Source organism: Parambassis ranga, unplaced genomic scaffold, assembly GCF_900634625.1.
Source record: "Parambassis ranga unplaced genomic scaffold, fParRan2.1 scaffold_22_arrow_ctg1, whole genome shotgun sequence".
Lineage (NCBI taxonomy): Eukaryota > Metazoa > Chordata > Actinopteri > Ambassidae > Parambassis > Parambassis ranga.
In genome coordinates, this window is record NW_021144778.1 from 452,114 (window position 1) to 524,202 (window position 72,089).

At 44.6% G+C, this 72,089-nt stretch overlaps 5 non-coding genes across 5 annotated transcripts; 3 read left to right on the forward strand and 2 right to left on the reverse strand.

Moving 5' to 3' along the window:
• Window positions 1–15,671: 15,671 nt before the first annotated feature.
• trnar-ucg (transfer RNA arginine (anticodon UCG)) lies at window positions 15,672–15,744 on the reverse strand. Its single transcript has one exon. It is a non-coding gene; the product is annotated as a tRNA-Arg (tRNA).
• A 642-nt stretch (window positions 15,745–16,386) lies between these two features.
• Window positions 16,387–16,459, forward strand: trnar-ucg (transfer RNA arginine (anticodon UCG)). The gene has a single exon. It is a non-coding gene; the product is annotated as a tRNA-Arg (tRNA).
• Window positions 16,460–42,074: 25,615 nt separating this feature from the next.
• trnas-gcu (transfer RNA serine (anticodon GCU)) lies at window positions 42,075–42,156 on the reverse strand. Its single transcript has one exon. It is a non-coding gene; the product is annotated as a tRNA-Ser (tRNA).
• A 7,389-nt stretch (window positions 42,157–49,545) lies between these two features.
• trnad-guc (transfer RNA aspartic acid (anticodon GUC)) lies at window positions 49,546–49,617 on the forward strand. The gene has a single exon. It is a non-coding gene; the product is annotated as a tRNA-Asp (tRNA).
• A 3,580-nt stretch (window positions 49,618–53,197) lies between these two features.
• trnap-agg (transfer RNA proline (anticodon AGG)) lies at window positions 53,198–53,269 on the forward strand. Its single transcript has one exon. It is a non-coding gene; the product is annotated as a tRNA-Pro (tRNA).
• Window positions 53,270–72,089: the final 18,820 nt, after the last annotated feature.

Sequence of the window (72,089 nt, forward strand, 5' to 3'; positions counted from 1 at the left end):
GTCTTAGGCGGAATACTGAACCAGACTTATGACTCTAAGACTGCAGCGGCAGAAGTGATTCTTATGAAGGATGCTGTAGATAAGTTGTTGGCAGAAAGATGTTGTGAAAGTTGATGGTGAAAGATAGAGGAAGTTTGCAGAAGGAGTTTGGAGAAAAGAGGGAGAAGCGAGGTAAGACAGAGAGAGGGCCAAGGAAAGTGCAGAGCAGTGTGGTTGGACTAAGAGAGGAAAATTTAGAAAGGAGCAGGAGAAGGCGGAGGAGCGAAGAACTCAGTGGGCGAGATGGGCTTTGGTATGTCAGGGTGTAACTCACCTCATGACAGGAAAGCCCAAAGCAAAGAAAGGGAAAACAGAAAAGAGTAGTAGAAAAGACCCTCCCCCTACACACAATCTAATATACTGCCCTTTATATCCTGTGCCTAGTGGAGCAGCCTGCCCCACCTTAAAATGGGATCTGAAACAGAGTCCAAGAGAATATATTAATCAAAGTAAAGATGCATGGATTAGATACACAGGTTGTCATCCAGCTAAATCAGGCATTCAGAGGGTGTGGTACAGGACCGCCGTCCTAAACGGGGTCAGAGAACGTGAAAAATGCCATAGAAAGTAAACTAGACATGGCAGATTGTGATTCCAATGTGTGGGAGAGACATCTAAGATAAGATAAAACTTTATTAATCCCGAAGGAAATTTTTGTGCCAGAGGAATTAAGTTACATTAAATGTAGTTAAGTACAGAGTATGAGTGTATAAGTGTCACTATAATCCAAATCAGAGTATAGTACGCAGTATGGAGACAATATATGATACATGGATTTTTAGTGCATCATTTGACTCGTGCCCAGGATGCAGCACACAACAAAGTAAGGATGTACAGGAATTATAGACTCAATTATTAAAAATGCAACTGGCTGAGGCCAGACAAAAGCTAATGACAAATAGAAAGACAAAACTAATAAAGTCATGGTGGCCACTGAGGGCTCTACTACACCACCTGACACACCTTGGGTGCCACAGCTATGATATCCTAATTATGATCAGCCGCCCACAGGGTCATACAGGGGCAAGGGACCAGGGAGGGGCAGCTGGGGAGGCCGGCGCAGAAGGGGTAGACCGCCTAGGGGACAGCTGAGGGGAGACTTCAGTCGTGACCGCTGCTACTACTGTGAGGAGCTCGGACACTGGACAAAGGACTGTCCATACATTATGGGGCAGTACAGCTGAGAGGGACAGCACAGTCGAGGGCGTACAAAGGGCTTCTTTCCGCCCTGCTGGAGCTCCATGGAAGGGGCAGTTTTCTGTTTCCGGCTGGGAACAGGAAGGGATAACATCTCCCGACAATGACACTCCCCACAGAGCAGCTCTGATGACATCGTTGCGGCAGATCCGATGTTGTCTATGCGAGTAGAAGATGAGACACTGCCTTTTCTGGTAGACACAGGGGCCACCTGTTCTACTCTGATTCATACATCTTCTAAGAAACTGTCAAATGACTCTATCACAGTGATGGGCTTCTCTGGGGAGAACAGACTCTGCCTATAATCACTCCAATGACTGCTCAGCTGGGACATCAGACTGTGTTACACTGTTTTGTATATTCACCCACAGTGCCTCTGGATATACTGGGGAGAGACTTGCTGATTAAGTTTGGAGCATCTATTTTATGCAGCCCTGACGGGTTGACAGTGACACTGCCGGACGGCACCATGTTCCACTGTAATGCCTCTGACACAGGTGGACAGTATCTTGTGAGACCTGTAGCTGACCCTTGTGCGGACATCTACTGGGGTCTGTTACATGCAGAAACACCACACGACCCAGGAATCCTCTCTGCTTACCTGCAGTGGAAGCCCTGGATAGCCCAGCTCGAGCCATATGTCACTCCCCCTGACCCCCCTCATGTGACTTTGTTTTATGACAGGCGGCAAACTGATTGGTATCATGATAACATCACATGCTCCCTAGAGGAGAAAAACTGGTTGATTTTAGTCTGAGATATTTTTGTGGCATCTCAGGGCGTAGCAGCTGGTGTGGATTTTACACTAGAACAACAGGCTTGGTATATGATCATTGACGAAGGGCATTCCCACGTCTCATTAGCTGTACATCCAAAACATCAGGCAAAAGAATTAGGTGGCATGGTTAAACGTGCCATAGCTCAAACAGATTGGCAACCTACACCTATAGCACAAAACATGTACTCTCCATTTGCCAAAGCATATAGAATACATGTTTCAGCTACTAACACTGTTACATTAGCACACGAACAGCTTGCCAGATATCATGGACGAGAAAAAACAGACCACCTTCTTGCTCAGGCTTTGATTAATGACTTACCAACACATTTATGGGCAGAGGGCCCCACTGATGTGGGCTTAGTGAACTGTGAGCCTGTGACATTCCGGGTTTACACATCTGAACCTTTGTGAATTAGATTTGGCTAATGCTTTCTTTTGTCTTCCTCTGGCTCATGAATATAGAGATATTTTTACACTACGTTGCAAACTACACTGGTCTCATACAGCCACTTAGAGACCTAGTTAGAGAACATGGCATGTGTAATTTAACAGCCCACCTAAATTGGACACAGGAAGCTGAACGCTCTTTCATTGAACTGAAACAATCTTGGCTACAGCAGCAGAACTAGCCACACCAGACTACACTTTACCATTCTATTTAGATGTCTCTGGAACGGATACCTGTGCAAACGGCATCCTGTTCCAGAGAAAAGGGGGAGAGAGAGTAATACTGATGTACATGGAAAAAAGACACCCTCAGTGCACACAACATGCAGCAGGAATAGCTAAGCTAATTCAGAAAACTGAACACATGGTCATGGGACACAGCTGTACGTACTCACAACACATAGTGTAGTCGCATATGTAAACTCAGAGACATTCACACTCACCCCACTGAGACAAAGGAGAATGAGCAAGATTTTGGAAGCACCAAACATTACCTTCACACATGATGGTATAAACATGGCAGAGCAGATAGAAGCTGGAGAGCCACACACATGTGCAGAGAGGGTAACCAGAGATGAAAAAGTCAGAATGGATTTACAGGCCACACCACTAACAGAGGCTAGAAATCTGTTCACAGATGGGTGCTGTTTCAGACATGACACAGAAGGACTCAGAGCGGCATACGCAGTTGTTGAAGACACACGGGAAGAGATGAGAACGCTAAAAGCAGAAAGACTGGAGGGACAGCAGTCAGTACAGAGAGCAGAGGTGAGAGCAGTGATCGAAGCACTCAAAATAGGGGAAGGACAACACATCAATGTTTTCGCTGATTCAGCATATGCGGCAGGAGCAGTACATGTGGAGTTGGGCCAGTGGCTGAGAGTAGGATTTCTGACTGCAGATAACAAACCCATAAAACATGAGGCAGAAATGAGAGAACTTGCAGAAGTCCTGTTGTTGCCTAGGCAAGGTAGCTGTAATAAAATGCAAAGGTCATGGAACAGGCGCTGACAGGATCACCAGAGGAAATAATGCAGCAGATCAGGCAGCAAAGCAGGCAGCAGGCTATGTTGAACAGATGATTTTGATGTGTTCAGAAACGGACTTACCTCCCCCTGTTGACTGGAATGACTTAACACAACTACAAAACAAAGCCTCTCCACAGGAAAAGACTTTGTGGAAAGCGAGGGGGGCAACTGACACAGGAGGAGTATGGAGGATGGACGACCCATACTGCCACCTGGATTGAGACAAACTGCCATGGAAGAAGCACATGGGGGGACAAACTGTCATTAAATTTCTGATTAACACCTACATCCCTAGACATGGTTTTCCTGAAAAAATCAGATCTGACAATGGAACACATTTCAAAATAAATACCTCCAGCAGGTGGAGGCTATGTTGGGACTGAAGCATGCTTTTGGTACTGTTTATCATTCACAGTCTCAAGGAAAGGTGGAAAGGATGAATCAAACCTAAAACAAAAATTGGCTAAAATCTGTGCACAGACCAAATTATATGGGTTCAAGTATTATCTATTGTATTGATGTTCTGGTAATAACGCCATATAATCTACACCTTATGAGCTTCTTACAGGTCGATAGTTTCCTGGACCAGCTGGCCGGCTGAGACTGAAAGAGTATGTATTATGATATTAACATAAACCATAATGAATTTAAAGCTTTGGTGTTAGTATTTAGCCGAGTGGGTACTTCTGAGGGTCATCAAAAGGAAGTGGTCGGAGCCAAGGTGGACAGGTCCCTATCAGGTGACGGAACGCACCTCACACGCAGTTCGGCTGAGAGGAAAGGGGGACACCTGGTTCCACTGGAGCCAGTGCACAGCTGCAGAGGAGCCTCAACGCTCTCTACAGGACGTCCACGCTGATCTGAGGGCGCAGAAGTCTGAATCGGCTGATTCAGATACGGATCCTGTCACAAAAGGGGCAGAATAATCCCCTGACAGGAATCCAGGATCCCGGGTAGTCTAACCCCAGGGATCCGAAGAAAGAAGACACATCCTGAGGACGAGAGGACCAGAGAACCAGGCGGGGCGCTGGACGATGAGGCAGACGGACAGGAACACATACATGAACTGATAAAACACAATTTTGAACATTCTTACTGTAGGATAATTTTCATTACATTTGAGCTGTTAGGAGTATCTGGGGGCGGGAACGGTGAAAGACCGACCGATTAAAATACCCCCACATACTATGATGTATAACATGTATTTGTTTTCTTGTTGAGATAACCATATTAGGGTTGTCATAATTTTTTTGATCTATTGGTTACACTGCGAGTTCCCTGGACAGAGGTGTAAAACTACGTATTCATTTTTATATTAATCTTTATACTGTTCTACTTGTTACTTATATTATTTTTATATTATCCTATTGGTTATAATCATGGTTGTGGTTCTATTCCTCCTGACGGTCTATGTGTTGCTACAGATAGGTCAACACACTGTACTATTCGATCCATGCACTAACTCCACTAATACTTCCCGAAACACAGAATGGCACATGGTTCCTTGTCTGTGCTGTGTTTGTAGGTCATGACCCCTGTTGGAAGGTGGGATTTTGGCAGACACATAGTCTGCCTAATACAACCACCTCCACAATCCCAGAGAGTTCAGCAGTGCAGGGAGCTTAGTGACAGGTAAGAATAATGCTAATTCAGGAGGGTTGTTATTGTATCAGGAACAGAAGGATTGCCTACTGATCAATGGTTTCAGGTTGCTACAGGTGTCACTGGCTACAGGAATAATTGGCTTTTATTAGCTGAACAGTCAGCTAATGCATTCCAAGTTGATTGTGTGGTCTGCTTGGGACCCAGACCTTTGTTATAGGTGGTGTCAGCTTATCTGACCACTGACTGTTTTATACCAGTTATGACTCGCTCGGTTCCCCCTAAAAAAAAAATGCATGGAATGGGATGTTATATTCCCCATCACCAAGCTATCTGAGAAACATCCTGTGTTTTCCACAAATGTGGCCCCTGGAGATTTTTCTTGTGTAAACCTTACGGTTACAGGTGCAAGTTTAGGACAGATTAACGAGACATGGTGAATGATCACTAACTTTTCACTAACTTTTATTAGCTTTGAACACATGTTACTGTTTGATTGCTCATGATCTTTTACTTATATGTTTGATACATATAACCTTTGTCACGGTTTTCTTTGGGTGTTGGACTCTAGTAGAGTCCAAAAGGGGGAATTGTGAAGTATACAAGGTTATTTACGCAATGACATGATACAGACCATGTATGTATTTGATTATATAAGCTTACACTTAGAGAAAAACACATCTATAACTCTTATAGAGAGTTAGGGAGGAACTCTCTGATGCGGTGAAGGCCGAAGCACTAGGAGGTACGGATGTAACATAATTCATCCAACATAGAAGGGGCAAAGTATTTCATAGTCATAAATATGTTAGACCAATTATGATAATTAGTAGGTGGAGATAAAGGGGCAACATGTCCCAATATGGGAATACCTACGAGGGTCTTGAAGAACTGTTTATCTATTATGCAAATGTACCTCAACTTTCAATAAAACAAGCCTGTGTCCAGGGGAGGGGCAGAACACTTATGGACGGGAGTGAAGCAGACTGAAAGGCCTGTGTTCACTAGGTGTTCTCCCTTTTGCAAAAGGTGAAACTACAAAACCCAGGGTATTTTCTTTCACTCAATGTTCTGAATACAGGAGACGGAATCTGACAATCCGGGGTGACCAGGGAAGGTCACGACACCACTCGATCCACAACATTGACATCAGCAAAGCGCTCACCCACACGACGCCACACACGCTGTCTGCCATCTGCCCTGAACAATGTAAACCGAGATTCATCGGTGAAGAGAACACCTCTCCAACGTGCTAGACGCCATCGAATGTGAGCATTTGCCCACTCAAGTCTGTTACGGCAACGATCTGGAGTCAGGTTAAGACCCCGATGAGGACGACGAGCATGCAGTTGAGCTTCCCTGAGACGGTTTCTGACAGTTTGTGCAGAAATTGTTTGGTTATGCAAACCAATTGTTTCAGCAGCTGTCTGAGTGGCTGGTCTCAGACGATCTCGGAGGTGAACCTGCTGGATGTGGAGGTCCTGGGCTGGTGTGGTTACTCGTGGTCTGCGGTTGTGAGGCCGGTTGGATGTACTGCCATATTCTCTGAAACGCCTTTGGAGACGGCTTATGGTGGAGAAATGAACATTCAATGCACGAGCAACAGATCTGGTTGACATTCCTGCTGTCAGCATGCCAATTGCACGCTCCCTCAATGCTTGTGGCATCTGTGGCATTTTGCTGTGAGACAAAACTGCACATTTCAGGGTGGCCTTTTATTGTGGGCAGTTTGAGGTACACCTGTGCACTAATCATGATGTCAGATCAGCATCTTGATGTGGCACACCTGTGAGGTGGGATGGATTATCTCAGCAAAGCAGAAGTGCTCACTATCACACATTTAGACAGATTTGTGAACAATGTTTGAGAGGAATGGTAATATTGTGTATCTGGAATGAAGTTAGATCTTCAAGTCCATCTCATGAAACATGGGAGCAAAAACAAAAGTGTTGCGTTTATATTTTTGTTGAGTGTATGTGTACCATGTCAGTTTTGTTTGGCATCAGCAAAGCGCTCACCCACACGACGCCACACACGCTGTCTGCCATCTGCCCTGAACAATGTAAACCGAGATTCAACGGTGAAGAGAACACCTCTCCAACGTGCTAGACGCCATCGAATGTGAGCATTTGCCCACTCAAGTCTGTTACGGCGACGATCTGGAGTCAGGTTAAGACCCCGATGAGGACGACGAGCATGCAGTTGAGCTTCCCTGAGACGGTTTCTGACAGTTTGTGCAGAAATTGTTTGGTTATGCAAACCAATTGTTTCAGCAGCTGTCTGAGTGGCTGGTCTCAGACGATCTCGGAGGTGAACCTGCTGGATGTGGAGGTCCTGGGCTGGTGTGGTTACTCGTGGTCTGCGGTTGTGAGGCCGGTATGGATGTACTGCATATTCTCTGAAACGCCTTTGGAGACGGCTTATGGTGGAGAAATGAACATTCAATGCACGAGCAACAGATCTGGTTGACATTCCTGCTGTCAGCATGCCAATTGCACGCTCCCTCAATTGCTTGTGGCATCTGTGGCATTTTGCTGTGAGACAAAACTGCACATTTCAGGGTGGCCTTTTATTGTGGGCAGTTTGAGGTACACCTGTGCACTAATCATGATGTCAGATCAGCATCTTGATGTGGCACACCTGTGAGGTGGATGGATTATCTCAGCAAAGCAGAAGTGCTCACTATCACACATTTAGACAGATTTGTGAACAATGTTTGAGAGGAATGGTAATATTGTGTATCTGGAATGAAGTTTAGATCTTCAAGTCCATCTCATGAAAATGGGAGCAAAAACAAAAGTGTTGCGTTTATATTTTTGTTGAGTGTATGTGTACCATGTCAGTTTTGTTTGGCCTACACCCTTCTTTAAAACTCTGCCCTTTTGTTGTTGTTTTGTTGTTCCAGGTACAACAAGCGGAGCCGATCTCAGGAGACCGAGGTGCTTCAGCAAGGCATTCAGTCTCCAAAAGCTCCAATTGCAGGAGCGGTGCAGCAGCCATCCACACCTCAAAAAGAAGCTCTCCTAACCATGGCTGTGGGGAATAACCCACATATCTTTACCTTGCCAGCCAATACAGCAGGCATGGCCAAACTTAAAAGGCGGCTGTGTTTTGGTGAGTCAGGCCCCCCATCCTCCTATCTGCATCCTGTGGCCAACCAGGCATCCACTTCACTGCAGCGTCCAGAGGCCAGTGTGGCATCCACTTCGCTGCAGCGTCCAGAGGCCAGTGTGGCATCCACTTCGCTGCAGCATCCTGCCACCAACACATCTCTGCTGTATATGCCTGTGGTGTTTCAGCCCCCACATCTGCCAGGTCCCAGGTCCCATCAACAGCTGATCCTGCCAGCTGGCACATCTCAACCACTGGTGGAAGATGTGCCATATACAACACAGAGGAACAGGAAAAGGAGGCAGGAGAGGGAACAGGCAGGTGTACAACACAGGAAATACACAAAAAAAACTGATGTGGTGGTATGCAAAAGTTGCCAGAAAGACCGCCGGCTTCCAGGGCACCACCAATACTTTGGAAACTGGTACTGTGCAGAGACAGCAACAGAGCCATTGGCTGAATGAAGGGAGCACCTAGCAGCCAAAGGCTATGGAAAGAGAAACAAAGAGCAGGGTCTGCTCCTTGTTCCTCAGTGGAGAGCGAGGGAGGCGTCAGGGATGAGGAGCAGAGAGAAAGTGAGAAATAAAGAGAGAGAAAGTGCACTTTCATGTATGTGTATATTGTTATTTTGTAAATAAACATTTTTGGTATAAATTTCTCCCTCTGTGTAATTAATTTCTATCTTTTTGAGGATAAATAATGTGTTTTTTTTTTAGATTTCTGTAGCACAGTTTGAAAAATCTTAAATTGCTGCTCCTGTTTTCAGGGTTTTGCTTGCTTGCCTAAATGTCTGTCGAATGGGAGATGATAACGAGCCGATAATGTTGGGAGGTAGCCATGTAAGGGCTCATAGCATGACAATGGATTGAACAATAGGTCTCCCAGACAGTATTGTTAGACCTCTACAATGTGTGGATTCTTGAAAAGGTGTGACTGCCTTTAAGAGTATCACAATTGAATGAGGCAAGCTTTCATTCAGAATTCAAGATTTACCATTTAATTCCATGAAATACTTTTTGTAGAAAGGTTCAAATGAAATGATAAAAACAACACAAACCTAATTTGCGTTTTGGGGGTAATCAAGAGTCTAGCCATTGATGAGCCTTTTATTGCAGACAAGGTAGGTATACAAAAAGGATGTTAAGAAAAATGCAGATTAACATTAACATTGTTATTAAGGATAAAATTTTATACAATCCATATTAGCTAAATAGCGAGCAGATTGCATTTATTCCACTCAATGCATGCATGTGCAATTGGACTATTACAGCAAATGACACGTGAAATTTGTCACATACAAACGGTGTGCATCACTCCTTTCGCTTTGTTTTTAATTATAACCTCGGTAAAATGTCATACAACGACCGATATGTTTCGCGTAATTTCAGTGCAAAATATTAACGCGCCTAGTGGGATTCGAACCGGGGCTCTCGGCACGATTTGTGGCATCAACGTCAACACATGGGCGCTAGTGGGATTCGAACCGGCGCTCTCGGCGCGATTTGTGGCATCAGTGGCCTACCTGGCTCACGACAGTCTGTCCAATTCCAATCTCCTCGGCCTATCGCGTACGCCGCCGTCCAATGTAAGATTGGATTTCATCCAATCACGCGGCGCGACGACGCTCGACAGCGCCAATGGCAGCGCGCATTTCCATTCTACATTGGATGACGTAGCGAGTCCATAGCAACCGTTTGCGCTGAACAATCAACAGAGTTACCATGAGTGCAGCTTATACATCTTCACAGAGATGTGGCTCACTGATATGAGACTGGATGCTAACGTGGATCTACCGGGCTTTACTGCTGTGAGAGCCGACAGAGACACGAACGCTTGTGGGAAGAGCAGAGGTTCATCATATATGTGAATGAACGCCCAGGACATGTCTCAGTGAAAAAGGTACTGTCTTGTCAGGACTTGGAACTGTTAGCCTGCGGCCATATTACTTGCCGAGGGAGCTAAGTCACGTGATCGTGCTCTGTGTTTACGCCCCACCGAGCGTGGACGCATCAGCTGCCTATGAGAAGATACACACAGTAACAGCAAGACTGCAGACAAAGCACCCCGAGGCGTTTATGGTTCTGGTTCACCTGCAGCCACAGTACACCCCCTGGTCAAAAGGATGTCTAAAACCACACGTTCAATCAGGAAGTGGTCACCTGAGGCAGAGGATTGTCTGAGGGACTGCTTTGGACACCACTGACTGGGATGTAATGCTAAAAACACATGTTGAGGACATAGGGGAGCAGACTCACTGCACTCAAAAAACTGATTCAAGCCCCTCTTAGAGGTGAAACATTATAATTTTGTTTGTCTTATGAAAATGTTATTAATTCCAACAATACCCAAATATGTTTAGCAGATGTAACATAAATATATATTTGCTTTGACTCCCGTGGCCCTCTCAAACCGAATGAGTTCAACTAGCAGAGCAAGAGCATGCGCAGGAGATCAGCCTCTGTCCTACCCGCCATCTGCCTCTGCTTGAAACTACTGTGGTAAGTTTTCTGTCTTCTATTTAATAAGTTATTATCTTTATGTGAAACAATGTGCATGCCTTAAGATAAATGGACCTTGAGTTTAGGAAGAATGTCAGTCATTGTTCATGTTGGGGTAGACAGGCTACAAGCAGCTAAGATTAGTTAGCATTCGTTATAGCTAACGTCTATGGTCGCGTCATATAGCTGTCAGAGGTAAGTGGTAAACACGGTTAGTACTTGGAGTTTTCTACACAGGCACGTTGAATTCATCCTTAACACACTGAGAGCGCAGCTCGCCGCCAGCTAACGCAATCCAAAAGTGCTTGGCTTTACTTTTGTAGTGTAGCTGACAGGCTAACGTTAGCCCAGAGCTAACGCTCTGTGTTAGCCTAAGCAGCACTTGTATGCAGGGGTACAGCCAGTGCTTAAGTGTAGTTAATGTGAAACAATACAGTCGTGATTTCTTGAAGTGAAGCAGTCGGCATATTTTCGCGATATATTTTATTTTTTATATCGTTTTTGTCTGCTGGTGGGTGCCTGCTCCCCTGCGTGTGTGTCTGTGCTGCTGGGTGTGCATCGGGCTGGAACTGCGCCGTACATCAGTGGTCCCCAACCACCGGGCCGGGGACCGGTACCGGTCCGTGGGTCATTTGGTACCGGGCCGCACAGAAAGACTGAGCAAAACATATATTATTCATTATCTGAGTCTGAAAGCTGTTTCATTTATAAATCGTCAGATTCATCCACCTGTGCCTTTAAGCACCTGCCCAGACGCTTGTCTCGGTCACGGGATACGGAACCCCAAATTAAGCCCACAAGCAGCAAAAATAAATAAAAAACAAACGTCTTTGGAGAGCTTCTTCGGAAAGGGGAAAAGGCCTAACGAGGAGACAGAAGAAGAGGAGCCTACCCCTTCAAGAAAAAGAAACCCGCATTTAAAAGACTATATCAGGAGTCCTATTTAAAATACGGATTTATTGCAACAGGTGATTCTCACACACCAAGTCCGCTCTGAGTGATATGTGGCGACAGACTCGCAAATGAGGCAACGAAGCCTTCAAAACTGCGAGACCGAGCACCCTGCATTAAAAGACAAGCCATGGAAGAAAACATGAACAAGAACGACTGAAGCAATTAATGACGGCCAAAACAAAATTACGGAGTGGACTGGACATAAGAAACACACTTCGGGTGTCATGTCTCCCATTATCCCCAGATGGGACCGCCTCATTGCTGAGAAAGCTCAAAGGCTCCCACTAATTAAGCATAAGAGTAAGTTGTCTGTTTATGCACTTTGTTTGTTTTTTTTTTTTTTTTTTTTTTTCTGTGCCGGTCCGTGAAAGTATTGTTTTACATGATACCGGTCCGTGGTGCAAAAAAGGTTGGGGACCGCTGCCGTACATGACAGACAGCAGGGGAGACCTGTAAACGTGCTGAAATGACTTTGTTTAGTAAAAGGAAAAGGTATAAACATGTTCTATTGTAAGGGGACCACCTGCATGCAGATGTACTTTAATACGTGGATTAGGCTACTACTAAATCCATAGGCGTCGCTACCATTATATCAGAGGGGGACGTGTCCCCCCCACATTTTAAAACGGCCCGTTTGGACCCCCCCACATTTAGTGAGTAGGAAATTCCACCTAACGCTGTCTCGATTGCTCGTGAAAAACTCCGTTCCACTAAGTTCGTAAGAGAATAACCTCACCGCTGAAATCCATCCTCCATGTTTTCCTGGTTACCACAGCGCTGCACAGCGGACCTAACAAAGCCGGTGGTTTCTTCGAGCGAGCGTAAAACACCGTAAAGAGAACCGTCAGTGCTGGTCGACGCTGGAGGAGGTAACGTCAGTGTCATCCCACAAAGTCCAGCTCATGCTGAAGCCTGACTGTTTGTCACATGGCCCCAGGTGACGTTAGGTTGATGTTAAATCAACTTAGAAAAGTTGGGAGGAAGCTGCTGTTTACTTTCAGTTACAGTAGATGGTATTATTTGTCTGATGACATGTTGTTGCCTTTTCTGCTCCCTCCCCACACACAATGGACATGAGGAGATTCCAACAAGACACGGAGAGTTAGAGTTGTTTTCAGCATTAAACCCATATTGTAATAAGGCCAGGTTAGCTCCTGTTAGCCTGCTAGCTTCAGCCTCGCCGAGCCAGTGCACACAGCCACCTGCTCCTATTCTTATCAGCAAGAATAAAACACATGTGATGGACCGTCAGGACACAGTGGAGCATTATATGAACAGGAACACTGATGTAGCAGATGAGGCAGTGCATCATTATAAACACATCCACAAGGTTTGTTGTGAATTCAGCAGTTTTATAAGCAAATAAAAATAAAGACATGCATCTTTTTGTAAGTTAGTATTTTAGTGTTTCAGTATTATCTGCATTAAGCAGTTTGGTTCATTTTTCTATGGGATTTGCCAGTTTTTTGTCTCTGTAAATGAGAGAAGGCCTCAGATATGGAGGCTGTTAGTGTAGTAGCACCAGTATGTTTGACAAAACTGTTGTTTCACTTGGAATTAGTTTAGTTTGTCACCGAGTTTTTGTTGAATCTGTCTCTGAAATAGTCATTAAGTGTTTACTTCTGTAGGTAAAATAGTTTAACAACCTGTTAAAATCCACAGGAAATCGCAACTACTTCATATTATTATATTTCATAATATACTGATGTACTTTTTTCACCACCCACCCACAGAAGGTGTCCCCCCACATTTTTAATGCTTCCTACGCCACTGACTAAATCACATTTTTACTTGTCAACAGTAATTAATTAATTGGTAATTAATTAATGAATGTAAAATGAAAACTCACATTTCTTTATAGCTATTCAAGTCTGTGTGAGAGTAACTACAACTAACAATACTGTTTTGTACTACTACTGTTTTCAAGGTGAATGATGACTTCTTGCAGATCACCACAAAGCCGCTGCATTGAACTTCATGGCCCAGCTGAGTTGACATTCCTTATTATTGCCGAGGGGATCACTGGCTTAAAATGTCTACATGCAGCCTCTACTTTTACTCCTGCCCTGTACTTCTTCCTCAGCTCTCCCTGGACATTGGTCCTCAGTGCAGTGCAGTTCTAGAATGATTGCTTCTGAGAGTTTGAGCAGACAAAGTTGGAATATGAACTTATGTAAATGTAAACATGAAGCAGCCATCCTATCTACTGAAGTTCAAATCCGGGATTTGAACCCAGGACCTCTCGCACCCAAGGCGAGAATCATACCCCTAGACCAATGAGCCATGTGTGACATCTCTTTTTTCATGTTTCAGTCAGTGGAAGAACAACACAAAGCACATGTTCTTCTTAGTTTGACATTGGTAAAGTTATGAACAAAGATTTCTGGTTAGGAATATAAAGCCGCTGCATTGAAGTTCATGGCCCAGCTGAACCACTTCTCAAAGAAGCTTCTGTAAGTTTCCCAGAACAAAGGAGGAACTTCAATATTAATGAAAGATTCACATGTTTATGTGATGCTCAGGATCAACATGAGTGTTGTGTGTTTGTGTTTTTTAACCCTATAGGAGGGCAGCTTACACGTTCTGAAGACAGGAGCCCAGCGATGTGGGAGTTTCATCCAACTTAATTTGGTATATTGAAATGCAAAGGTTTATGTCCTGGAGGAATGTTATGCACCTTACTGTTTCTATTTCTGCTGCATTTATTGGATGGAAAAACTCAATTCAATTGAGTTCATCCAATGAGTATAGGTTAAACAAATGAGTGATATTAATCACAATAAATATACAGCAACATTGATTAATGTGATTAAAATTTTAATCATGTGACGGCACTAGTTCAAACGTGTGAGTTCAAAGAACAGATGACCTACCAGTGGATGTCATGGTCATGGTTTTCTGCAGAAAGTCTCGTTCGTTTTCTAACATGGCAACCTTCTCCTTTAGAGTTTTCTGTCAACAGGCTCTTGTTCGGACTTTTGCAACCCTCACCTCTCATTAAAGCTGGTTTCCAATCATGTGTGTCTGGGTGCGTACACACTGCCCATAGTTACTGACGGAGCCACTGCGTCACACCCCAGCTGATACATGACCGCACCAGGTGACTGCTGCTATGACCTATGTTGGTTGTCAGCGTTCCTTCCATTCCATTACAGCAGCATGAAAACAAGGTCCTGAGCAGCAACAATAGATAAAGTAGAAATAAAGACTATGTACAGAGCAACCATAAGATATGCAGATATACAGATGAGAAATGTACAGAGATGTATTATGTCCTGTTATGATATCATGAAAAACTCTGAGTATTACACTGAAGGTGAGGATGTTATTGCACTAAGAGAAAAAACACTGTACTGTTTCCCCATCAGTGTCACTGGGTGTAAACATGGTGATAAAGTACAGAGGTTAGAGTACAGATGGACTGATGTTATACAGTCTGACCCCTGTCTGGACAAAGGTCTGTGGCTGAGCTACCCAAGGTCCCCACTGTCTCATGTTTTTATATTTGACTCATTTTCACAGCACTTCATTAGTTTGTTATCATAATCAGCCACCATGTACAGGTGCATCTCCATAAATGAGAATATTGTGGAAAAGTTCAATATTATAAACTAATGATGTCACACTGTGATCAGATGATGAACTCAAAACACCTGCAAAGCAGACACAATCATGGGGAAGACTGCTGACTGGACAGATGTTGAATAAATAAAAAATAGTCAGCATGGTTATCCTCAGGAGCAATAATGGGAATATGACTCCCATCCATCCTGCACACTGAGGGACCCATCAAGACAGACAGTTATCAGGACCGTTACCTGGATCAGAGCCTCAATCTCCCAGGTGACTGTGCCAAAGAAAGAGAAAGAGGAGGATGGTCTCAGGTTCTGAGGGCGACTCCAACTGGCATAGTAGTGTAGTAGTAGACCCACTAAAGGTTCTAGCAGTGGAAGTGAGTTGCAGATAAACCACAGATAGAGGTTGGTGAAGAAGTTTCATACCTGTATAAAACCTCAACCACGAAGGGACTCGAACCCTCAATCTTCTGATCCGAAGTCAGACGCCTTATCCATTAGGCCACGTGGTCTAGTGTGTTTATCACATAAAATTTTCTTGGCAGCTCCTGTAGAAACTGTTGTCTCTTCAAATTAAATGTACTGAATGTCGATCTATAGGAGCCAACTACCAAGTCTTTATGTGTGGAGACATTTACAGACAGCAAAGGATAGTTAGGAAAGATATATACATGATTGTGACGGCCACAGGGCCTAGTGCTTGTTTGTTCCACTCTGGTTGCAGGGTTCCATCAGGGTGGAGCTGTGTTGATTGCAGAGGCAGAACACCTGGCCAGTGTTCTGAATGAAGTATTTAGCTCCACCTGATCCTGCACTGCATATATATTATATATATATAATATATATGCAGTGCAGGATCAGGTGGAGCTAAATACTTCATTCAGAACACTGGCCAGGTGTTCTGCCTCTGCAATCAACACAGCTCCACCCTGATGGAACCCTGCAACCAGAGTGGAACAAACAAGCACTAGGCCCTGTGGCCGTCACAATCATGTATATATCTTTCCTAACTTATCCTTTGCTGTCTGTAAATGTCTCCACACATAAAGACTTTGGTAGTTGGCTCCTATAGATCGACATTCAGTACATTTAATTTGAAGAGACAACAGTTTCTACAGGAGCTGCCAAGAAAATTTTATGTGATAAACACACTAGACCACGTGGCCTAATGGATAAGGCGTCTGACTTCGGATCAGAAGATTGAGGGTTCGAGTCCCTTCGTGGTTGAGGTTTTATACAGGTATGAAACTTCTTCACCAACCTCTATCTGTGGTTTATCTGCAACTCACTTCCACTGCTAGAACCTTTAGTGGGTCTACTACTACACTACTATGCCAGTTTGGAGTCGCCCTCAGAACCTGAGACCATCCTCCTCTTTCTCTTTTCTTTGGCACAGTCACCTGGGAGATTGAGGCTCTGATCCAGGTAACGGTCCTGATAACTGTCTGTCTTGATGGGTTCCCTCAGTGTGCAGGATGGATGGGAGTCATATTCCCATTATTGCTCCTGAGGATAACCATGCTGACTATTTTTTATTTATTCAACATCTGTCCAGTCAGCAGTCTTCCCCATGATTGTGTCTGCTTTGCAGGTGTTTTGAGTTCATCATCTGATCACAGTGTGACATCATTAGTTTATAATATTGAACTTTTCCACAATATTCTCATTTATGGAGATGCACCTGTACATGGTGGCTGATTATGATAACAAACTAATGAAGTGCTGTGAAAATGAGTCAAATATAAAAACATGAGACAGTGGGGACCTTGGGTAGCTCAGCCACAGACCTTTGTCCAGACAGGGGTCAGACTGTATAACATCAGTCCATCTGTACTCTAACCTCTGTACTTTATCACCATGTTTACACCCAGTGACACTGATGGGGAAACAGTACAGTGTTTTTTCTCTTAGTGCAATAACATCCTCACCTTCAGTGTAATACTCAGAGTTTTTCATGATATCATAACAGGACATAATACATCTCTGTACATTTCTCATCTGTATATCTGCATATCTTATGGTTGCTCTGTACATAGTCTTTATTTCTACTTTATCTATTGTTGCTGCTCAGGACCTTGTTTTCATGCTGCTGTAATGGAATGGAAGGAACGCTGACAACCAACATAGGTCATAGCAGCAGTCACCTGGTGCGGTCATGTATCAGCTGGGGTGTGACGCAGTGGCTCCGTCAGTAACTATGGGCAGTGTGTACGCACCCAGACACACATGATTGGAAACCAGCTTTAATGAGAGGTGAGGGTTGCAAAAGTCCGAACAAGAGCCTGTTGACAGAAAACTCTAAAGGAGAAGGTTGCCATGTTAGAAAACGAACGAGACTTTCTGCAGAAAACCATGACCATGACATCCACTGGTAGGTCATCTGTTCTTTGAACTCACACGTTTGAACTAGTGCCGTCACATGATTAAAATTTTAATCACATTAATCAATGTTGCTGTATATTTATTGTGATTAAATATCACTCATTTGTTTAACCTATACTCATTGGATGAACTCAATTGAATTGAGTTTTTCCATCCAATAAATGCAGCAGAAATAGAAACAGTAAGGTGCATAACATTCCTCCAGGACATAAACCTTTGCATTTCAATATACCAAATTAAGTTGGATGAAACTCCCACATCGCTGGGCTCCTGTCTTCAGAACGTGTAAGCTGCCCTCCTATAGGGTTAAAAAACACAAACACACAACACTCATGTTGATCCTGAGCATCACATAAACATGTGAATCTTTCATTAATATTGAAGTTCCTCCTTTGTTCTGGGAAACTTACAGAAGCTTCTTTGAGAAGTGGTTCAGCTGGGCCATGAACTTCAATGCAGCGGCTTTATATTCCTAACCAGAAATCTTTGTTCATAACTTTACCAATGTCAAACTAAGAAGAACATGTGCTTTGTGTTGTTCTTCCACTGACTGAAACATGAAAAAAGAGATGTCACACATGGCTCATTGGTCTAGGGGTATGATTCTCGCCTTGGGTGCGAGAGGTCCTGGGTTCAAATCCCGGATTTGAACTTCAGTAGATAGGATGGCTGCTTCATGTTTACATTTACATAAGTTCATATTCCAACTTTGTCTGCTCAAACTCTCAGAAGCAATCATTCTAGAACTGCACTGCACTGAGGACCAATGTCCAGGGAGAGCTGAGGAAGAAGTACAGGGCAGGAGTAAAAGTAGAGGCTGCATGTAGACATTTTAAGCCAGTGATCCCCTCGGCAATAATAAGGAATGTCAACTCAGCTGGGCCATGAAGTTCAATGCAGCGGCTTTGTGGTGATCTGCAAGAAGTCATCATTCACCTTGAAAACAGTAGTAGTACAAAACAGTATTGTTAGTTGTAGTTACTCTCACACAGACTTGAATAGCTATAAAGAAATGTGAGTTTTCATTTTACATTCATTAATTAATTACCAATTAATTAATTACTGTTGACAAGTAAAAATGTGATTTAGTCAGTGGCGTAGGAAGCATTAAAAATGTGGGGGGGACACCTTCTGTGGGTGGGTGGTGAAAAAAGTACATCAGTATATTATGAAATATAATAATATGAAGTAGTTGCGATTTCCTGTGGATTTTAACAGGTTGTTAAACTATTTTACCTACAGAAGTAAACACTTAATGACTATTTCAGAGACAGATTCAACAAAAACTCGGTGACAAACTAAACTAATTCCAAGTGAAACAACAGTTTTGTCAAACATACTGGTGCTACTACACTAACAGCCTCCATATCTGAGGCCTTCTCTCATTTACAGAGACAAAAAACTGGCAAATCCCATAGAAAAATGAACCAAACTGCTTAATGCAGATAATACTGAAACACTAAAAATACTAACTTACAAAAAGATGCATGTCCTTATTTTTATTTGCTTATAAAACTGCTGAATTCACAACAAACCTTGTGGATGTGTTTATAATGATGCACTGCCTCATCTGCTACATCAGTGTTTCCTGTTCATATAATGCTCCACTGTGTCCTGACGGTCCATCACATGTGTTTTATTCTTGCTGATAAGAATAGGAGCAGGTGGCTGTGTGCACTGGCTCGGCGAGGCTGAAGCTAGCAGGCTAACAGGAGCTAACCTGGCCTTATTACAATATGGGTTAATGCTGAAAACAACTCTAACTCTCCGTGTCTTTGTTGGAATCTCCTCATGTCCATTGTGTGTGGGGAGGGAGCAGAAAAGGCAACAACATGTCATCAGACAAATAATACCATCTACTGTAACTGAAAGTAAACAGCAGCTTCCTCCCAACTTTTCTAAGTTGATTTAACATCAACCTAACGTCACCTGGGGCCATGTGACAAACAGTCAGGCTTCAGCATGAGCTGGACTTTGTGGGATGACACTGACGTTACCTCCTCCAGCGTCGACCAGCACTGACGGTTCTCTTTACGGTGTTTTACGCTCGCTCGAAGAAACCACCGGCTTTGTTAGGTCCGCTGTGCAGCGCTGTGGTAACCAGGAAAACATGGAGGATGGATTTCAGCGGTGAGGTTATTCTCTTACGAACTTAGTGGAACGGAGTTTTTCACGAGCAATCGAGACAGCGTTAGGTGGAATTTCCTACTCACTAAATGTGGGGGGGTCCAAACGGGCCGTTTTAAAATGTGGGGGGGACACGTCCCCCTCTGATATAATGGTAGCGACGCCTATGGATTTAGTAGTAGCCTAATCCACGTATTAAAGTACATCTGCATGCAGGTGGTCCCCTTACAATAGAACATGTTTATACCTTTTCCTTTTACTAAACAAAGTCATTTCAGCACGTTTACAGGTCTCCCCTGCTGTCTGTCATGTACGGCAGCGGTCCCCAACCTTTTTTGCACCACGGACCGGTATCATGTAAAACAATACTTTCACGGACCGGCACAGAAAAAAAAAAAAAAAAAAAAAAAACAAACAAAGTGCATAAACAGACAACTTACTCTTATGCTTAATTAGTGGGAGCCTTTGAGCTTTCTCAGCAATGAGGCGGTCCCATCTGGGGATAATGGGAGACATGACACCCGAAGTGTGTTTCTTATGTCCAGTCCACTCCGTAATTTTGTTTTGGCCGTCATTAATTGCTTCAGTCGTTCTTGTTCATGTTTTCTTCCATGGCTTGTCTTTTAATGCAGGGTGCTCGGTCTCGCAGTTTTGAAGGCTTCGTTGCCTCATTTGCGAGTCTGTCGCCACATATCACTCAGAGCGGACTTGGTGTGTGAGAATCACCTGTTGCAATAAATCCGTATTTTAAATAGGACTCCTGATATAGTCTTTTAAATGCGGGTTTCTTTTTCTTTGAAGGGGTAGGCTCCTCTTCTTCTGTCTCCTCGTTAGGCCTTTTCCCCTTTCCGAAGAAGCTCTCCAAAGACGTTTGTTTTTTATTTATTTTTGCTGCTTGTGGGCTTAATTTTGGGGTTCCGTATCCCGTGACCGAGACAAGCGTCTGGGCAGGTGCTTAAAGGCACAGGTGGATGAATCTGACGATTTATAAATGAAACAGCTTTCAGACTCAGATAATGAATAATATATGTTTTGCTCAGTCTTTCTGTGCGGCCCGGTACCAAATGACCCACGGACCGGTACCGGTCCCCGGCCCGGTGGTTGGGGACCACTGATGTACGGCGCAGTTCCAGCCCGATGCACACCCAGCAGCACAGACACACACGCAGGGGAGCAGGCACCCACCAGCAGACAAAAACGATATAAAAAATAAAATATATCGCGAAAATATGCCGACTGCTTCACTTCAAGAAATCACGACTGTATTGTTTCACATTAACTACACTTAAGCACTGGCTGTACCCCTGCATACAAGTGCTGCTTAGGCTAACACAGAGCGTTAGCTCTGGGCTAACGTTAGCCTGTCAGCTACACTACAAAAGTAAAGCCAAGCACTTTTGGATTGCGTTAGCTGGCGGCGAGCTGCGCTCTCAGTGTGTTAAGGATGAATTCAACGTGCCTGTGTAGAAAACTCCAAGTACTAACCGTGTTTACCACTTACCTCTGACAGCTATATGACGCGACCATAGACGTTAGCTATAACGAATGCTAACTAATCTTAGCTGCTTGTAGCCTGTCTACCCCAACATGAACAATGACTGACATTTCTTCCTAAACTCAAGGTCCATTTATCTTAAGGCATGCACATTGTTTCACATAAAGATAATAAACTTATTAAATAGAAGACAGAAAACTTACCAACAGTAGTTTCAAGCAGAGGCAGATGGCGGGTAGGACAGAGGCTGATCTCCTGCGCATGCTCTTGCTCTGCTAGTTGAACTCATTCGGTTTGAGAGGGCCACGGGAGTCAAAGCAAATATATATTTATGTTACATCTGCTAAACATATTTGGGTATTGTTGGAATTAATAACATTTTCATAAGACAAACAAAATTATAATGTTTCACCTCTAAGAGGGGCTTGAATCAGTTTTTTGAGTGCAGTGAGTCTGCTCCCCTATGTCCTCAACATGTGTTTTTAGCATTACATCCCAGTCAGTGGTGTCAAAGCAGTCCCTCAGACCATCCTCTGCCTCAGGTGACCACTTCCTGATTGAACGTGTGGTTTTAGACATCCTTTTGACCAGGGGGTGTACTGTGGCTGCAGGTGAACCAGAACCATAAACGCCTCGGGGTGCTTTGTCTGCAGTCTTGCTGTTACTGTGTGTATCTTCTCATAGGCAGCTGATGCGTCCACGCTCGGTGGGGCGTAAACACAGAGCACGATCACGTGACTTAGCTCCCTCGGCAAGTAATATGGCCGCAGGCTAACAGTTCCAAGTCCTGACAAGACAGTACCTTTTTCACTGAGACATGTCCTGGGCGTTCATTCACATATATGATGAACCTCTGCTCTTCCCACAAGCGTTCGTGTCTCTGTCGGCTCTCACAGCAGTAAAGCCCGGTAGATCCACGTTAGCATCCAGTCTCATATCAGTGAGCCACATCTCTGTGAAGATGTATAAGCTGCACTCATGGTAACTCTGTTGATTGTTCAGCGCAAACGGTTGCTATGGACTCGCTACGTCATCCAATGTAGAATGGAAATGCGCGCTGCCATTGGCGCTGTCGAGCGTCGTCGCGCCGCGTGATTGGATGAAATCCAATCTTACATTGGACGGCGGCGTACGCGATAGGCCGAGGAGATTGGAATTGGACAGACTGTCGTGAGCCAGGTAGGCCACTGATGCCACAAATCGCGCCGAGAGCGCCGGTTCGAATCCCACTAGCGCCCATGTGTTGACGTTGATGCCACAAATCGTGCCGAGAGCCCCGGTTCGAATCCCACTAGGCGCGTTAATATTTTGCACTGAAATTACGCGAAACATATCGGTCGTTGTATGACATTTTACCGAGGTTATAATTAAAAACAAAGCGAAAGGAGTGATGCACACCGTTTGTATGTGACAAATTTCACGTGTCATTTGCTGTAATAGTCCAATTGCACATGCATGCATTGAGTGGAATAAATGCAATCTGCTCGCTATTTAGCTAATATGGATTGTATAAAATTTTATCCTTAATAACAATGTTAATGTTAATCTGCATTTTTCTTAACATCCTTTTTTGTATACCTACCTTGTCTGCAATAAAAGGCTCATCAATGGCTAGACTCTTGATTAACCCCCAAAACGCAAATTAGGTTTGTGTTGTTTTTATCATTTCATTTGAACCTTTCTACAAAAAGTATTTCATGGAATTAAATGGTAAATCTTGAATTCTGAATGAAAGCTTGCCTCATTCAATTGTGATACTCTTAAAGGCAGTCACACCTTTTCAAGAATCCACACATTGTAGAGGTCTAACAATACTGTCTGGGAGACCTATTGTTCAATCCATTGTCATGCTATGAGCCCTTACATGGCTACCTCCCAACATTATCGGCTCGTTATCATCTCCCATTCGACAGACATTTAGGCAAGCAAGCAAAACCCTGAAAACAGGAGCAGCAATTTAAGATTTTTCAAACTGTGCTACAGAAATCTAAAAAAAAAACACATTATTTATCCTCAAAAAGATAGAAATTAATTACACAGAGGGAGAAATTTATACCAAAAATGTTTATTTACAAAATAACAATATACACATACATGAAAGTGCACTTTCTCTCTCTTTATTTCTCACTTTCTCTCTGCTCCTCATCCCTGACGCCTCCCTCGCTCTCCACTGAGGAACAAGGAGCAGACCCTGCTCTTTGTTTCTCTTTCCATAGCCTTTGGCTGCTAGGTGCTCCCTTCATTCAGCCAATGGCTCTGTTGCTGTCTCTGCACAGTACCAGTTTCCAAAGTATTGGTGGTGCCCTGGAAGCCGGCGGTCTTTCTGGCAACTTTTGCATACCACCACATCAGTTTTTTTTGTGTATTTCCTGTGTTGTACACCTGCCTGTTCCCTCTCCTGCCTCCTTTTCCTGTTCCTCTGTGTTGTATATGGCACATCTTCCACCAGTGGTTGAGATGTGCCAGCTGGCAGGATCAGCTGTTGATGGGACCTGGGACCTGGCAGATGTGGGGGCTGAAACACCACAGGCATATACAGCAGAGATGTGTTGGTGGCAGGATGCTGCAGCGAAGTGGATGCCACACTGGCCTCTGGACGCTGCAGCGAAGTGGATGCCACACTGGCCTCTGGACGCTGCAGTGAAGTGGATGCCTGGTTGGCCACAGGATGCAGATAGGAGGATGGGGGGCCTGACTCACCAAAACACAGCCGCCTTTTAAGTTTGGCCATGCCTGCTGTATTGGCTGGCAAGGTAAAGATATGTGGGTTATTCCCCACAGCCATGGTTAGGAGAGCTTCTTTTTGAGGTGTGGATGGCTGCTGCACCGCTCCTGCAATTGGAGCTTTTGGAGACTGAATGCCTTGCTGAAGCACCTCGGTCTCCTGAGATCGGCTCCGCTTGTTGTACCTGGAACAACAAAACAACAACAAAAGGGCAGAGTTTTAAAGAAGGGTGTAGGCCAAACAAAACTGACATGGTACACATACACTCAACAAAAATATAAACGCAACACTTTTGTTTTTGCTCCCATTTTCATGAGATGGACTTGAAGATCTAAACTTCATTCCAGATACACAATATTACCATTCCTCTCAAACATTGTTCACAAATCTGTCTAAATGTGTGATAGTGAGCACTTCTGCTTTGCTGAGATAATCCATCCCACCTCACAGGTGTGCCACATCAAGATGCTGATCTGACATCATGATTAGTGCACAGGTGTACCTCAAACTGCCCACAATAAAAGGCCACCCTGAAATGTGCAGTTTTGTCTCACAGCAAAATGCCACAGATGCCACAAGCATTGAGGGAGCGTGCAATTGGCATGCTGACAGCAGGAATGTCAACCAGATCTGTTGCTCGTGCATTGAATGTTCATTTCTCCACCATAAGCCGTCTCCAAAGGCGTTTCAGAGAATATGGCAGTACATCCAACCGGCCTCACAACCGCAGACCACGAGTAACCACACCAGCCCAGGACCTCCACATCCAGCAGGTTCACCTCCGAGATCGTCTGAGACCAGCCACTCAGACAGCTGCTGAAACAATTGGTTTGCATAACCAAACAATTTCTGCACAAACTGTCAGAAACCGTCTCAGGGAAGCTCAACTGCATGCTCGTCGTCCTCATCGGGGTCTTAACCTGACTCCAGATCGTCGCCGTAACAGACTTGAGTGGGCAAATGCTCACATTCGATGGCGTCTAGCACGTTGGAGAGGTGTTCTCTTCACCGTTGAATCTCGGTTTACATTGTTCAGGGCAGATGGCAGACAGCGTGTGTGGCGTCGTGTGGGTGAGCGCTTTGCTGATGCCAAACAAAACTGACATGGTACACATACACTCAACAAAAATATAAACGCAACACTTTTGTTTTTGCTCCCATTTTCATGAGATGGACTTGAAGATCTAAACTTCATTCCAGATACACAATATTACCATTCCTCTCAAACATTGTTCACAAATCTGTCTAAATGTGTGATAGTGAGCACTTCTGCTTTGCTGAGATAATCCATCCCACCTCACAGGTGTGCCACATCAAGATGCTGATCTGACATCATGATTAGTGCACAGGTGTACCTCAAACTGCCCACAATAAAAGGCCACCCTGAAATGTGCAGTTTTGTCTCACAGCAAAATGCCACAGATGCCACAAGCATTGAGGGAGCGTGCAATTGGCATGCTGACAGCAGGAATGTCAACCAGATCTGTTGCTCGTGCATTGAATGTTCATTTCTCCACCATAAGCCGTCTCCAAAGGCGTTTCAGAGAATATGGCAGTACATCCAACCGGCCTCACAACCGCAGACCACGAGTAACCACACCAGCCCAGGACCTCCACATCCAGCAGGTTCACCTCCGAGATCGTCTGAGACCAGCCACTCAGACAGCTGCTGAAACAATTGGTTTGCATAACCAAACAATTTCTGCACAAACTGTCAGAAACCGTCTCAGGGAAGCTCAACTGCATGCTCGTCGTCCTCATCGGGGTCTTAACCTGACTCCAGATCGTTGCCGTAACAGACTTGAGTGGGCAAATGCTCACATTCGATGGCGTCTAGCACGTTGGAGAGGTGTTCTCTTCACCGATGAATCTCGGTTTACATTGTTCAGGGCAGATGGCAGACAGCGTGTGTGGCGTCGTGTGGGTGAGCGCTTTGCTGATGTCAATGTTGTGGATCGAGTGGTGTCGTGACCTTCCCTGGTCACCCCGGATTGTCAGATTCCGTCTCCTGTATTCAGAACATTGAGTGAAAGAAAATACCCTGGGTTTTGTAGTTTCACCTTTTGCAAAAGGGAGAACACCTAGTGAACACAGGCCTTTCAGTCTGCTTCACTCCCGTCCATAAGTGTTCTGCCCCTCCCCTGGACACAGGCTTGTTTTATTGAAAGTTGAGGTACATTTGCATAATAGATAAACAGTTCTTCAAGACCCTCGTAGGTATTCCCATATTGGGACATGTTGCCCCTTTATCTCCACCTACTAATTATCATAATTGGTCTAACATATTTATGACTATGAAATACTTTGCCCCTTCTATGTTGGATGAATTATGTTACATCCGTACCTCCTAGTGCTTCGGCCTTCACCGCATCAGAGAGTTCCTCCCTAACTCTCTATAAGAGTTATAGATGTGTTTTTCTCTAAGTGTAAGCTTATATAATCAAATACATACATGGTCTGTATCATGTCATTGCGTAAATAACCTTGTATACTTCACAATTCCCCCTTTTGGACTCTACTAGAGTCCAACACCCAAAGAAAACCGTGACAAAGGTTATATGTATCAAACATATAAGTAAAAGATCATGAGCAATCAAACAGTAAACATGTGTTCAAAGCTAATAAAAAGTTAGTGAAAAGTTAGTGATCATTCACCATGTCTCGTTAATCTGTCCTAAACTTGCACCTGTAACCGTAAGGTTTACACAAGAAAAATCTCCAGGGGCCACATTTGTGGAAAACACAGGATGTTTCTCAGATAGCTTGGTGATGGGGAATATAACATCCCATTCCATGCATTTTTTTTTTTAGGGGGAACCGAGCGAGTCATAACTGGTATAAAACAGTCAGTGGTCAGATAAGCTGACACCACCTATAACAAAGGTCTGGGTCCCAAGCAGACCACACAATCAACTTGGAATGCATTAGCTGACTGTTCAGCTAATAAAAGCCAATTATTCCTGTAGCCAGTGACACCTGTAGCAACCTGAAACCATTGATCAGTAGGCAATCCTTCTGTTCCTGATACAATAACAACCCCTCCTGAATTAGCATTATTCTTACCTGTCACTAAGCTCCCCTGCACTGCTGAACTCTCTGGGATTGTGGAGGTGGTTGTATTAGGCAGACTATGTGTCTGCCAAAATCCCACCTTCCAACAGGGGTCATGACCTACAAACACAGCACAGACAAGGAACCATGTGCCATTCTGTGTTTCGGGAAGTATTAGTGGAGTTAGTGCATGGATCGAATAGTACAGTGTGTTGACCTATCTGTAGCAACACATAGACCGTCAGGAGGAATAGAACCACAACCATGATTATAACCAATAGGATAATATAAAAATAATATAAGTAACAAGTAGAACAGTATAAAGATTAATATAAAAATGAATACGTAGTTTTACACCTCTGTCCAGGGAACTCGCAGTGTAACCAATAGATCAAAAAAATTATGAACAACCCTAATATGGTTATCTCAACAAGAAAACAAATACATGTTATACATCATAGTATGTGGGGGTATTTTAATCGGTCGGTCTTTCACCGTTCCCGCCCCCAGATACTCCTAACAGCTCAAATGTAATGAAAATTATCCTACAGTAAGAATGTTCAAAATTGTGTTTTATCAGTTCATGTATGTGTTCCTGTCCGTCTGCCTCATCGTCCAGCGCCCCGCCTGGTTCTCTGGTCCTCTCGTCCTCAGGATGTGTCTTCTTTCTTCGGATCCCTGGGGTTAGACTACCCGGGATCCTGGATTCCTGTCAGGGGATTATTCTGCCCCTTTTGTGACAGGATCCGTATCTGAATCAGCCGATTCAGACTTCTGCGCCCTCAGATCAGCGTGGACGTCCTGTAGAGATCGTTGAGGCTCCTCTGCAGCTGTGCACTGGCTCCAGTGGAACCAGGTGTCCCCCTTTCCTCTCAGCCGAACTGCGTGTGAGGTGCGTTCCGTCACCTGATAGGGACCTGTCCACCTTGGCTCCGACCACTTCCTTTTGATGACCCTCAGAAGTACCCACTCGGCTAAATACTAACACCAAAGCTTTAAATTCATTATGGTTTATGTTAATATCATAATACATACTCTTTCAGTCTCAGCCGGCCAGCTGGTCCAGGAAACTATCGACCTGTAAGAAGCTCATAAGGTGTAGATTATATGGCGTTATTACCAGAACATCAATACAATAGATAATACTTGAACCCATATAATTTTGGTCTGTGCACAGATTTTAGCCAATTTTTGTTTTAGGTTTGATTCATCCTTTCCACCTTTCCTTGAGACTGTGAATGATAAACAGTACCAAAAGCATGCTTCAGTCCCAACATAGCCTCCACCTGCTGGAGGTATTTATTTTTGAAATGTGTTCCATTGTCAGATCTGATTTTTTCAGGAAAACCATGTCTAGGGATGTAGGTGTTAATCAGAAATTTAATGACAGTTTGTCCCCCCATGTGCTTCTTCCATGGCAGTTTGTCTCAATCCAGGTGGCAGTATGGGTCGTCCATCCTCCATACTCCTCCTGTGTCAGTTGCCCCCCTCGCTTTCCACAAAGTCTTTTCCTGTGGAGAGGCTTTGTTTTGTAGTTGTGTTAAGTCATTCCAGTCAACAGGGGGAGGTAAGTCCGTTTCTGAACACATCAAAATCATCTGTTCAACATAGCCTGCTGCCTGCTTTGCTGCCTGATCTGCTGCATTATTTCCTCTGGTGATCCTGTCAGCGCCTGTTCCATGACCTTTGCATTTTATTACAGCTACCTTGCTAGGCAACAACAGGACTTCTGCAAGTTCTCTCATTTCTGCCTCATGTTTTATGGGTTTGTTATCTGCAGTCAGAAATCCTACTCTCAGCCACTGGCCCAACTCCACATGTACTGCTCCTGCCGCATATGCTGAATCAGCGAAAACATTGATGTGTTGTCCTTCCCCTATTTTGAGTGCTTCGATCACTGCTCTCACCTCTGCTCTCTGTACTGACTGCTGTCCCTCCAGTCTTTCTGCTTTTAGCGTTCTCATCTCTTCCCGTGTGTCTTCAACAACTGCGTATGCCGCTCTGAGTCCTTCTGTGTCATGTCTGAAACAGCACCCATCTGTGAACAGATTTCTAGCCTCTGTTAGTGGTGTGGCCTGTAAATCCATTCTGACTTTTTCATCTCTGGTTACCCTCTCTGCACATGTGTGTGGCTCTCCAGCTTCTATCTGCTCTGCCATGTTTATACCATCATGTGTGAAGGTAATGTTTGGTGCTTCCAAAATCTTGCTCATTCTCCTTTGTCTCAGTGGGGTGAGTGTGAATGTCTCTGAGTTTACATATGCGACTACACTATGTGTTGTGAGTACGTACAGCTGTGTCCCATGACCATATGTTCAGTTTTCTGAATTAGCTTAGCTATTCCTGCTGCATGTTGTGTGCACTGAGGGTGTCTTTTTTTCCATGTACATCAGTATTACTCTCTCTCCCCCTTTTCTCTGGAACAGGATGCCGTTTGCACAGGTATCCGTTCCAGAGACATCTAAATAGAATGGTAAAGTGTAGTCTGGTGTGGCTAGTTCTGCTGCTGTAGCCAAAGATTGTTTCAGTTCAATGAAAGAGCGTTCAGCTTCCTGTGTCCAATTTAGGTGGGCTGTTAAATTACACATGCCATGTTCTCTAACTAGGTCTCTAAGTGGCTGTATGAGACCAGTGTAGTTTGCAACGTAGTGTAAAAATATCTCTATATTCATGAGCCAGAGGAAGACAAAAGAAAGCATTAGCCAAATCTAATTCACAAAGGTTCAGATGTGTAAACCCGGAATGTCACAGGCTCACAGTTCACTAAGCCCACATCAGTGGGGCCCTCTGCCCATAAATGTGTTGGTAAGTCATTAATCAAAGCCTGAGCAAGAAGGTGGTCTGTTTTTTCTCGTCCATGATATCTGGCAAGCTGTTCGTGTGCTAATGTAACAGTGTTAGTAGCTGAAACATGTATTCTATATGCTTTGGCAAATGGAGAGTACATGTTTTGTGCTATAGGTGTAGGTTGCCAATCTGTTTGAGCTATGGCACGTTTAACCATGCCACCTAATTCTTTTGCCTGATGTTTTGGATGTACAGCTAATGAGACGTGGGAATGCCCTTCGTCAATGATCATATACCAAGCCTGTTGTTCTAGTGTAAAATCCACACCAGCTGCTACGCCCTGAGATGCCACAAAAATATCTCAGACTAAAATCAACCAGTTTTTCTCCTCTAGGGAGCATGTGATGTTATCATGATACCAATCAGTTTGCCGCCTGTCATAAAACAAAGTCACATGAGGGGGGTCAGGGGGAGTGACATATGGCTCGAGCTGGGCTATCCAGGGCTTCCACTGCAGGTAAGCAGAGAGGATTCCTGGGTCGTGTGGTGTTTCTGCATGTAACAGACCCCAGTAGATGTCCGCACAAGGGTCAGCTACAGGTCTCACAAGATACTGTCCACCTGTGTCAGAGGCATTACAGTGGAACATGGTGCCGTCCGGCAGTGTCACTGTCAACCCGTCAGGGCTGCATAAAATAGATGCTCCAAACTTAATCAGCAAGTCTCTCCCCAGTATATCCAGAGGCACTGTGGGTGAATATACAAAACAGTGTAACACAGTCTGATGTCCCAGCTGAGCAGTCATTGGAGTGATTATAGGCAGAGTCTGTTTCTCCCCAGAGAAGCCCATCACTGTGATAGAGTCATTTGACAGTTTCTTAGAAGATGTATGAATCAGAGTAGAACAGGTGGCCCCTGTGTCTACCAGAAAAGGCAGTGTCTCATCTTCTACTCGCATAGACAACATCGGATCTGCCGCAACGATGTCATCAGAGCTGCTCTGTGGGGAGTGTCATTGTCGGGAGATGTTATCCCCTTCCTGTTCCCAGCCGGAAACAGAAAACTGCCCCTTCCATGGAGCTCCAGCAGGGCGGAAAGAAGCCCTTTGTACGCCCTCGACTGTGCTGTCCCTCTCAGCTGTACTGCCCCATAATGTATGGACAGTCCTTTGTCCAGTGTCCGAGCTCCTCACAGTAGTAGCAGCGGTCACGACTGAAGTCTCCCCTCAGCTGTCCCCTAGGCGGTCTACCCCTTCTGCGCCGGCCTCCCCAGCTGCCCCTCCCTGGTCCCTTGCCCCTGTATGACCCTGTGGGCGGCTGATCATAATTAGGATATCATAGCTGTGGCACCCAAGGTGTGTCAGGTGGTGTAGTAGAGCCCTCAGTGGCCACCATGACTTTATTAGTTTTGTCTTTCTATTTGTCATTAGCTTTTGTCTGGCCTCAGCCAGTTGCATTTTTAATAATTGAGTCTATAATTCCTGTACATCCTTACTTTGTGTGTGTGCTGCATCCTGGGCACGAGTCAAATGATGCACTAAAAATCCATGTATCATATATTGTCTCCATACTGCGTACTATACTCTGATTTGGATTATAGTGACACTTATACACTCATACTCTGTACTTAACTACATTTAATGTATCATGATTCCTCTGGCACAAGAATTTCCTTCGGGATTAATAAAGTTTTATCTTATCTTAGATGTCTCTCCCACACATTGGAATCACAATCTGCCATGTCTAGTTTACTTTCCATGGCATTTTTCACGTTCTCTGGGACCCCGTTTAGGACGGCGGTCCTGTACCACACCCTCTGAATGCCTGATTTAGCTGGATGACAACCTGTGTATCTAATCCATGCATCTTTACTTTGATTAATATATTCTCTTGGACTCTGTTTCAGATCCCATTTTAAGGTGGGGCAGGCTGCTCCACTAGGCACAGGATATAAAGGGCAGTATATTAGATTGTGTGTAGGGGGAGGGTCTTTTCTACTACTCTTTTCTGTTTTCCCTTTCTTTGCTTTGGGCTTTCCTGTCATGAGGTGAGTTACACCCTGACATACCAAAGCCCATCTCGCCCACTGAGTTCTTCGCTCCTCCGCCTTCTCCTGCTCCTTTCTAAATTTTCCTCTCTTAGTCCAACCACACTGCTCTGCACTTTCCTTGGCCCTCTCTCTGTCTTACCTCGCTTCTCCCTCTTTTCTCCAAAACTCCTTCTGCAAACTTCCTCTATCTTTCACCATCAACTTTCACAACATCTTTCTGCCAACAACTTATCTACAGCATCCTTCATAAGAATCACTTCTGCCGCTGCAGTCTTAGAGTCATAAGTCTGGTTCAGTATTCCGCCTAAGACCGTCAGCTGTTCTTCTACCGTCTTTAGTGGGCTGTGCGGACCCCACCCGTCGTCAGTCATGTCTCGGTGCACACTTAAGTCCATGTCGTCAGTCATTAAAGTCTTAATCTCGTGGTCACGTAGGAATTACAAAACTATAGTTTAAATTCAAATTTACAAAACTGCAGTTACAATGTTTCTATATCTTCTACCAAACTGTGTACACATCAGAAAAAACAACTAATCCAGTTCATGAGTGAACCTACTTCAACAGACCACTGCTTTACGTTAGCACCGGTTAGGTTTCCAGCAGTGCTGCTGCTTCAGCTCACACGTCCCTGGCACTCATCCACATTTCTCATTCATGCATTACCCATAATATGAGCGCTCAGTATGTGTGTGTGTTACAGCTTCACTCTCAGCTGTGTGTCTCAGTAAGGGGTGCTTTTGAACTCACAGGACTTTCCTCTGTTCTTGTAGCCAGTCCGACTACTCACAGTTCATCTGTTCTTGCCGTCTCTCTTTTAGAGAGGCTCACAGTCATAAATCAGTGCCCTGCACTGTCTGGATTCCGGCCGACTGAGAAATATGGCACGCTATGTCCCTAGTACTCAGTCCAGTGGATTTGAGACTAGCCTCTCTTCCACGACACCAGAATCTTATACATCTGTAATTTGGAAGCCTGTTGACTTACTACAACTTCCGCCTAACTAGTGCGGTCGTTGTTTCAGTTTCCAGTCTTTCCAACATCCATACCATGTGTTTGCCTGTTGTTCCTTTTCCTCTCTCTTTATGTAGTGATTTAGGGTTCCTCAAGCCCCGGGACTCAAACCCAGCTTTTCCGGCCCCTCGTCAGAGCACCGGTGGAGTCGCCACACTCAGGATTTTCTGCTACCCCTTTTTCTCTTATTCCTCTGCAGGCATTATCCCTCTGCAGGCATTATTCCTCTGCAGGCATTATTCCTCTGCAGGCATTATTCCTCTGCAGGCATTATTTACTTATCTCTTAAACAGCTGTAGTTATTACTCATTTACCGTAGTCATATACATTCACTTACGGTTATTTCACTGTAGTCATATTCATTCACATACAGTTAAATTCATTCAGTCAATGTTCTTTTTGCTTTTACAGACAGATTACTACTAAGACTCGGGACACGTTACACTTTAGAGTAGTCAATGCAGATATAAAAGGTCTGCTCACCTTATTGTTGGCGCGCCACATGTCCTCTGTCTGTTCGTAATCAACCCCTGTGTTCAATTGACGGATCTGAGAAAAATATAATTACCTTTTATCCCCGTACGGGCCACCAAATTGTCGTGACCTTCCCTGGTCACCCCGGATTGTCAGATTCCGTCTCCTGTATTCAGAACATTGAGTGAAAGAAAATACCCTGGGTTTTGTAGTTTCACCTTTTGCAAAAGGGAGAACACCTAGTGAACACAGGCCTTTCAGTCTGCTTCACTCCCGTCCATAAGTGTTCTGCCCCTCCCCTGGACACAGGCTTGTTTTATTGAAAGTTGAGGTACATTTGCATAATAGATAAACAGTTCTTCAAGACCCTCGTAGGTATTCCCATATTGGGACATGTTGCCCCTTTATCTCCACCTACTAATTATCATAATTGGTCTAACATATTTATGACTATGAAATACTTTGCCCCTTCTATGTTGGATGAATTATGTTACATCCGTACCTCCTAGTGCTTCGGCCTTCACCGCATCAGAGAGTTCCTCCCTAACTCTCTATAAGAGTTATAGATGTGTTTTTCTCTAAGTGTAAGCTTATATAATCAAATACATACATGGTCTGTATCATGTCATTGCGTAAATAACCTTGTATACTTCACAGTGGCCCATGGTGGTGGTGGGGTCATGGTATGGGCAGGCATCTGTTATGGACGAAGAACACAGGTGCATTTTATTGATGGCATTTTGAATGCACAGAGATACCGTGATGAGATCCTGAGGCCCATTGTTGTGCCATACATCCATGAACATCACCTCATGTTTCAGCAAGATAATGCACGGCCCCATGTTGCAAGGATCTGTACACAATTCTTGGAAGCTGAAAATGTCCCAGTTCTTGCATGGCCAGCATACTCACCGGACATGTCACCCATTGAACATGTTTGGGATGTGCTTGACCGGCGTATGCGACAGCGTGCACTAGTTCCCACTAATATCCAGCAACTTCGCACAGCCATTGAAGAGGAGTGGACCAACATTCCACAGGCCACAATAGACAATCTGATAAACTCTATGCGAAGAAGATGTGTTGCACTGAATGAGGCAAATGGTGGTCACACCAGATACTGACTGGTTCTGAGTCCCCAGACCGCCAATAAAGCAGAAACAAAATGCACATTTCAGGGTGGCCTTTTATTGTGGGCAATTTGAGGTACACCTGTGCACTAATCATGATGTCAGATCAGCATCTTGATGTGGCACACCTGTGAGGTGGGATGGATTATCTCAGCAAAGCAGAGGTGCTCACTATCACACATTTAGACAGATTTGTGAACAATGTTTGAGAGGAATGGTAATATTGTGTATCTGGAATGAAGTTTAGATCTTCAAGTCCATCTCATGAAACATGGGAGCAAAAACAAAAGTGTTGCGTTTATATTTTTGTTGAGTGTATTTTCACATATTTACTCACCACTGTGCCAGTGTTGCTGTGTTCACCTCAGGCAGCTGGATGGTGGTCTCAGACATCACACAGGCGTCACATCGGCTCTGGCTGCCTGTGGGACTCTTTCTTCGGCCAGTGATAGTCATGCAGAGGTGGATAAAGATGGCTTCCACCAGCCGGTTGCAGTTTGGCCACTGGGCCGGAGCATGTGACCCGACAAAAGACCTGGAAATTTAAGGCAGTGTAAAACTTAGCAATAATGGGTCACACCTGCTTTAAACAAAACAAGTCAATAAAGAAACAAACACAAAAATTAATTGAACATACCATTTGGTGGACTCCACCCCTGGTGCCACCAAATTTTTTGTGGCCCTAAACCGACCCTTGGTAAGGCTATCCTGATGCCGAGGAGGGTATTTAGTTCTAGCCTTGTCAAAGTCTGACAGCACATGCCAGAGGTCTATGATGTGTCGTGCCTCCTCCTGTGTTAGGGCAAGGCTGTGGTCCTTCAGAGACACAAGGCAGCGTGCCAACTCCTGGACTGCTGCATAGCCGGGGATGTTGTCTGGCCCAACAGAGTCCTAAATGAATGAAATGCATTGACAAACTTCAACAAAATATCTGATTGATTCTTGTAACAGCTTTCTAATATTTCATGTATTTTTTCCACTGATTGTGAATGTATATTGTTAAAATTAATCAAATTCTAAACTTAATAACATTCCTATGTTATTTAACTACATTTTTACATGTTATTTTGAAAAAGTAATGACCAAATGTTGCAGTACACAGACGTCTAATGTGCAATTATAAAGCCTGCAGTGGTGTGAGGTCTTACGTTAGTTGTAGGAGGTTCTGCTCTAGCCAAAATCATTTGCAAAAAGGTGAAAACTTACTGTAGATGCAGACACAGCAGCAGATGCGTCTGTGGCAAGTGGAGAGGCCCCAGTAAGCAAATCTCCTGAGCTAGCAGGAGCAGGAACAGGAGCTGGAGACACGTCTGTGGCAAGTGGAGAGGCCCCAGTAAGCGAATCTCCCGAGCTAGCAGGAGCAGGAGGAACAGGAGCGGGAGCTGGAGACACGTCTGTGGTGAGTGGAGAAGCTGTGGCAGTGGGACCTGTGAGTAGAGGATCTTCCGGCAAGGGTACAGTGAAGTCCTCAAACTCCTCTGGCGCCTGCTCAACATAGCCCTCATCATCAGCCACAGTCACAGTGTCTGTCTCCATGGCAGCCAATGTGTGCTTGTAGTCCTCTAGTGCAGTGCCTGTCTGGTCATACAAATATTCCACCCCAATAAGCTCTCCTGAAAATCACACAAACATACACAAACACATCAAATTATATGTCATAAACAGATGCAATAAACTTAATAATACAGATGAGCTTTTTCAGACATTAAGAAACTGTACCAGTATATTTTCTTGGTGGTGTGTAGTTCACCAGCTTCAGTCCCATGACGTTCTCTGCAAGCTGGTTGACTGCATGCCGGAGAAGGCCACTGTAAGAATGGGGCTCCACTCTTCCTTCAGCTGCCCTGCCTCTGTCCTCATTCCACCTGGCAAGTCCATCCACCAGATAGGCCTGGAATAAGTTGGCACCGGCCAGAGTTCCTAAAGAGAAAATATATCTCTGTTATCAAATTGTGCTTAATTCTCTACATCAAACTACATTTTAGCTGTGCAAAAGTTGGGAAGAAGTTTCACCTGGGATGAATCTATTCATGTGGAGATGAAAGCTCTCCAGAGATGTTGATCCCCTGGCGCATCTGTATGTTGGCAGTGTGTGCCCCCCCTTCTGCAGGGTCCCTGTCTGCATGTACAGCTGCACGCCAGGGGGGTCCTGGAGGCAACGGAGGTGTTTTTTCTGCACCTTTCAGATCTCCACCATCCGCTCGCTGTAGAGGAGGGGCACACCAAGGGTGTTGCACCCCCTGTCCCCATCATAGGCCACCAAGAGCTGGGTGATGAGTGCCTCTATCTCAGTGCTACTCCTGGTGGTCCGTCTGCAGTGCAGCGCCATCTCTGCTCTGGAGATGTGCCGCATGACAGCAGCAGTGGTGGAGGGGTGTAGGTGTCTTGCTGCCAGCTCAGCGCACTTGGCCTCCCTCAGGGCACGCACATCATCCTCATCCCAGATGAAAATACACTGGCTCAGCTGGTTCATGAAGCCAGCATAAAGGGAGTGTGAGTCTGTGGTGCATCCCACGGCAATCCTCCGCATGAAGTGCCACACATCGAGTCGTATCTGCATGCAGCCCCATGGTCTAAACATGCTGTGAAGATGTGTGGACCCACAGCAGTCCCGGTCCACATACAGCACCTCAGGAGGTGGTACTCCTGCATCCTGGAAGCGGCAGATTAGGCCACCAATCATTTTGCCGAGGCCATAGCCCTCACTGGCTGTCAGCACAGACATGATGACCTGGCCATGCTCATTGCCAATGTTGGTGGCCCATGATGCTGTGGAGCGACTTTCACCTGCCAGCTTCTTGACAATTTTCTTAGTGGAGTCCATCTTTAAGACTCTGCCAAAAAGCGAGGTGATGGATGCCTTGATCTCCTCTAACCTGCCAAGCACATCCTGACACTATACCTGCATTAGCCATCGATGTTTTGGCACAGGTATCATTGCTGGCATGTTCCCAATGGCCACTGGAGCAACAAGCCCTGCAGATACGGCTCTAGCAACTCCACTGCAGTCTGTCAGGAACTGGAGCTGCTTCTGCAGCCAGACCTCAACATGCTGCTCTTCCAGCTGTCTCTGGACCTGGCTGCTGCTGTTCCCCAGGCCTCTCTGCCACATAACGTGCATATCACATCCCAGCTTGGCTGTGAGCAAACAGGGGAACTGCATGCGATGGCCGATGTCTAACTGGTGGATGATGTTGCTCGCCCAGCTTATGACTTTCCGCTTGCACCCCTTACATGAAAGATACTCCGCCACCATGAAATATGTGCCACTGACACCAACAACCTGGCGTACCCTTTGATGCAGTCCAGCTGATGTTAGTTCCTCCTTCCCACAGTCTTTATGAGGGCAGAGTATCTTCATGCGCCACAGCTTCCTTGGCATCCACAAGAACAGTGGGTGGCCAAAGTACTGCTCCATTGGTGGAATGCCAGTGGGAGCAAGTGATGGCTGTGGTGGGTACCACCACATTCTGTCCACCCTGGTGAAGTCCAGCTCGGGTTGTCCAGTTCTGGACCACTTAAACAAAGTTTTTGAAATCCACTGCTGGTCTAGCACTGGCAAGGCTGGTATCCAGCCAGCAGGGAGACAAAGTCTGCTCTCTGTTAAACAGAATACAAGATGTGCAGTGTAAGAATTTTGCTTTGTTTATTTATTTGCTGAATGCTTTCTATTTATTGTTGAATTGGAACTCACGTGTTGCTACTGACTCCTCCACTTGCTCTGCTGCCATGACCAGGTCCCTGTTGTCCACGTCACATGGTGGCTCCGTGGCACATGGCACTGCTGGTGCAGGGACTGGGAGGATGAGCTCTGTTGAGCCTCGCGTTGGAATGGCTGGAGAAAACATTAATGAATAAGTAAAAAAAATATATATATACTGTGTACTCAGATATTATTGAGATCACACAACTATAATTACATCATACTTACTAGGCTGAAACCTGGAGGTAGAAAAAGAGACTAGTCTTTTGACAGACATGTCAAGGCTCCTTTGGGTGAGGTTCTTTCCCGCCAGCAAAGCATGCAGTGATGTGACTGGCACACGCACTGTTGAAGGGGCTCGGCTGGTGGGTGGTGTAGCAGAGGCACTGCTGGTGGAGAGTGGGGACTGGCTTACAGTTGTTGCAGTAGAAGCAGGGGGCTGGCTGGTGGACGGCGTGGCAGAAGCACCACCAGGGGTTGGCACTGCAGAGGCTGAGGCAACACTGATGGTAGGTGTAGCCTTGGCAATGGTGGAGGAAGATGTGTGGGTGCTCGCCCGTTGGAGCTTAATGAAGATAGCCTCCCGGCCCTCAGGAAACAGCTCCATGTAGCGGCGGAAGGCTTCCTTATTGGCCCTGTTGTTAATGGAGTCCTTCCCCTCACCCTTCTCACTCTCCCTGATCATTGAGGCCACCAGGTAACCACCATACCCCAGAGCATTTTCCAGCACCCACTTGAATGTCTGCCCCCTAAACATTCCGACCTGCAGCTTATGTAGACCCAGCACACACACCTTGTTGTCTGGGTCGAGGCCTTGTGCAACTGCAGCCTGTCTGGCCGACTCCAGCACCTCCTCTGGTGAAAGAGGACGAGACCATGGCTGGGCCCTGCTCTTCACCCGGCCAGCATCATGGGAGTCATTTAGGATTATGGTCCCATCGGGTCTCTTCCTGAAGACAGGGTCCATGTCTGCCAGTAAAAAGTCATAAAAGAACAACAATTAGAGAAGAACAAGAACAAGGAGGCCAAGCATAATGTTTAACTAAGCACCTATCAGACCATTAGCCTAATGTAACATAATAGCTTATTGTTTGTTGTTTAAACAACTGTAAATTATAAGTGTTTATAACAAATATATTATCATAGGCTATTGAAAACAGCGTGATGCTATGACATAGTAATACTATAGTAATAAAAGCCCATTAAATGTAACGGTTACTAAAGTTAAAAATAGCACTAGGCTTGAACCACGTGACACGACGTGAAGTTATTAGCCGAGCAACTTAGCCAACTCCGGCTAAGTTGCTCGGCTAATAACTTTTAGATACAACTCAGGGATGTAAATGCTATCCAGGTATTTAGATATTTATTATATATTTGAATTTCATACTTTCACTTACTCAATTTATCTTTAATTTCTATTGTGTGTAACAAAAAAGAATTTCCCCTCTGGGATAAACAAAGGAATTCTGATTCTGAATCTGAACTTAACCGGCCGGTAAAGAGCAGCCGCTATGTAGGCTAGGTTATTTATGTTACTACACAAACATAACACTTTACAATCAAATACCAACATTAAAATACAATACAAACACTCAAACAATACAAACAGTCGTACTCGCCGGCAGAAATTAAAATTGCAGACAGTTAGCGGAGTAAATTATCCTGCGGATAGCCGTCCAACAGCGATGTAGCTCGGAAAATGGAATGACGTTGACCATAGCAACAGCACAGTGACCGGGTCATTCTCCGCCTCCAGCAGCGGTCCGAGCTGAGATTGGCCAGCTCGTTGCCACGGATGTAGGCGGGAGCTGGCAAATTGTGGTAGAGGACAGCTCTGTCATTGGTCGATTCATGGTCAATTCGTGGTAGCACTCGGCCTCATGATTGGCTGTCGGCGGAGGTGGGGCTAGCAAATCGTGGTAGAGGGCGGCTCTGTCATTGGTCAATTCATGGTAAATTCGTGGTAGCACTCGGCCTCGCGATTGGCTGTAGGAGGAGGCGGCTTGCTCGACACACGGGCGGCCGGAGGCGCCATACGGGCTCTACATGTTGTTTCAGAGACTAATTCAGACAGGTTAACTGAAACAGAGAGCATTGATTAAGGGTGAACTTCCTGTGTGTGCAGACAGTGGAGGGGGGTTCAGGTGTTATAAATTGGCATCCCCATGGTCCAGATGAAGAAGCGGTTCCAGTTCCTCATATGCTCACTTCTGCTAGTCCATAGGGGACAGTGGTCCTATACACATAAAGAATACATACTTAATGAATTTATGTGTTTTTATAGAGGACTTCTTCATATTGTCTGAACCTGAGGAGGAGGAGGAGGAAGTCCTGTTCATATCAGCTGACAGGACTGATTCTGGTGTGAGCACATGTTGCTTTAATCTACAAAGTGAAATTGTTATTTGTTGCCAGTCATACACTCTCAGACTCTGGATTCCATTACAGGACAATGTGGACCTCATGACAGTGTTGTATGGAAAGCCAGTTCAGTTCATTTCTAGTTGGAAAGCTGCCCTGTGATGACACAAACAGAGCGATGACGCCAACGCTAGCTAACGTGGGTGGGCGTCGACTTTTGTGGAGGTAGTAGTTGGTTGATGAAACTTGGTGAGTTTCAGTGATATTTAGCGAGTTCCTGTGAGTGCCTGTGAGTGTCAGTGAGTACCTTTGCGTGACAGTAAGTGGCACTGAGTGTCAGAGCAGAGTTTCCAGCTTGTTAGTTAGTTAGCTCTTCATAATGCTGAGGCCATTTTTGGTCTCTTCATCTTTCTGATGTCACAGAAGATGAAGAGAATGAAAGAGAGGAACACCCCAGTTTGACTGAGCTGTCCCTCAGTCTGCTGGTCCTGGCCCGGAGGCTGCGCAGTCTCTTTCCTGATGGCAGCAGACTAAAGAAGCGGTGTGAAGGGTGGGTGGGGTCTCCTGTGATGTGGAGGGCCTTTCGGGTGAGACGGCTGTCGTAGAGGTCTTGGAGGGAGAGGAGAGGGACGCTGATGATCCTCTCAGCTGCTCTCACTATGCGATGAAGCGTCTTCCTGCAGGTGGGGGTGCAGGCTCCGTACCACACAGTGATGCAGCTGGACAGGATGCTCTCAACAGGCCCTCTGTAGAAGGTGCACAGGATGGAGGGAGGGGCTCTGGCTCTTTTAAGCTTGCGGAGGAAGTAGAGGCGCTGCTGTGCCTTCTTGGTCAGTGATGCAGTGTTGTTAGTCCAGGAGAGGTCCTCAGTGATGTGCACACCCAGGAACTTGGTGCTGCTCACCTGCTTCACAGCAGCACCGTCGATGGTCAGAGGGGTGTGCTGACTGTGTGCTCTCCTGTAGTCCACAACCTTTGTCTTCTCCACATTCAGGGAGAGGTTGTGGTCTCTGCACCACTCGACCAGAAGGTGCATCTCATTCCTGTAGTATGTTTCATCTCCACCGGAGATGAGACCCACCACAGTTGTGTCGTCCACAAACTTCACAAAGATGTTGGTGTTGTGTGTTGGCGTGCAGTCATGGGTCAGCAGAGTGAAGAGGAGGGGGCTCAGCACACATCCTTGGGGAGCCCCGGTGTTCATTGTGATGGTGCTGGATGTGTTTCTGCCGACCCGCACTGTCTGAGGTCTCCCGGTGAGGAAGTCCAGCAGCCAGTTGCACAGCAAGGAGTTAGCCCCAGCTGGTTCAGTTTGTTGATGAGCTGCTGTGGGATTGTATTCAGACTTAAAATTACGCATAATTATGAGCGTTGGCACTTGAGCGACAGACGGTTGCCATATCACAGCACGAGTTTCTCCCCTAAACTCAGCTAGTGCTACCCCTCTTTATCCGTATTTTGAGTTTTGGCAGACACAACATGGCAGCGATCAGAGTCACGGAAGCTCTGTCCATAGTTTTTACTGTTGAACTTAAAACACAACACGACGAGGATGGGATTCGAACCCATGCGTGCAGAGCACAATGGATTAGCAGTCCATCGCCTTAACCACTCGGCCACCTCGTCAGTTAGATCACTATGTCTTCACAGCTTCGACCGAAAACACGCTGCAAAACTTGAACAAGGTCATAGAAGCGCTGACTGTCATGAACTTTCCTCCTCAGTCTTTGAAGGAGAACTTGTTTCTGTCGCAACTTTTGCCTTAAACATAAGCATCTTGTTTGAAGACAAACTTTGACAAACGTTGAATGTCTCTCAGAAAGGGCAGGCTGACATGCTCAAACTGGTTGAACACAGCCGAGCATTTGACAGAGATGGAAGGATCATAAGAAGGGAGAGTAATTAGGGCTCTAGTGTATGGAGCCAAATTGGGGTCATAAGTTTTGTTCACCTGAAAAAATAAATTTCATTCAAACACTAAAACTTGAAACTGAAAATGTATGTTTTGATGTTGATTTTTTTCTGTTCAAAATTTTTTTTTGAATCAACTTTGAAATTCTTTTGAATAAATAGTTTATTTTCAGGTTTCATTTCAATAATTATTTTCATATTTACCATTTTATTTTTTTCAGTTTCAGAATTTTTGTTTTCAGATTCAAATCTTAATTTTTTACAGTTTCACATCTTGTTTCTTCAGGTTCAGATCTTTTTTCAGCTTCAGATTTACTTTTCAGGTTCAAATCTTTTTTCCACTTTCACCTCTCCTTTATTCACCTTTGAGGTTTTGACCCCGATTTTGCTTGGGGTGGGGACATGGGTGTGGACTGCTGAGTGACAGCATGACAATGAAGGCTAAGGGCTTTGCTCAGCCACGGTGCATTCAGGGAACATTGGACATGTCTAAGAGTTACCTCAACACGCGCTATCTTTCATATTGATGTGACCTGCTGCAAAACATTGACACCAGTCAAAGTATAAGATGCTTCAAAGCAGACATGGTAACAATCACTATATTGAGTCAACACATTATGGAATAATCTACAGTTTACAGTTGACAAATCTGTCAGTGATCGCGTGCCCGCAGTACTCATGGCGCATCATGGCCTCCGCTCCACCAGGGCAACAGACATCAATGCAGGTAAGAATTGGTAACTATTTCTTTTCTATCTAATGAGTCTTTCTGAGTTCGACCTCAGCAATAAACAGACCTGTCATTTATGTAACATGAACAAAGGAAAGACGCTTTTATTCTGCACAGGATGATAATGACGCATGTTGCTAGCTTAAACTGTCTTGCGCTAACAGCTAATAACCTATTTTTTTGCCCGTTTTATCCATGTATTTAAGCTTCCCCTTCGATAACTGGTGATACAGCTAATTTTAGTTTTCTGAAATGTCTTTGTTAACATCTGTGTTTCAGTCATCGGTGATTGCAGCTGCACAGACCCTTATCAATGTACTGACACTCTCAGGGGCAGCAAGAGCATGGAAGACAACTGGATCAAGCTTCTCCTTCTGTAGAACAAGAGATGGCCAGGTTTTAGATTTTAATGCAGTCTCATTTTCTATGTTAATTAAAAGTATTTTGAATGGTACATGTGATGCTGTGTAAGTATATGCAATATTCATATTTTATTTTTATTTTAAAATTATTCAGATCTTTCCCTGGATTTTTCATACGAAAAAGTTCATTCGGAAGAGGAAAGATTCCAAAGAGCTGTGGTACATCATCTACCAAAGCTTGGAAGCCATTTACTTTCTACACATACCTGCTAAACCTAAATGCAGAGACTACCCCAAACCCATCAGAAGAGTTTGAACTTACCCTGGCAGGACTTGGAAAAAGGCATCTCACCATGTCAAAGGATTTAAGCCATGAGGAGGTATTGCAGTAATCAAATATAATTGATTAATAATAATTTTAAATTATAATTGACAGATGATACCTTATGTAATTGTAATTGTCTTAGTTTGACAGACTACTCCAACATGAGTACCCAAAGATGCATGGGCTTAATGGAGGAGGATGGCTGCTCTATAAGGCTTCAGGTGGAGCAAACCAATAATATAACAACTATAATACACAGCAATGTGTGTGATAATGCCTTTCAAGTGCAAAGACACACAAATACAATCATTTTTGTGTTTACAGGTGGCCAGGGGAGGCGGCGACTGATCATGATTCCACCTGATTCTCATGGATACACTGGCTCTCACATTCGCACTGTCACAGGGCCAGGGAAAAACAACTTTGACAGTTACCTTTTTTGGGGAGGCAGGAGTGGACACAGGTGCTCTCAGAAAAGAGTTTCTCACAGGTAAAAAACAATAGCTCTTACATTTGTTGACAGACCAACAAATAGACATTGATTGGGTTGTGGGTGTGTACTCTCTTCTGCTTATGTGTTTATGCTGACACAGACACTGAAACTGCTAGGACTATGACCATAAGTGTTTGTAATTGTGTATAGAAATGGTGGCAGGGATCGAGAGCCGTTTCTTTGATGGACCGCCACATCAGAGGAGCCCCCGGTACTCTCTCAATGACTATGACAGTGGCCTCTACAGGTGTGCTTATGTTCTTAGCAGATAAAGAGAAACAAATCAATGTTTTAGCATGACATTCACTTATGTTTGGTTTGTGTTAATAGGACTGTAGGCGAGATTATTGCTGTCAGCCTTGCACAAGGTGGACCAGCCCCTGCCTTTTTCAGCCTGTGGACCTACCAATACCTGTGTAGTGGGCAGATAAACCCAACTCTTCTCACCAGTGATGCTGTTGCAGATGTCCAATTGAAAAGTTTAATTGACCAGGTATAGGATCTATGTGATGGAAGTATTGGATTGATCCTTTACATCCTGTACCATTTTCCTTGACTTTCTTCACTTTTAGGTTGCGATGTCAACTGAAGATTCAATCAAGGACTTAACTGCTGAAATCTTAAACTGTGGATACACTGGTGTGATCTCCATTCAAAATAAGGATTCCATTGTTCGGTATGTTCTAATGTGCGTTTGTTTATGAAGGCACTGGTGTAGTTAATAGGTATATGAGTAAGATTGTGTACTCTCTACTGTTTTAGTGCCATCGTACTTCACGCGGTGCTGAGGTTGCAGCCTATGATGGAACAACTACAAGAAGGCTTGAAGCTGTACAACCTTCTTTCACTGATGAGACAGTACCCAGATATCTGCCAGCCCCTGTTTGTTCCCATGGAAGACAGAAAGGTAAAGACAAACATGAGTTACTATAATTATGAACAAGAAAAACTTTCTAGAAATGTATAAAACTTAAAAGCTGATACCTGTATTTTCTCCCGTCCTAGGTCAGTGCTGAGTTTGTCTTGGCTTCCATTCAGCCACAACTGAGTGAGAAAGATTCTACTAAGCATCAGATGGAGCTGGAGATAATTAACTTTTTGCAAGACTTCCTGTATGAGGCTGAAGGTATTTCTTATAGTTCAATTTTGTTTATATAGCATCTTTTACAATCAAAATGCTTTACAGGAAGTAAGGACAGTGGTAAGGAAAAACTCCCTTTTAACAGGAAGAAACCTTGAGCACAACCTGGCTCACAAGGGAGATCAGCCCTCCTTTGTTTATATTAAACAACCACTTAGATGTAAATAAAAAACACATTGTAATGTAACACTTATTTTCATATTGACTCCATAGATGGAGGACTGGCTCATCAAGATGACATTGATGGCCAACCTGTCTTCACACCTGCTAAGTTTTTACAGTGGATCACAGGGCAAGGTCATGTTCCGCTTCTTCCATCAGAGAAGAAGGATTTCGCACTTATTGTAAAGTTTAATCATGACTGTGAGGCAGATTATGGAAGGCACAACGTCTGCTACCCGGTTGTGTCTGCATGTTTGAAAAGTGTAGTGTTTCCTGTGAAACACATGAAGTGTTATTCCGACTTCAAAAAGCTTCTCATTGAGGCTTTTTATTTGGGCCAGGAATTTGCCAATGTATAATGTAAACTGAATTTGTCTTTCAAAGGATAAACTACAACCTTATGTTAATTTTTCCTCAGATGTTCATTTTCAATGTTGTGCAACAGTTCTGATTAAAATAGGCATGCATGTCTAATCCGTTGCAATATGTCCAAATAGGGACACTAACACAACTTACTGGTTTGTTGAGTTTTATTCAGTAACAGAGTATCTTACATATAAATGATACATCATGGTGTAGTTTTAGTATCAACTGTAACATTACAAGTAATGTAATTGTAATTGTCACAACAAGTACAATAAAGTGGTTGTGATAACAAAAAGATTGATTGAGACATGGTGCATTCAGGGACACATCTCACTGACCACAGATCAGATGTTACTGTTGCTCCTGAGAAGTTTAATTATGACTGCAGTGCAGCTTTTTAGCATTACAATGTCTGCTAACCTATTGTGTCAGTGCATTCAGGAAGTGTTCTTTTATTGTGAAACAATCAATACATCAATACTTGCCCTAAGGCCTGCCATATCCTGCTCACTGAGTGGACATTCAACAGGTGGAAGAATCAAATTTGGCATTCAATCACTGGCAACTAACTGGCATTTAAAGCGTTAAACTCCTCCAATGATGTCATGTTTGGTAGTTCTGAGCAGTCCTGAAGTTGTTCCACATATTGATGCAGAAAAATATGAATCTGTTCAGTTTTTAGAGCAGTTTTTAGAAGCGGACATTTTTGTCCCTGATGACACAAAGGGTAGTAAATGTGTTTCCCAGTGTTCTGGTGATGGATCAGAAACATTTACATTTGAATTCTAAAATTTGTGTTGAACTGCCCGATTGCCCTTTTTCTCCTCAACCTGTGACGTCGGCGGAACTGCGATCACTCACCTGCTCCTGCCCGGGACGTTAAAAAGAAGCAAAGACACAGAGAAAGACTCAGAGAGACACTGCAGCGCTACCACGCAGCTGTGGACCTTTCTGAACCAACCCTGAAGCACAGCCGGTCAGAGCGCGCTACGATCGCTGCGTTTAACTGCGCTAAATCTTTGTGGCGCTGTCGCGGTGCGTTCAATGACGCTCCGTAAATGTGCGCTTTTACACGTTTATTTTGTGTTGAGTTATTTTGATAAGATTGATTTTAAACATGTGGTAAAAGCATAAATTATTAGTAAAACACTGCTTCAAACTAAAGCTGTGGAATCCAAACATGTTCAGGGACATTAGTGGCAAACTGTCTGTTAACATACAGTCCTTAATTTAAAGTGCACTTACCTGCATGGTGTGCTAAGCAAGCTGCTACAGTTCTCACTGTTAATGTCATTTTAAAACATGTTCTGGTCATCTGGAGTATTGTTGCTTCCACCAACACTAAACACATTTATTGTAAATATGTAGCTCATGATAGGACCAACAAGGCAAAGTTTAAATGTTGCTGTGTTACACATTTACAATAAGTCGTGGTGTGTTCACAGACGCTCCGTAAATGTGCGCTTTTACACGTTTATTTTGTGTTATTTTGATAAGATTGATTCTGACACTACACGATTCAATAAAGCAAAGCAGAAATAAACCGAGTTTCTCTGTGAAGAACATTCATAGACAGCCATTCAGGTATTGTCTGAACCACAATTCAGTGTTGGTGGATTCAAAAAGAGGAAATATGGAAAAATGGCTCTGACACAGGTCAGTGTGACTCTTCAGCTATAAGATAGGTTTGTAGTTACACAGTAACAAGTTTGAACTGATGAAGCTGCTTGGATGAGCAGCGAAACGTCTTCTAGAAAACTCTACAAGTCCAGACGCCTTGCTTCAATCTTCTCTACGAACAAGTTTGAATGGTTTTTACACGTTTCACTTGAAATTCCCTCAGGGTCCAGCTGGGCTCCTTTTGCTCTGTTGGGACAGTGACTAACAGCTCTCCATAGCAGCATGGATTGCTGTCTGCAGGCCAGTGCTGTTCACACTTGGTCTAGAAAGAAGAAAACATCTGATTGGCCCTCATATGACCATTTATTAACCGTGTTTCCCACCAAACTGAACTGATGAAGCTGCTCTAAGCAGCATCCACACATAAGAAGACTGCAGGTCCAGAGGCCTCGCCTCAACCCTTTGAATGAAAGTGACCTGGATGACTGAGAAGCTTCATCAACAAGACAAATGATTAACAGCAGCTTCCAAGGAGCGGCGTGTCTGCAGCCGCCCTCCAGAAGGCTCTGGCTGCCGGAGGATACGATGTGGAGAAGAACCCGCGTCAAGAGCCCAGAGCCCCCACTCAGAGAGCTCATCCTCACTGCCCGTTCAAACAGGAGCTCTGTGATCATGCTGCTGCACACTGCACAGCTCCACCTGGTTCACTGGGGTTTGTTTTGTTAGTGTTAGTTCATGTGTTTACTTATATACTAAAGCAGTGATAAACCTATATTTACTAAACATATAAAACTATAGAAACAATACATGAATATTTTCAAGAATGACTTTATTAATCCCTGTGGTTAAATTACATGATGAGTCTGATGGCGGACTGCAGGAGTCACCGCCTGTACCGTTCCTGGAGCAGCAGAGTTTTTTAGTGTTATCATTCCATAGGTCATCATGCTTTTACACATAATAAACCTATACTTATTAAAGCTATTTATAAATGATATTATGTATTTATTGTAAAACATTTATTATATGACATGACAGCCATGACAGCGGAGCTCTGGAAGTAGTCAGCTCCATGTTTGATTATTCTAGATGCTTTAAGGCTGTGAACCCCTCACTGCACACTTTAAACTCCGTTCTCTCTGTTTAAACACTGTCAGAGTTCAAACCTTCGTAGGAAATAAGTCCAGTATTACAGAATGAAACCAAAGATCAAACCTGTTTTCAGCAGCATTCTGCATTCTGGAGATGGACTGACACTGGTCTACGGACTATCCGGACCAGAACTCAATGAGCTGTAAGAGAAAAACAAGGTGAGAGGTGAACTGGTTATAGGAGGGACCACTGTAATGCAAACATGTGATTTGCTGATTCTGGTGTTTTTAGGTTTTGATTTAAATTCCACAAAATCATTTATTTGCATTCAATTATTTTTGATTGTAACCATATATAATTCATACTTCTGTCTGTGTTCTAAGAGTCTTAAAAATATGTGGTTTCCTTTTTATTTACAGTGTGCATGTCATGTGACTTATGAACGTACAGTTTGTGCATATATATAAACAGTTTGATTTCCAGGTTGATGCAGCAACAGCTGCTGCTCTGACACCATTGTTCATGTCTTCCTCTCTCTGCACTGTGTTAACACACCTGAATGCTGCAGAGCATCTTCTTCTTTCCTGCTAAATAAATAATGGCCCTGTGGTCTGGTGGTGTCGGTTCACCTTGGACAGCGATGGACAGGAGGACAGGAAGGTCCGGCTGCTCTCAGCTGGGACCTGTGTGTGTCTGGGTGCACACACACCTGCAGTCTGCCCACAGTTACTGACGTAGCCACTCCGTCACACCCCAGCTGACACATGACCACACCAGGTGGCTGCTGCTATGACAGATGGTGGTTGTCAGCATTCCTCGTTAGTATAGTGGATAGTATCTCCGCCTGTCACGCGGAAGACCGGGGTTCGATTCCCCGACGGGGAGAAATACTTTTACCAGCAGATAGGATGATACTGACCCTGTACATTGCTGCTGCAATAGAAAACATTTCCCAGTTTGGGATAAATAAAGTATTTGTTCTGTTCTGTTCTGTTCGTCTTGTGTCTTGTGAGCTTTAGATTATATTATTTCTTGGGCTCTGTGCTCTAAGTGTCTTAAAAATATGTGATTTCCTTCCTACAGTGGTGCATGTCATGTGACTTTACTTATGCAACATGTATGATAATGTTCTGTCTCCTCTCATTTCCAGACTGTCTGGAGGACACACAGAGTGGACATGGGTCACAGAGTGCTGCTGCTGTTTGTGTCTCTGCAGCATGGGCAGCTGCTCCTGCTCCACTCGTCACCGGCTGATTGTTCACACCTGTGATCAGTCATCAGCCAATCCTGCTGCAGCTTCCATCTAGTATATGTGTCCAATGGAAGCTGAGCAACATGTCAGCTACACACATAGAAACACTACACATAGTTTGTCATATAAATAACATGGATTGAATCATGTTGTACAGTCAATGGAAACAAAAAGCACTGAGAGTGGTGCTGGTAGTGCAGCAGTGGATGGAGGCTGAAGTGCTGCCACCTAGTGTCAATATTTGGTATTAACTCTGACTACATATTCCACCTTTAACTCTCTGCCATGTATACTGTGCCATGTGTGAAGTGATAATAAAATGTGAATGTGAATTTATTGTAAAGAACTTTACTTATTATCCCTGTTATAAGTGAGCAGTGTGTGTGTGTGTTTGATGGAGTGTATAATGTCTGCTCAGTGTTACTGATGCTGCTGTGTGTGATCTGAAAACTGATCAAACTGTGATGTGTCTGATGCTGACAGAAGAATCAGAGGTCAGACAGTCGGATCCTCCTCTGTGACACCTTTAACATCATATCAGAAATCTCTGTCTGCTTCTGGTACATGCAGCTGATCGCCAGCAGGGGGCTCACTGCTTTGCTGTCACTCAGGGGGCCTGTTCTGTCTGCCACTGGGATATGATGAGTTGAACTTCAGAGTTTGAATGGATTTCATTTGTCATGTGTTTATGATCATTTTATGAATCAGTTCAAATAAAGGAGACTCACTGAAGTCACAGTTTAGTGTTTTAATACTTATACACACTTATTTTGAAGCTGCTATCAACTTGATGAGTCTTCCTGTTGAAGCACGAGGCAGGACGTGTGTCAGAACATCCATGAACTGAGTAGATTAAGAGGAAAAGCTGATGTGTCACAGCTGCTGGTTGTGTTCTTTCAGTGTCTCCATCTTGATGAAATGAGGCGTTTTACTTCCTCCAAGTAGAGTGGACCTGGCTCACAGAGTGCTGCTGCTGTTTCTGTCTCTCTGTGAGCAGCATGTTAAACAGCAGGCTCTGAATAGTGACGTCATGATGTCACAGTCACATCAGTCTAATCTCCCAATCTGAGAGAGAGCTGTCATCAACAGCAGGAAGTGCAGGAAGCTCATGGTGTGCAGACCTCTGATGTGTGGAGGCTGTCGGCTTGTAGCAGCCAACAAGAAGGGAGTTTGTAAAAGTTCTCTGTAACTTTAGATGTGAGGATTCAGAAAGAACTTAGATCAGATATGTGCAGCACTTGTGCAACAGATACTCCAACAGTGACAGCTCTTCTGAAGAAAGCCTGAGGAGCTGAGACCTGGATGAGACACTGATACAGCTTTGCTCTGCTGACAGGAAGGATGAAGGCTGACCACACACACACACACACACATATAGACACGTGCACATATATAGACGCAACACACACACCAACACACACAATCATACACACTCTTACAGACATGCACACACATTTATTGTCACACCGGCTCAGAAAGTGTGACACATTGGGGAGGACAAACACAACCTTAACCGTTTGACCATTTTATTGAAGAAAGAACAGTAGTTGTACACCAACAATTGACAAACAAGGAAATGTGCAAACAAAATACACCGCCATGCCTGCAGCAGGCTGGAGAGAGAGCAGCCCTCCTAGTAGGCCAGACGGGGAGAGAGAGAGTGAAGCAAACAGACTGGGAACTCTTAAACCGTCTCCAGCTCGTCAGCACAGGAGAGCTGCATAAGCTCAGGATCAGCTCCACCCAGCAACCTCCTGCACACACAGGGGAGAGACAGCAGCAACAACACAACACTCCCTGAGAGGCCAACACAGGGCCACAATATAGACACTGACACACACTAACACACAGACACATGCACACAAACATATACAGACACACAATACACTGCTTCAGACACACACACTGCCTGCTTCAACTGTGGAAAGGCTTCCTGTGCATCAGTACAACAGGCTGTTGGGCCTTTGCAGGATCCTGCAGGGTCGACCCCAAAGTTCAGACTCACAGTTCATAGCAGGATGAGCTGGATGCAGTCACAGCTCCTCACTGTGTGCAGCAGCTGGACTGAGCTGAACACTGGACTCAGACAGATTCAACATCCACACGTCAGTCACTGGAAGCCTTCAGAATGCTTCTCTCCTCACTCAGCTTCCAGTCCAGATCCAATACCTTACTGCAGGTGAGTGACGGACCTGTCAGCTGTGTGTTAGAAATGCATGAATAAACAGCAGCTTCATGTTGATGCAGGACGTATGAGGGCGGAACACTGATGAGATGAAAAGATTCAGAGGAAAAGGCAGAAAGAGCAGAGCTGATAAGTCACATGACAGATGCACTGACACTCTCTCTAGTCAGCTCCAAAACACCACTCAGATCCATCCACCATTCCAGAGCTGCTCTCAAAGGTGATCTGGAATGACAGCTGACAGCAGAGAGAGGAAAGCTTTAAATGTACTGCTACAACCTGATTGGCTGCATGAGCAGCGAGGCAGCGCCTGATTGGTGGAAGAGCTGACTAGAGAGAGTGTCAGTGCATCAGTCATGTGACTTATCAGCTCTGCTCTTTCTGCCTTTTCCTCTGACTGCTGTCCTGATAAAGACCTGAGGAAGACTGTTTGGAGGACACACAGAGTGGACATGGGTCACAGAGCGCTGCTGCTGTTTGTGTCTCTCTGGAGCTCCGGTAGGACTCTGCTGCCATGACGATGTCTTTATAAGAGCTGGGAGAAGAGTGTGTGTGTGTTTATATTTGTTTTCTTCACTGACAATCTTATTATGGATAATGCTACTAAGGATCACAGTGGAATTAGTCTGATTGTTTTTAAAGTTGTTATTATAGCAGTTTATGTTCACTGTGTATGTCCACACTGGATGTTCCTTTTTTAGGGTTAACATTTATGGAGCCCCGAAAGGGACATTTGCAATTTATTTATTTATTTATTTATATTTCATGCTGTATTTATTTCATCCCTAATATGCAAATCTCCTCTTAAGATACAAATCATAAAGTACACAGTCCTTCTCTGGATAACTACAAACTTCACTACATCCAGTGGTAAAATTGATGTGGCCACACTTGTGTGAAACCAGCCTGTCCAGTTAGGATCAACACTGACTGTGGATCAGTTTCAGCTGCTGTTGTGCAAATGGAGCAGACAACAGGTGGAAATGAGAGGCAGTGATCAAGACAGCCCTATAAAGGAGGTCACACATGGCTCGTTGGTCTAGGGGTATGATTCTCGCTTAGGGTGCGAGAGGTCCCGGGTTCAAATCCCGGACGAGCCCTGATGTTTAACTTTGTTCCATTGTAGACCAACTCCTTGTTGTTGACTCTTTTCAGTTCCTCTCTAACTACCACACAGCTTTACAAAGCTAACAAAGTTCTATTCAGACTCATCCCAATCCAGAGTTGTTCCACAGTAACACCTGCAGGAGGACGTCATCACCCAGTATGTGACCTGCACTGTGAGCTGTAAGGTCTTATACAGACAGGTGTGTGTCTGTCCTCATCAAGTCCAATCAGTATCATCAAAGACAGCTGGACTCAGATGAAGGTGTAGAACCATCTGAAGGATGATCAGAAGAAATGGACGCACCTGAGTTCAATATATGAGAGTCACAGCAAAGGCTCTGATACTTAGGACCATGTCATATTTCACTTTGTCTTTTTAATACATCTGCAAACATGTCAACAACTCTGTGTGTTTCTGTCAGTATGGGGAGCTGTGTGGACATTAATGAGGAAAAATGAACTTCAATGATTTTAGCAAATGGCTGCAATATAACAAAGTGAAACATTTAAGGGGGTCTGAATACTTCCTGCACCCACTGTACACATAACAAATGAATGTGACTGAAACAACAGCTCTGTGTGTAATATAAATATACAAACTAATGTGATTTGATCAGAACATTTTAAAAGACAGTGATGATCTGTTCTTATTGTCTAAACAGGAACAGTTGAAGCTCAGCTTGCAGCCCCTGTATCTCAGGCTTCTCAGCTTCTCTTCAGATGTTTGGACGTTTCTGCTGGAACCTCTCATTTAATGACTCACATTTAGAACTTCTGACTTTATGTGGAGGAGGGATTGATTTTGGAATGAGGAGGCTGCAGCCTGCGATTCCACCACTAGATGTCAGCATTGCACAGCATTGGTGGTTCAGTTCAGATTGAGAGAATGCAAAGAGTGCGTGAAGCTGTCATCAAAGCAAAAGCTGGCTGCTTGGAAGAATGTCAAACATCAAACATATTCTGCTTGGTTTAACACTGTTTGTTCACTGCATCATTCCACATGTGTTCCTTCATAGCTCTGATGTCTTCAGGATGAATGTTATCATATGTCCTAACCAGCAGGGGGAGCACTGATCATAAACTCTCTGTCTCACATGTTATTGTCATGTGTTTTTATGGAAGATGATGCTGACTGTTGTTTTCTTGCTTCTCTCTGTAAACAGCAGCTTGAACTGCAGCTGCTCTGCCTGACAGCTGCTGTACGAACAGATCACTGTTGTTGAAGTAAAACAGTGTTTTAGTGTAACAGATTAATTTAATACATTTGGAATGAGGCTGTAACATGACAAAATGTGGAAAAAGTGAAGCGCTGTGATACTTTCGGATGCACTGTACACCAGGGAATGGAAGACAATGAGACACAGGTGAGACACATTAGGGCAGAGGAGGTGATCATCGGGAGGAGGGGGCACACAAGGGAGAGGAAGACAACACACCTGAAACGAGAGGGAAGTCAATGCTCACAAAATAAAACAGGAAATAACAAAAACTTTCAAAATAAGACCTGGCTCAGAGACGGATCCTGACACTGAGCTTGAGTGACCTCCATTCTTATATCTCAAAAGAACACACAAGACATGTGATATTTATTTATAACGTGCGTGAACATTGGGAGGAGAATATTCCCTTCTTTCATTGGGGGGTTTGTTTATATGAGCTTGCACATATTACTCGTAATATCACCATGGCTCAACCAGTTTAAGATATCACAGAGTAAAATATATTACACATATATATAAAACACATGAAAAAAATATGCTTCATATTATAATAATAATAATAATGTCAAAATAGACTGAGGACTCAACAGAAGGGTTTCTGCTTCTGCTCAGTATACCTTATAACAGCCACAACAACTTCAGTTGGTATGCCAGCCCGGACGACATCGACCTACAATAAATAGCAAAACAATTATTTTAGTGAGTGAAAATACATTTTTGATTGTGTTATATCTCTGAAAGTTGCATTGTACTTTCTGTCAATACCGACCGAAGTGAATTGTAATTAAAATTAAGTTTATGAATTTTTACAAACCTGGACGCCTCCCTGGGGAGGTGTTCCGGGCATGTCCCACTGGGAGCAGGCCCCGGGGAAGCGCCAGGATGCAGTGGAGAGACTATGTCTCTCGGCTGGCCTGGGAACGCCTCGGGATTCCCCCAGAGGAGCTGGAGGAAGTGTCTGGTGAGAGGGAAGTCTGGGTGTCCCTGCTTAGACTGCTGCCCCCTCGACCCGGCCTCGGATAAGTGGTTGAAGATGGATGGATGGATGGAATTTTTACAAACACCGACTGATGCTTCCCTTGTGTGGTCTTTGCTCTTGTCCTTGTCAGTATCCTAATTTCTTTTGTCCTTTTGATCAAAGTGGTCTTAGTTTTCCTGCCAGTACAGGGGTTTGCTCTTTCTGGCTTTGCCCAGCCCTCCTGAGACTGTTACATCTGTATTATAACACATGATGTGCTCCCTGTGTCTTCCCTGTAAAGACCCATACCAATCTCTCTGACAAATGCCGCTGGCCTCCATGCCTCTGCTTTTTCAGAACAGAATGTTTTATGATCCATTTTATGGTTGTGTTCATCATCTTCTTCCTGAACTAGGGGTGTCTCATCAGTGTGTCTTCCCTGTCTAGAATTCTGTTTGTTTTATTAGTTCCTCCAAGGTCTCAAGATTAGTCTGGACACAACTGGTGTTGTGTTTGATAGCAGTCTCTCTGAAACATGTTGCTGGTCTTCCATGTAAGGGTTCAAGAGCTTCACCTCATGGGTAAATGGTAACACCTGTGGCATATTCTGCTTGGCCTCCTTAAGAGGTGCTTAGTGTTCTGGAGATGAACACTCCATCTGCTGTCATATATAGCTGTGTAGCTTTTGGCATATTCTGCTGTGATATCATCACCAAACATCTTAGCATCACTCTCAACAATACTGGATACTTTTTTAGACTGTGGCCAAGCTTCAGTGCTGAAGACTTTGGGTTTGATATGTGTTGGTTTTGGGGTCGTATCCTGCTGCCTTCTTCACTGCAGATATAACATGTGGGAAGGTTTTAGGAATGAAGAACTCCACTTTCTTTAGTGGTGTAACACTTTGAGCTACAACTTGGCTCGTCGTCTGTCGTATATAGTCCTCATTATAGTTCCCTTTATATTTTAGTTAATTGAAAATATATTGTCCAAACTGCAGAATGCATTTATCATTCTGAACATGTGACACTTCATCATAGTTCATGTGTGTTAATATTTCCTGCAGGCCTTCACTCATCTCAAACTGACGGTTGTCAGAGATGGGCAAGGTTCAGATTCCACCCTCTGAACCTTCCACATCTCATAAATCATTTTAAAGATTTCTGGAAATTCATTCTGTGCAAATCTGTGACTATACAGCCACTGGCACTGTTTTAGGGTTGTCCTGTTGGTCCTGGACCTAAACAGGTTGCATTTCATACAAATTGTTATTAAAATATGACTTTCACACTCTTCCCTGAGAATGTAAAAGTACCAAGTGTGTACTAAGTGTGTACTTAGTACAAAAGGCAACACTTCAACAAGGGTGCTACTGAGCTGTATAGTTCAAAGAAATGTCAGCCTCCTACCTGTGTGGCTTTCCTGAACAGATCCCAACTAATTATGACAAGGACATTTTTAACCCTTGTTCAGCACACCTGTTGTGTTAGCGACACAAACTGGCGGCTTTCATAAAAGTGCAATAAAAAAGTTATACAGTGGGTACGGAAAGAATTCGGAATTCTTTTGCTCTTTCTTTATATTGCAGCCATTTGCTATAATCATTTAAGTTCATTAATGTACACACAGCACTCCATATTGACAGAAAAACACAGAATTTATTTACTTGACTTTGACTATGGGCGTATACTGTAGTTTATCTCAAACTCGTATTTCACCTTAAATCACCTGATTGTTTGCTGTGTTACCAGCTCTGTCTCTGTTGAATTAGACTGTTTTGTCTTCCCATGTTGTGACATGTCCCCATGGTCCATATGCAAACCTACACCCTTGGGCTATGGGGAAAAGTCTGAATCCCATGTGTGCTGGCGTACTGCATGACAAATGCAAATGTTTGGACTAGGCCCTTTGGATTGTTTTTGTACTCTGAATGTCAGCTTGCACGTTGTTAAGATAACAACAAATATATTATCATTGACACTACTGATCCCACACCCATTGTGACACCAGGTTAAAAAAACACCTGATGCATGGATCACTGCCTGATGCTTGATAACATGAATGTTTGTCTATGTACAGATGAACACTGTACAGTGAGAACAGTAGCAGCTTGATAACCCCTTCACAGCATGCACGCTTTTAATTGAAACACTAAGAGGCCAGGAAACCAGAAAAGTGTATGTATCAGGGGTGGAACAGTTCAGTTTGTGTCAGGGTTCTGAGGTCATGGTTTTCGGTTTCATTCATTTTTCATTGCTGAGTTTTGTTTCTACTTGTTTAACACTGTAGAAATAAAATAAATCAGCATAGAATATATAGCCATCCAACATTCATGATACTTATCTTATTTTCACGGCAGCATGTCATTTCTGTCTATGCATGGTTGTGCGTTTACAATTCACTGCTGTTGTCTGCGCACAGAGGCCCGATGCGCCTACACACTGTCGGGGTGAAATCCCCTTGTTTCTTCTGATCCCCTCCCGAGTTGGTTTATGAGGAAGGAGCGGATAAATTTTGGTCTCACGATTACAATTTATTTAACAATGAGGCAGATTCTGAGTCACAGCGCCGCGCCACAATCAGGAAGTGCTTTGAAGGCTAGACCGTCCCATTTACCAACGGTTGAGGATCCTCCTGAGACCGCGTAGGCTGCATCCTCCGAAGGATGCAGACCCTCTGAATTGGAACACAGCTAATAACAGCATATAGGAAACCGGAAGTTACCCGAATGAACATGGTCCTTTCAAAATTCAATACTTTTCAAAATAAAAGTATGCTAAGTATTAAGCCTTAAGGGCAACACACTTATATTGATTGATTCGGTATGAGCTTTGGCACACACAAATTCACAGTCTTCTGGTGTAATATCCATTTCTAGGTCTTGGCTCCATGCAATTCCTTTATGGCTAGAATTTTCAGTTGAATTGGAGGTTATAGGAGCAGGTTATATATCTCCGATATAGCACCTTTGCTCAAGCTGTTTTTAGACATGATTCTTTCCAAATTGGTTAGCGAGGATCTAATCAACCAATGATTCTGACATTTTCTGATGAAGCTTCTAAGCTGTAAAAGTTTTAAAAAAAGTTTTTATCTTTATTATATTTTCTTCCTATTTCGTCCAGTGACATCATATTATCTGTTATGGCTTTCATGTTGCTTAAAAACCATGCCATCAAAACGGGGCTCCGCTTCTATGACTCACACATGCCAAAAATTACAAACTGAAGACTTGGCTCAATCCATTGTTTGTTTTGACTTCAATTGACACCCACAAAGACAAATCTCATTTACGTGAGGTCAAAGACTGTATCGGTGCCCCATCTTCCAAACGTTTTCCCTGAGCAAGCAAAAAGGCATCGGTTCCACCCCCCTCACCTGGTGAGGAACAGCTGATCATAATTAAACGGATGTGACGTCACTTTGCCAATTACTACTTCATTCTATCAATATATACAACGTAAATATAGATTGCAACATAAATAAATGGCTCTGACATTATCTGAATTACCCCTCCATGGACCGCCACCTTACTGTGGTGGAGGGGTTTGAGTGCCCAGATGATCCTAGGAGCTATGTTGTCGGGGGCTTAATGCCCCCAGCAGGGTCTCCCAAGGCAAACAGGTCCTGGGTGATGGGCCAGACTAAGAGCGGTCCAAAAACCCCCTTATGAGGCAAACAAAATCAAGGACCGTGACGTCGCCCGGTATGGCGCAGCCGGGGCCCCACCCTGGAGCCAGGCCCGGGGTTGGGGCTCGAATGCGAGCGCCTGGTGGCCGGGCCTTTCCCCACGGGGCCCGGCCGGGCTTAGCCCGAAGGAGCGACGTGGGGCCGACCTCCCATGGGCCCACCACCGGTGGGAGGAACCGTAAGGGGCCGGTGCAGAGTGGATTGGGTGGCAGTCGAAGGCGGGGGCCTCGGCGACCTGATCACCGGACACAGAAACTGGCTCTGGGGACATGGAATGTCACCTCGCTGGGGGGGAAGGAGCCTGAGCTTGTGCGGGAGGCCGAGCGGTACCGACTAGATATAGTCGGGCTCGCCTCCACGCACAGCTTGGGTTCTGGAACTCAACTCCTTGAGAGGGGTTGGACTCTCTTCTATTCTGGAGTTGCCCATGGTGAGAGGCGGCGGGCTGGTGTGGGCTTGCTTATAGCCCCACAGCTTAGCTGCCATGTGTTGGAGTTTTCCCCAGTATGTGAGAGGGTCGCCTCCCTGCGCCTCCGGGTTGGGGAGAGGTCTCTCACTGTGGTTTCGGCGTATGCGCCGAACAGCAGTGTAGAGTACTTGACCTTCTTACAGTCTCTGGGAGGGGTGCTGGATGGCACCCCAACCGGGGACTCTGTCATCTTGCTGGGAGACTTCAACGCCCACGTGGGCAGTGACAGTAACACCTGGAGAGGCGTGATTGGGAGGAACGGCCTCCCCGATCTGAACCCGAGTGGTGTTTTGTTATTGGACTTCTGTGCTGGGCATGGTTTGTCCATAACGAACACCATGTTCGAGCACAAGGTTGTCCATCGGTGCACCTGGCACCAGGACACCCTAGGCCGGAGGTCGATGATCGATTTTGTAATCGTGTCAGCCGACCTTCGACCTTGTGTTTTGGACACTCGGGTGAAGAGAGGGGCTGAGCTGTCAACTGATCACTACCTGGTGGTGAGTTGGATCCGTTGGCGGGGGAAGAGGCTGGACGGGCCCGGCAGGCCCAAACGTACTGTGCGGGTCTGCTGGGAGCGTTTGGCCGAACCCTCCGCTAGGGAGATCTTCAACTCCCACCTCCGGGAGAGCTTCACCTAGATTCCGAGGGAGGCTGGAGACATTGAGTCGGAGTGGACTATGTTTTCCACCTCCATTGTCGATGCAGCAGTCCGAAGCTGCGGCCGCAAGGCCTCTGGTGCCTGTCGTGGCGGCAATCCCCGGACCCGGTGGTGGACACCGGAGGTCAGGGATGCCGTCAAGCTGAAGAAGGAGTCCTATCGGGCCTGGTTGGCTTGTGGGACTCCTGAAGCAGCTGATAGGTATCGGCAGGCCAAGCGTGCTGCAGCAAGGGCAGTTGTAGAGGCAAAAACTCGGGCCTGGGAGGAGTTCGGGGAGGCCATGGAGGAGGACTATCGGTCAGCCTCAAAGAGATTCTGGCAAACCGTCCGGCGCCTCAGGAGGGGGAAGCAGTACTCTGCCAACACTGTATTCAGTGGAGGTGGGGAGCTGTTGACCTCGACTGAGGGGGTGGTTGGACGGTGGAAAGAGTACTTTGAGGGCCTCCTCAATCCCACCAACACGCCTTCCATTATGGAAGCGGAGGCTGATGACTCAGTGGTGGACTCGTTCATCACCTGTGCTGAAGTTGCCGAGGTAGTCAAAAAGCTCCCCGGCGGCAAGGCACCGGGGGTGGATGAGATTCGCCCTGGGTACCTTAAGTCTCTGGATGTTGTGGGGCTGTCTTGGTTGACACGCCTCTGCAACATCGCGTGGCAATCGGGGGCAGTGCCGCTGGACTGGCAGACCGGGGTGGTGGTCCCTCTTTTTAAAAAGGGGGACCGGAGGGTGTGCTCCAACTACAGGGGGATCACACTCCTCAGCCTCCCTGGGAAAGTCTACGCCAGGGTACTGGAGAGGAGAATTAGGCCTATAGTCGAACCTCGGATTAAGGAGGAGCAATGTGGTTTTCGTCCTGGCCGCGGAACACTGGACCAGCTCTATACCCTCCGCAGGGTGCTGGAGGGTTCATGGGAGTTCGCCCAACCAGTCCACATGTGTTTTGTGGACTTGGAGAAGGCGTTCGACCGTGTCCCTCGCGGCATCTTGTGGGAGGTGCTCTGGGAGTATGGGGTCCGTGGCCCTCTGTTGAGGGCCGTTAGGTCCCTGTATGGCCGGAGCAGGAGTTTGGTTCGTATTGCCGGCAGTAAGTCAGACCTGTTCCCAGTGCATGTTGGACTCCGGCAGGGCTGCCCTTTGTCACCGGTTCTGTTCATAATTTTTATGGACAGAATTTCTAGGCGCAGCGAGGGACCGGAGGGGATCTGGTTCGGGAACCATAGGATTTCATCTCTGCTTTTTGCAGATGATGTTGTCCTGTTGGCTTCATCGAGCCGGGACCTCCAGTGTGCACTGGGACGGTTTGCAGCCGAGTGTGAAGCGGCTGGGATGAGAATCAGCACCTCCAAGTCTGAGGCCATGGTTCTCGACCGGAAAAAGGTAGTCTGTCCTCTCTGGGTCGGAGGAGAGCTCCTGCCCCAAGTGGAGGAGTTTGTGTATCTCGGGGTCTCGTTCACGAGTGAGGGGAAAATGGAGCGGGAGATTGACAGGCGGATCGGTGCAGCTTCCGCAGTAATGCGGTCGCTGTACCGGTCTGTTGTGGTGAAGAAGGAGCTGAGCCGGAAGGCGAGGCTCTCGATTTACCGGTCAATCTACGTTCCTACCCTCACCTATGGTCATGAGCTTTGGGTAGTGACCGAAAGAATGAGATCGCGAATACAGGCGGCCGAAATGAGTTTCCTTCGAAGGGTGGCTGGGCGCTCCCTTAGAGATAGGGTGAGAAGCTCAGTCACCCGAGAGGAGCTCGGAGTAGAGCCGCTGCTCCTCCACATCGAGAGGAGCCAGCTGAGGTGGCTCGGGCATCTGGTTCGGATGCCCCCTGGACGCCTCCCTGGGGAGGTGTTCCGGGCATGTCCCACTGGGAGGAGGCCCCGGGGAAGACCCAGGACGCGGTGGAGAGACTATGTCTCTCGGCTGGCCTGGGAACGCCTCGGGATTCCCCCAGAGGAGCTGGAGGAAGTGTCTGGTGAGAGGGAAGTTTGGGTGTCCCTGCTTAGACTGCTGCCCCCGCGACCCGGCCCCGGATAAGCGGTAGAAGATGGATGGATGGATGGATGGATTATCTGAATTAGGTTAGATTTTTTACATCAACATTCTAACAGTCACGTCAAGTGGTCATTTCTCTTACCGTACTTCACCTGCAAACCTCATCGCTGTTCAAATATGAATTTGAAGATCAAAACTCCAGCCTTCCCCCTCACCTGGGGTTAGTACCGCTATACCTGTGGCGCTCACAGGCCACCTGGCGGAGGATGTGGCCGAGAAGACGCGGTAAGCATGGAGGTAAAAATGGTAAAAATCAGTGCAGTGGAGGTCTGCCAACAGGATAATTCCTCGCAGATGTGACATATGGCCAGACCTACAGTGGATTGTACCCCTATACCCCAGCAGACCGCACACGGCGACACGCCACCTGCCGGAGGTAGCGCTGCTGCTCAGGAATCACAGGAGCAGCCGCGGTGTGGATCATGGATGTCTCCGGAAGCTGGAGTGCAGTACTGCACTGGGCCGTGAGGAGCAGACTCTCCACTTTGGCCTCCTCAATGTTTGATCGCCAGCTAACAACACCTTCATCCTCAATGATTTCTTTACTTCACAACAGTTTCTGTCAGAAACCTGGCTTCATGTCCGTGAGTGCACCCCATTCTCCGAGCTCTTACCCCCAGATTGTGTGTACCTAAACTCACCACGAACCACCGGCAGGGGTGGACGACCAGCCTCTGTTTTTAAATCTATGCCACCAAGTAGTAACAAACCCATCCTCCAGCTTTGAACTACAGACATTTGTATTAAATGCTGATGCACCAGCGCTGTGCGCTTTAGTCTATCGCACTCCAGAATTTAATAAGACTGTTAACGCTGAACTACGACTGCTTTTTAATAGCTTATGATTTTAGTGTCCACATATGCTGCGATTCCAACTAATTGGCCAAAGATTAATCTGGTCAATCGGTGGTTGGAGCAACGCACGAGAAGGGACACACACTTGATCTTGTGTTGTCATTTAGATTAAATATAAGCATACAGGAAATCTCTGATACTGGCATCTTGGATCACTTTGCGGTGCTGTTCTCTGTCACACTGCCCGAAGCTTTTGATAAACTGTGCACCCCAGCTAAACAACCTGACTGCCTCTCGATTCGCAGATGCTTTTAATGACTCACTTCTTCACACAAGCCACCTTGGTGAGTTAAATGTAAACCAGTGGATCGCTGTCGATATGCTATGATTTACTGGACAAAATAGCTCCATTCAGAAGTAAAAGTCCCAAACCAGCATTCGACTCATGGCTGAATGAAACCACACGAGCAGAGAGGAGATGGAAAAAAAGGCTGTCTGCAAGTGTCCCTCGAAATGCTAAGAAATAGTCTCGCTGAATATCAGAAAGCTGTTAAAGCTGCTAAATCACAGTTTTTATCCAATCTTGTATCAGTCCTAAACCACATTCTACCTCACCTTTAAAGAGGTGTTCCTGAACCGAGTTCGAGTTTAGACCAATCTCTAAACTCCCATTCCTGTCACACAAAAATATTTCAATCTGGTTTTAAAGCTCAGCACAGAAACGGCACCAGGCTCATCACCCGAGGTGACAGAGCCTTTGCAGTGGCAGGCCCACGGCTGTGGAAAAGTCTGCCTCTTCAAGGCAGATCTGCTCAGTCTGTAGAAGAGTTTAAAAGCAGACTCAAAACTCATTTGTTTTCCTTGTCTTTTAACACTGAATAGGCAGCTCACCTTGGCTTTTATCACTACCTCTTATGTGTTTTATCATGTATTTTATTATTTTACTTTGATTTTATTAATATGTGATTGACTTTTGTTTACATCACTTTGGTCAATGAAAGTTGTTTTAAATGTGCTTTATAAATAAATTTGACTTGACTTGATGTCAGAATTGGGGTTCTTGGAGATTTCTGTTGCATCACAGTATTTGTAAATGATATGTTTACATAAGCCGCAGGATGGCAGCAGGCTTTGAAAGTTTTGAGTGCCTGTGTGGCCAGGTGAGTTATTTCCTCCCAGCCGCTGGGGGCATTCTCCTGTCGTTTTGGCGTGCTGATTGCGGGGTGGCGCCGTACCTATTTAGGCCTGTCTCTCTTCTTCCTCCTGTGTGGCAGAAGCTTGCACAGTAGCCTGCAATGGTGGCTGCGGTGAACATGGGGCCGTGGTGTTTTTGCATCCAGGTATGCTGGGTTCATTATGTCTGTGTACCAGGATGAAATCAATACCGCGTGACTTTTTGCAGTGTGCGTTGTGGCAGCGTGTGTGCGGCGGGGCTGTGGTCCTCTTTTGCTCTGTGGCGTTGGCACGGTGAGTTGCCGCACTGCTGTAATTAATCTCCCTGTGCTGACGCTGCTCTCTGATCAGCTGCAGTGGTGGTGACGGGATCGGCTCACCTGAAATCAGCGTGGCTGTACAGCACGGTGTGGATTTCCTCCCCCTCTGCTTCATCATTGCACCGGCGGGTGCTGTTTGTTCTGCTCCTGATCGGTAGTGTCAGAAGACTACTGGTCTTCGTTCTTGGATTCTGGGCCAGCAAGTTTTAATACAACCGCATCCACATCTGAATGAATCTGTGTTGATGGGCTTTGGATTCTTGGTTTGGGTTCATTTCATTGTCTGTTATTTTTGGTTATTTTGATTATTCTATAGGCTTAGGCCTAATATCCGTTCTTCTGTTGTATTGCATTAGGTTATATTTTCGTTGTGGCATACTTTACATTTAGTTTTTTTTTTGGTTTAATTTATTTTTGATTAGTTATTGGGTTGTTTCTTTTTTCCCCTCTTTGATATTTGAGGTTGTTTTGTGGTTTTTCTTTATTTTGGGTTATTGGCGTGTGTGTGTTTGTGGGTGCTCTTATGTTGCCATGTTGTTGATGTGGTTGGGTCCCTGTCATTTGTGATTAATGTTCTTTTGTTTTGCTGTACAGGAGCTGTGGCCCAGCGGTGGTGGTCCCCCTTCCCTGGTGGTGGGTTTTCTTCATGTCATTTCGTTTGAAGTGTAGGGTCATGGGGGTGTAGTTTGATCCCTTCTTGGTTTGTTCCCCCGCCCCGGGTGAGCCTCAGTATTGTCAGTATTATATTTTATTTTTCAGGGCTCACTGGAAACAATCATGGCTACAAGCAGAGAGGTCTGTGCAGCTAGCACAGTCAGAAAGACAGAAATCAGAAAAACAGTCAAAGCCTCCCTCAGTTTCTGAAAGGTGTCAGATCATTTACTGCTGCATGAAGAGTCTATAGTTAAAGGTGTTGTAGGGTAACACAGCAGCCCTGACATAAATCATGCAGGATGTTGATGTGCTATTGTCATGTTGTAGAAACAATAATTTAATAATTTGTTGCTCTGTATTGTCATCTCTTCTTTAAGGTGGATGCAAATTCTGCCCTTCTGGTTGGAGCTTGCTTCTAGGTCGCTGTTACTTGTTTGACAAAACTGAAAGGGACTGGACGGATGCAGAGGTATTTGGACACCTCTGACACACTGATTGAGGAAGGACAAAACTGAAGGAGGAGAGTTAATACTTCAAAATAAAACTGGAAATCATAGAATTTTCAAAATAAGAAACCCCGAGTCAGAGCAGAGTCCTGATGGATGCAACCACTCATGTTGATCATCCCCCTCAGTTCTTCTTGTCTTGCTCCTCAGCTGTCCTGCCTTTCAAGAGGTGGAAATCTGGCCTCATTCCGAAGCCCTGACGAGTACATCACCCTGCGACAATTTGTCCTGAAAGCCACAGGCAAACATACTACTAGTTGGGTTGGAGGCCATGATGCAGTGAAGGTGAGAGTTTTATCAACAGAATTACTTTCTGCTGTATTGAATATTTGATCACTATAGGTGTTATATGATCACTACTGTACTGCCTGTATGAATAGAAAAGGGGTACAAAAATAATGGTATTCTTCCAGGAGGGTGTGTGGCTGTGGAGTGATGGTTCAAAGCATGTTTTCACTGCCTGGGGCCAAGGAGAGCCTAATGATGTTGGAGGAGAAGACTGCATGGAGATCAACTGGGGAGGTACAAATGAATCGTGGCTCTCTAAGTTCGATCTCTATTTTTAATTTATAAAACAATATATCATTATTGATCAATGAATACCATGTCCAACTCATCCTAATCATATGGTGATGTGGCACTTAGCCAAGTAGGCTCCCCATAATCTCAAGCCTAATTTATTTGTCCAGTTTATCCAGATGAAAGCGCTACATCTGTTTTACAGACACCATTTCCTTATGCCAGTCATCAAATTTGGTGGATTTCCAGGCCAGTAGCAAACATTTTAGCTGTTCTCAGACAGGCATTCTCACACTTTTCCCTCTTGTTTAAACGCTCTCAAAGTTCACGCCATAGAAAAGTAAGCCCAGTATTATAGAATGAAACCAAAAATCAAAACCTGTTTCCAGTACGCATTCTGTACTGTACAGCAGACACTGCACAGAGGAGATTGACTTATACTAGTCTACAGCCAATCAGGATGCAGAACACAATGCACTGTTAAAAAAAAGTGCTAAAAAGGCAAAATAGCACAAAAAAAATGTGCAAAAATAGTAAGGCCATGAAGAGAGCAGGAGAGCAGGGATGGATTTTGGAGTTTGATCCCCTTGATGTTTGGGTGTGCCAGCAGGGGGCACAGTTTGTTCCCTGCCGCACACCTCTTTGCAACAAGAACGGTCTAGATTTGTTCCCATTTGTGCGAATGGAAGATCTGGGAAAAAGAGAAGGCCACTTTATTGTGTCTTATGAGCATCTAGAGACAGTATGGCTGCACCTTCACCATCTGTGTGGTCTGTGTAAAGGATATTTTTTAGCTGGCACTTTGTCACTTTCTCAGCGTTAGCATCATGTTGTGTTGCTGTCATTGTTTACAGACAACGTCAATGATGCAAGTTGCACCCTCAAGAGACCCTCTGTTTGTGTCATAAATCCATAACTTTCACTACCTGTTCGGATGCATCTGGCATGAGGACCTTACATCCACACTGCTGATGTCACTTCCACCAGGATGTCAGGCCTCGATGACATCACTGCTGGAAGACGTATTAACAATTTTGATTCCCTTCATCTTCAAACAATAAATCTATTTCCTGCTCAGCAATCTGTTTCACACGTTTGTGTTGGTAAAGAAAATTTTTTAACACATTCTTACAATCTAATCACAACAGAAATGTTCACATGTTCACCACATTACGTTATGTTACTGTCCTTCATAACAAGTCAAAGGTTCACTTTGACTTATTGCCCAAATTATGATGCGGTATTGAATGCTAAAACTAACGCATGTCATCCAACTAGAAAATTAGCATCTCATGTGGTCCCCCCACAATCAGCCATTATCTTTTTTTCTTTTCAAAAAGTGTGTTTATTGATTTTCAGAAAAATAATCACACTACATCAAATAATACAGGTGCAAAACAAAGCTATTACATGGCAGGGCAGTATCATGCAGCATTAACACAGTCCTAAACATAACTCATCCTTAAGAGTTTTTGATGGTCCAAAAGTTAACTCAGTTATCCTGGACAGAAAATCACTAAGAAAAACAGACGAATAATCATTAGTTGATGCCTCCAATGCTTTCCTCCCCTCCAAGAACAGCATAAACGATCTCCACAAAATGAGATATTTACCTTTTAACGTTACGTTAAAGTTCATTTCTCCACTGCAAGAGAGTCGGTTAGTCCTGCCAGCCAGACACTAATACTTGGTTTGGTGCTGGATTTCCAAGATTTAGCTATGGTGTATTTAGCTTGTAGCATGCAAGGATACAAGCAAACAATTTCCCCCTGGGATCAATAAAGTATTTCTGATTCTGATACACAGTTTGGCATCTATAACTAATTTAAACCTGTAATATTTCAAATCATATCTTTCACTTTACCATCCAAAGCCTGTTATCATGTGCCCTTTACCACATTAATAACACATGTCTGGGATATTGGGGTTAAATTTATTTAGCTTGAGTTGGTGTTACATATATTCTCATTATCCACTCATACTGAAGTAACAATATTTGAGATTTCAAGCAAATCTTCTGCCAGTCCTCAGATAAAATTACAGAATTTAAGTCCTCACGAGTATTGCGTAGAAATTTGATGTTAACCTCTGACCTACCTTGTCTTAAATCTTCAAATGATGTGAGAATGTTATTATTGAATAAATCTACAGTTTTACTTATTCCTTTGTCTGCATTATGGGAGGCATTATGAAGTGGGGCGGCCCAGTAGTACCATTGGAGGTTTGGGACTTTCAAGCTTCCTCCATCATAGAGGGAGATAACGCATGGAGTCTTGCTCGATTGTTATTCCAAATAAAATTACAAAATCATCTTTGAGAAAAATGAGTAGGAGATTTGATTCATTATAATTAGCCTCTACTAGATCGTCAACGTAATTCTGATACCCAGATAGGTGAAGCTTTTTCTAACTATTTTGAATGGTGTTTGAATGCTTAAGGAAAAGAATAGCTGATTTTGATTCATTAATTCTGTAACCAGAAAGCTTATTGAAAGAGCTAATTGCATTGAGCAAATGATGTAGTGATTGTTCCAAGTGGGATAAAAAAAATTACAATACCATCTGCGAATAAGCCTATTTTGTTGTAAATTTCATGTATTTTAATGCCAGTAATATTCTTATTGGTCCTAATGGCAATAGCCAAGGGCTCAATTCCCAGCACAAACAGTGGAGGTGAAAGAGGACAGCCCTGGCGCGTGCCTCTTGAGAGACGGTTTATGGTCCTTACAGGATTTGTTCAGCAGGATTTGAAGCCTAAATACAATCAGAAGAAGTGGAGAGCTAATGCTAAGCTAACTACAGCAGTCACATGACTGCAACGTCACCACCACCCGCTCTGTTTACCGGACCTCTTCTACAGTACAAACAGCTTGATGATGTTTGATGACATCGTTTGTAGTCCCATTTAGCCATGTGTTAGCATGTAGCCTTTTTCAGACAGTAAACAATCATCATGGTGATTTATGAGTGCTGCTGTATCTCTGTAAGTTAAACTGACCTGGTTAATGTAACATGCAGCTTGTTTGGTGGAGTGTGGACACATCAGAGATCTTCCCAGTAAGGTTTAATGTGTTTGTGCCTTAGCTAACTGCTTGTGTCTCCTCCCTGCATGTAATCTGCTCCCAGGGCTCAGTTCATTTACCAGCACAAGTCCAAAACACCTAGTAAGAAATCGTACTTCCACACTTTCCACATGCAGTTTTTGTGGACTGTCAGTACAGCTGCTGCTACTGCTCCTTCAGGATCACTCTGTGTCATTTTAAAATACAAACACACAGCAGTATTACATGCGTTTAAAGCAGGCCTGTCAAAGCTAAGTAAAAACATTCTTTTCAGCTTTTGCACACAGGTAACTTGTTTAGATTTGCATCTGTGAATTGAATTTCACAGTAGTTCAATTGTTGGTGGTGGAGACAAATGTTTCATGCTTTATGTAGGAGCTATTTTGCCATTTTTTATTTTATGTTGGGTTATTGTTTATTTGATTAATTAATTAATTAATTAATTTAAAATAAATGTTTGGGTTGGTTTTGGGTTTTATTTAGATTGTTGGTTTAAGGTAAATTTGTTATTGATTAGTTTACTTTATTGAATTTATTACTGTGATTTAGCGTCACTAGGGGGCGCCAAGGTTATATAGGTATGCAGGTAGACACTTGTGGACCGGAACCACCTGGGTGGGCTAATGGGTTTTTCCCAGTGCAGGAGAGACAGCAGGGACAAATATTGTCTGTTGTTTGTTTGCCTGAACATGGACTAAACCTGCACACACACCCGCAGTCTGCCCACAGTTACTGACGTAGCCACTCCGTCACACCCCAGCTGACACGTGACCGCACCAGGTGGATGCTGCTATGACAGGTGGTGGTTGTCAGCGTTCCTCGTTAGTATAGTGGATAGTATCTCCGCCTGTCATTTGGAAGACTGGGGTTCGATTCCCCGACAGGGAGAAAGACTTTTACCACTAGATAAGATGATACTGACCCCCAGAGGAACATGAAGTCATTGCAGCAGCATAACAATAGATAAAGTAAAAATAAAGATGATACAGAACAACCATAAGATATGCAGATATACATGTAAGTCTGTTCCGGTTGGCCAGCAGGTGGTGCAGAGGCAAGGTTGATTTGGTTGGAGTGACAGCTCACATGCTGCACTTTTCTTCAGTGACACCATAGTTGCGGAGAGAAGTTTGTGCAGGGCGCCATATTGCTTTCAGAAGTTTGATTCCTCTGAAAGGTAAGCAGCACTTTATGATGTGGTTTATTTTATGTGAAGGTAGTGATTGTGCATGGCTCCTTGGGAGCTCACTGTAATGAGGCTGAGTTCTGTTTCTGACAGAAGTTTGATTCTTCTGAAAGGACTGTGTTTGGAGCATCTGTTAAAGTACATGGAAAGGTCTCAGTCGCAATCTAAGAACCCAAGTCCGCTGTCTCTGTCCCTCCCATATCCGCCCCCATCACGACTAAATACAACACAGACTCAACACCCAGACCAAGACCCAACACAGACCACTCTTAGAACACAGAGACTCTTAGAACACAGAGACTCTTAGAACACAGAGACTCTTAGAACACAGAGACTCTTAGAACACAGACCACTCTTAGAACACAGACAGAAGTATGAATTATATATGGTTACAATCAAAAATAATTGAATGCAAATAAATGATTTTGTGGAATTTAAATCAAACCTAAAAACACCAGAATCAGCAAATCACATGTTTGCATTACAGTGGTCCCTCCTATAACCAGTTCACCTCTCACCTTGTTTTTCTCTTACAGCTCATTGAGTTCTGGTCCGGATAGTCCGTAGACCAGTGTCAGTCCATCTCCAGAATGCAGAATGCTGCTGAAAACAGGTTTGATCTTTGGTTTCATTCTGTAATACTGGACTTATTTCATACGAAGGTTTGAACTCTGACAGTGTTTAAACAGAGAGAACGGAGTTTAAAGTGTGCAGTGAGGGGTTCACAGCCTGAAAGGTACGGTAGGAGATTTCATTCTGATGTACTTTTGGTTAAATTAGTGTAACTTCTCTTTACAGTCCGATTAGTTCGGCAGTTTCACTTTTAAACGAAGAATATTAATGAAGATGTGTTAAAGCACCAGAGTTACTGTCATTTAAAACTGAACAATTTATCAGTGTCGTGCATTCACATAACCTTTATTAATACCCATGGAGTCATTGGGTTGTGTGAGCAGCATATACAAGAAGTGACAGTAAACACAATGCATGTGTTGATTTTCTGTGTCCTCTTCACAGATACTGTGTGTACCACTATACTGCAGCATTTTCTGAGCCAGTCATCTACAACGTTACTAACACAGCCACAACTGTTATTTTGTATGTAATTCAGTGATACAATGATTCTGTACATGGTTGGAAACCTTCAGCTGTAATAGAAACAGTAGTGCTTTTTATATTGTTAGAATAGAAATGTAACTGTGCCCTGACAGATTTTTTTTTTCTTCCTTTCAGCTCTTTGGAAAACTCTTCAGATCGACGCTGGATACACCTACAGACACATATTCTATATAAATAACATTAAACACATTAACACCTACACACACACATATTCTATATAAATAACACATAGCTATACATACATATACACACAACTCTGTCTACCTTCTTCACAGGACAATGCCGCGGAAGGGGAAGAGGTCCCAGGCCCAAAAGGTGCGCTGGAGGCGGCTGGACCTGGCAGATCCTGGACCACCAGAGGTCGCAGCCAGAGACTCTCCTGCTGCACAGGTAAATGTTCTTATGTCAGTGTCCCTATTTAAAGTCAAGAAGTGATTAATG